The sequence below is a fragment of the Coffea arabica genome, chromosome 1c, assembly GCF_036785885.1.
Source record: "Coffea arabica cultivar ET-39 chromosome 1c, Coffea Arabica ET-39 HiFi, whole genome shotgun sequence".
Classification (NCBI taxonomy): Eukaryota; Viridiplantae; Streptophyta; class Magnoliopsida; order Gentianales; family Rubiaceae; genus Coffea; species Coffea arabica.
In genome coordinates this window covers 52,432,685-52,493,979 of record NC_092310.1, presented here as the reverse complement: position 1 = coordinate 52,493,979, position 61,295 = coordinate 52,432,685, and the positions used below count along the sequence as shown (strand labels likewise).

The 61,295-nt window shown below is 36.9% G+C and overlaps 6 protein-coding genes and 1 long non-coding RNA gene across 20 annotated transcripts; 3 read left to right on the top strand and 4 right to left on the bottom strand.

Annotated features, from left to right (window-relative positions):
• The first annotated feature begins 3,298 nt into the window (after nucleotides 1–3,298).
• On the top strand, nucleotides 3,299–12,279 carry LOC113727688 (homeobox-leucine zipper protein REVOLUTA-like). 4 transcript variants are annotated; one of them, XM_072077061.1, is made up of 20 exons: nucleotides 3,299–3,558; nucleotides 3,827–3,913; nucleotides 4,110–4,861; nucleotides 5,238–5,397; nucleotides 5,922–6,010; nucleotides 6,144–6,234; nucleotides 6,368–6,463; nucleotides 6,597–6,710; nucleotides 6,796–6,879; nucleotides 7,462–7,617; nucleotides 7,698–7,772; nucleotides 8,563–8,669; nucleotides 8,803–8,977; nucleotides 9,216–9,404; nucleotides 9,829–9,909; nucleotides 9,987–10,121; nucleotides 10,503–10,837; nucleotides 11,039–11,144; nucleotides 11,389–11,538; nucleotides 11,934–12,279. In XM_072077061.1, exons 3-20 carry the CDS (start codon nucleotides 4,623–4,625, stop codon nucleotides 12,081–12,083), a joined length of 2,532 nt encoding a protein of 843 aa, XP_071933162.1. In that variant the 5' UTR covers nucleotides 3,299–3,558; nucleotides 3,827–3,913; nucleotides 4,110–4,622; the 3' UTR covers nucleotides 12,084–12,279. The 4 variants fall into 4 exon arrangements, with proteins under 4 accessions (XP_071933162.1, XP_071933158.1, XP_071933164.1 ...); XM_072077057.1 differs by having other exon boundaries at nucleotides 3,299–3,676; XM_072077063.1 differs by lacking the exon at nucleotides 3,827–3,913 and having other exon boundaries at nucleotides 3,299–3,676.
• A 528-nt stretch (nucleotides 12,280–12,807) lies between these two features.
• LOC113727701 (uncharacterized) lies at nucleotides 12,808–13,870 on the bottom strand. The gene is made up of 2 exons (XR_011839721.1): nucleotides 12,940–13,870; nucleotides 12,808–12,856 (listed from the first exon to the last, which is right to left on the bottom strand). It is a non-coding gene; the product is annotated as an uncharacterized lncRNA (long non-coding RNA).
• A 190-nt stretch (nucleotides 13,871–14,060) lies between these two features.
• Nucleotides 14,061–16,980, bottom strand: LOC113727691 (CASP-like protein 5A2). Its single transcript, XM_027251992.2, has 3 exons — nucleotides 16,552–16,980; nucleotides 15,625–15,757; nucleotides 14,061–14,456 (listed from the first exon to the last, which is right to left on the bottom strand). The coding sequence occupies exons 1-3, from the start codon at nucleotides 16,776–16,778 to the stop codon at nucleotides 14,265–14,267; spliced, it is 552 nt and encodes a 183-aa protein (XP_027107793.2). The 5' UTR covers nucleotides 16,779–16,980; the 3' UTR covers nucleotides 14,061–14,264.
• Nucleotides 16,981–24,137: 7,157 nt separating this feature from the next.
• On the top strand, nucleotides 24,138–33,667 carry LOC113727680 (uncharacterized). 3 transcript variants are annotated; one of them, XM_072077046.1, is made up of 19 exons: nucleotides 24,138–24,570; nucleotides 25,600–25,703; nucleotides 25,885–25,971; nucleotides 26,123–26,198; nucleotides 26,278–26,352; nucleotides 26,461–26,514; nucleotides 27,186–27,245; nucleotides 27,360–27,476; nucleotides 27,945–28,039; nucleotides 28,117–28,322; nucleotides 29,291–29,388; nucleotides 29,652–29,755; nucleotides 29,859–30,024; nucleotides 30,188–30,310; nucleotides 30,931–31,010; nucleotides 31,680–31,821; nucleotides 31,953–31,982; nucleotides 32,189–32,259; nucleotides 32,595–33,667. In XM_072077046.1, exons 1-19 carry the CDS (start codon nucleotides 24,532–24,534, stop codon nucleotides 33,412–33,414), a joined length of 2,547 nt encoding a protein of 848 aa, XP_071933147.1. In that variant the 5' UTR covers nucleotides 24,138–24,531; the 3' UTR covers nucleotides 33,415–33,667. The 3 variants fall into 3 exon arrangements, with proteins under 3 accessions (XP_071933147.1, XP_071933144.1, XP_071933151.1); XM_072077043.1 differs by having other exon boundaries at nucleotides 30,928–31,010; XM_072077050.1 differs by lacking the exons at nucleotides 24,138–24,570; nucleotides 25,600–25,703 and having other exon boundaries at nucleotides 25,895–25,955; nucleotides 30,928–31,010.
• An 884-nt stretch (nucleotides 33,668–34,551) lies between these two features.
• On the top strand, nucleotides 34,552–36,722 carry LOC113727671 (ubiquitin-like protein 5). Its single transcript, XM_027251957.2, has 2 exons — nucleotides 34,552–34,894; nucleotides 36,490–36,722. Exon 1 carries the CDS (start codon nucleotides 34,639–34,641, stop codon nucleotides 34,858–34,860), a length of 222 nt encoding a protein of 73 aa, XP_027107758.1. The 5' UTR covers nucleotides 34,552–34,638; the 3' UTR covers nucleotides 34,861–34,894; nucleotides 36,490–36,722.
• Nucleotides 36,723–37,148: 426 nt separating this feature from the next.
• LOC113727661 (probable carbohydrate esterase At4g34215) lies at nucleotides 37,149–38,260 on the bottom strand. Its single transcript, XM_027251947.2, has one exon. The coding sequence runs from the start codon at nucleotides 38,118–38,120 to the stop codon at nucleotides 37,308–37,310; it is 813 nt and encodes a 270-aa protein (XP_027107748.1). The 5' UTR covers nucleotides 38,121–38,260; the 3' UTR covers nucleotides 37,149–37,307.
• A 6,094-nt stretch (nucleotides 38,261–44,354) lies between these two features.
• On the bottom strand, nucleotides 44,355–49,265 carry LOC113727654 (auxin response factor 18-like). 9 transcript variants are annotated; one of them, XM_072077025.1, is made up of 6 exons: nucleotides 49,149–49,265; nucleotides 48,472–48,605; nucleotides 47,048–48,299; nucleotides 45,095–45,978; nucleotides 44,901–44,963; nucleotides 44,355–44,685 (listed from the first exon to the last, which is right to left on the bottom strand). In XM_072077025.1, exons 3-6 carry the CDS (start codon nucleotides 48,152–48,154, stop codon nucleotides 44,604–44,606), a joined length of 2,136 nt encoding a protein of 711 aa, XP_071933126.1. In that variant the 5' UTR covers nucleotides 48,155–48,299; nucleotides 48,472–48,605; nucleotides 49,149–49,265; the 3' UTR covers nucleotides 44,355–44,603. The 9 variants fall into 9 exon arrangements, with proteins under 9 accessions (XP_071933126.1, XP_071933135.1, XP_071933112.1 ...); XM_072077034.1 differs by having other exon boundaries at nucleotides 48,539–48,605; XM_072077011.1 differs by having other exon boundaries at nucleotides 48,722–49,238.
• Nucleotides 49,266–61,295: the final 12,030 nt, after the last annotated feature.

Genomic DNA, 61,295 nt, shown 5'->3' with positions numbered 1-61,295 from the left:
ATTGCATTCTAGATCAATATAAATTAATGATGGAAAAAAAGGAGAGATTGTTGAAGAAGATTGATGGCGTTGGTTGACATTCTTGAACATGACTCAGACTTAACAATGATAAAAGTAAAAAGCCAGCAATTGTACCAGATGATCAGCAGCCAATCACAGTCGGACTATTTGTGCAAAATTCTTTGAAGATTGAAATCAATGGCAAGATGTATTAAACTCTGGTCTCTTACCTAAATCATCAGTGATTAGTCACGTCAGTTGAAAAAAAAAAGGCAAAAAGATACGACGAGGGATTGGTAATCTGCCATTAAATTCTTTCTTACAATTAATCATTCCATTCCTAACTAACTAGAGATCACCACAGCGTCTCCAACATGTTCCTGTTTCCAAGCTTGTTGCTGGGAATGCTGATGCTCATTCGGACAACATATCATGTGGATTTGGGGAATTTTAGGTGCTAACGTCTTATATTATTGTGTCCACATCGTTCTGATTTTGATGAAATGTGATTCATGTATGTGACACAACTAATTACTTGATTTATCATAAACAAGAAATAAAAGTGACTCAAATAAAGAGTTTTTTTTTTTTTTTTTTTTTTTTTGTTGTTGTTCATACTAATTACAAGATTTAAACAATGGGGCTGTGTTTTATGAAATTTTCTTCTCAAGTTGTTGGTTTTTACATTAAGTGATTGGTACTAAATGTACCCTTGTTTTATGAAATAATCAGTTTTTTTTTTATATATATATTGTTTGAGTGAATCGAGTGTTTATCCTCAAATTAAAAGGCAGCGAGACTCACGTCACAGCGCTCAAGATTCAACTTAATTGAGAGGGATATTAATTAGGTGATCGAGAAATTATTGGTGTGATTTTCGTACAGTTTTTTTCCCCTTTTCTTTATAGCCGTCCCCAAATTTTTTTTAGAAAAAGCATTTTAAAATAGTACTACTATTTATACAGTTGAAAAGGCGGAAAAGATGAAAGTTGAGAAATTTATTTTAATTAACGGAATGTTTCGTTGAAGAGAGCTCTGATTCAATGATGTATTGCAAGTTAGATAGTTAACCAAATAGATTCACGAGAAGTAAGGAAACATGTCAGCAAAAGCAATACCAGGTAAGCCCATGGGATTCGCAATCGAAATAAGAGGTTATTTTGTTTGGATTGCAGGTTTTTAAAGGAAAATCGTTAGGTTTTTCGCGTCATATTTTTTAATTATTTTTTATTTCACATATATCAAATTGTTATAGAAATTTTTTACAAAAAAAAAATCCAAAAAAATACAATTTTGTATAGAAAATTGTTTAAGAAAATATTTAACGTATTTTTATTGTAACATTTTTTTTATAACGTTATGTATATGAAATAAAAAAATTATAAAAAAATGTGTTTGAGACGTAAATAAAACAAATTTTCAAATACTTCCTCCGTCCCACTTTGATAGTCCCGTTTTCCTTTTTCATCTGTCCCAAATTGTAATCCACTTTTCAATCGAAGAATGTAATTGTATTTTAATTTTTCTAAAATATCCTTATTTAATGTAAGTTGTTGTTACTATAAACCTACCCCATTTAATAAAAGTTGATTCTTTTTTTATCATCAATTCAAGTTTCCATAAAATTGTACCATATTTACTGTGAGGGTATTTTAAGAAAATAATAATTTAAATTTACTTTTTTAATAAAGTTAACTATTTTTTCTTAAATTGTGTGAAAAAAGAAATGGAACTTATTAAAGTGAAACGGAGGAGGAGGGAGTAACAAATATACGCACGCTCGCGCGCGCAGACATGCAATGCAAAAATTTGACTTGACTCGTGAAATTCCTTTTGAAAGCACAGCGGTTAAAAAAATTGGAGCTTTTATAGATGCGGGGAGGCTCTGTCGAATTGCACAGGCACAGTAGCCGTTCAATGGAGCCGGGGAGGGGACAGATTGAGCTTTAAGCAGCTTTTAGAGGGAGGGAGGGAGGGAAAGTTTCTTGGGCATCACTGCGGCCTGCCCTGCACAAGTACTATCGGCGCTGCATGGCAGTACTCCAAATATTCCGGCTAAAGTACCCAACCCCTCCCCATTCTTCTGTTGAATAAAAAAAAGACAAATCGGCGTGTGAAAAGGAGCAGAAGTGGGGAGAACAAAATTTACTCCTCCAACAGAACAGAGTCCCTTCTCACTAGTCACACCACACTTCAGACTTCAGACCCTTTGACATGATACATCGGGATTAAGATTTAACCTTTGTTGCCTTGAGTTCAGTTGGGTTGGGTTACAGCCAAGATTCCACATCTAACTACTTTGTCTTAGCATATACTACCATCCCCAACTTTTGCCCCAAGAGAAAAGGAAAAGCAGAGGACAAAAGAAAACATCTCTTTGGAAGCAAGAGTTGCGTTTCAAGTAGTTTGGTTTGGTTAGCTCTTGCTTTCTTAAGCAAAAATCTGGATCCCAAAACATCCAATATGCACTTAAAAGTGAAAATAGCTTGGTGCTTTTATGTGCATCTTTTATATTTTCATGGATTTTCGTCTCTGCCTTTATTAAATGTCTTACAACAAATCTGGCTAAGAACTCGTAATAACTTCAAATAAAATTTCATCTTTATTTGTCTTATCATTTTCTTTCTTTTGATTTGTGCATACATAAGGTGTGTCTTCCCCAAGTGTTGAACCAGAGTTGTCAGTCAACGCAGCGAGAAAAACATGTATTTTTTCTTTTCTGAGGAAGAAAAACACATGTTTCACCAGCTGCGTTTAGCTCTTGCTTGCTTAGGCAAAATAATTTTGAAGTCTCCAAAAGGGATGGGATAATCCCAAAATTTCCAAACAAAATCAGAAAATTAAAAGAAAAAGGTGAGCCTTTTCTGTCAAAATGACAAAACTTTAGTACTAGTAGATGATTCAGATTCAGAGCACAAAACCTAAAAATGCTCAGTCAGAAAGAGAGAGAGAGAGAGAGAGGCCTGATCGATCCTGATGGCTGGCTGGACCAAAGGGCAGAGTCAGGTACAGAAACAGCCAATTGGGGTTTGCAGAAGATTTTGTTACTGTGATTTGACTAAAGCATTAAACAGAGTAATCCACAATAATTAAGAAAAGGGCAAAAAAAAAAAAAAGGGTCAATAGTTTGAGGGGCTAATGAAGACAACAGGGGTACTGGGTGGTATGGTAAGTAAATGCGTTCCTTACAACTTTTTCACAAATCCAAACAAACAGATACTACATCCAGACACCACAGGAGGGTATAAAACAGGGTACACAAAACAGTAAAAGATTAGGACAGAGATAAAAAGAAAATCCTGAGCAGAAGCAGCACTATATCAGCAATAGCAATAGTCCTGCTAGCGGCAGCAGCAGCCCCAGCATAAAACACTCCTGCCATTTTCGATTTGCGAGCAAAAATCAAAGGCCTCAATAAACTCTTTTTTCTCTTTCTTTCTTTTTCTTTCTCTTTCTTTACCCACCCACCACTGTCTCTTTAGCCCTCATTCGCTCAGCTTATCAGACCAGTCACTTTCTTTCCTTGTTGAAAATAATAAGCTTCTATCCCCCACTAAGGTTTGAATCTTTTTTGCTTAAACACTTCATTTGTCTTCAATGTTCGGCTGATGTTTTTATCTGGGTTTTTCTTTCTTTGAAAAATCGGCTTCACGGGTTCTTCTCTAATGTCTAAAGGGTAAGGTCTCTTATTATTCTTTCTTTTTCTTGACAAGAGAAAGGAGAAAGACCGGTGGAAGTTACAGAGTCCCCTTGCATTGTTGTCTTTTTCTTTTTTTAATTTTGGCGCTTCTAGAAGGAATGAAAGAGATGACATTTTTCTCTTCAGTTACTGTGACAGATTTCCAGCTGTCAATCTTGGCATAAAGCTTCGTCAGTTTGTCTGCTTTGAACCCTCAAGGCCTTCTCTTTTTGGGTAAATTTTTCTTGGAGGTGAAAGTTGCTTATTTTTTGGCTTCCTGAGCTTAACTCGTCCTCGCATTAGCGAACCATGACTTGGGTTTTCACTTTTAACTCTCCTTAAAGCAGAGGTTTACAGGACTGGTTTTATATCTGTGGTTGAAAACTTGTGGACTAATACTGATGGAAATTTGTTGGGTTCTGCTTTTCAGGCTTTGGTTGTCTGTAATTTGGAGTTTTTCTGTCTGAGATTGGAGCTTTGGCGTGAACAAGGGTGAGAACTAAGAAGAGGTTACAACTTACAACAGAAAGAGGGGAAAAAATAAAAAAAAGTAAGACGTGTAGGAGGTTTCATGTGAAAAGCAAGATAAACCGAAGGGATTGGTTTTTGTCAGTATGTGTGTGATCTGCAATAACTCATAGCTTTGGTTAAGCTATTTTGGCTCTACATCAAATTTGAAGGTTGAGTCTTGAAGATTATTAGGGTCCTTTCACAGTCTAAGACACCTAGGACAAAGGAATCTTGTGGTTACCCAAGATCATCGTCAGTTTCATGTTTTCTGATATCACTAGAGAACAAGTTTGGGGAGAAAACAAGGGGAAAAAGGGGCCTTTGCTTCAGAAACTGTTGGCACATATTGTGGTGCTGCTGAATTCTCAGAGTTTCTATAATTCCGTGGAATTGTACATTGTGAAGTATTGAGTTTGCGGGGTGGAAGGAAAAAATGGCTATGGTGGCACAGCAGCACAGGGAGAGTAGCAGTGGGAGTATTAGCAAGCAGAATAGTAGTATTGATTCTGGAAAGTATGTAAGGTACACTGCTGAGCAAGTTGAGGCTTTGGAGAGGGTTTATACTGAGTGTCCTAAGCCCAGCTCGTTACGTAGGCAGCAGTTGATTCGGGAATGTCCGATTCTGTCAAACATTGAACCTAAGCAAATCAAAGTCTGGTTTCAGAATCGCAGGTATGAAAGAGTTTTTATGCTGTTTGTCATACAAGGCGGCCTTCTTCTGTTCCTTTTTCCCCCCACCTTCATTTTGGATCGTTCATTTCTAGTTATGCATTTCTTGCATTCTCGCAATTTTGTTATTCAGAATGGAGTCTGTATTAATTCCGATTTAGTTAGCTGCTGCTTATTATACGCCAAATCTATTTGAATTTGAACATACAACACTAATTTGAGGTTTTAATAATTAGTACCCTGAAGGTAGTTTGTCTGTGGAGGTTAATTAGATATATTTGAATTTGAATTGATCTAAAACATGCTTGATTGAGTTGTGCTTGTTCTAGATCAAGTATTACCATGGATGCTAAAATAAGACGGGTACTTTCTGATGCAGGTGTCGAGAGAAGCAGCGAAAAGAGTCTTCTCGGCTCCAAACTGTAAATAGAAAGTTGACTGCAATGAACAAACTGTTGATGGAAGAGAATGATCGCCTGCAGAAGCAGGTCTCACAGCTGGTCTGTGAGAATGGGTATATGAGGCAGCAGTTGCAAACTGTATGTTGGAAACTTAGCTTGTTTCATTGCCCACATTAACACTCATTTTTAATGTTTTTAAGTTAGATGCAAGCAGCAAAGTGTGATGGATTAATCTACCTAGCATCTGCATTTATCTGCCATAGATTATGATTCTAAGGCTCACCAGTTCAGGTCCTTCATAGAGACCTAGCTGTTCTTGGCACATTCTGAACAAAAAATCTCTTCATTGTAATATTAGCACAAAAAAAAACCCCTAAAAGTACACATTCAAACAGAAAGATGGGGACTTTGAGCATTGGGATTTTGTTTTTTCTTTGTTCTCCTGTGCTTTAGTTGGATTTTCATCGCTGATTTGGTTTATTTTCTTTGCTTTATGTGCATCTAGGTTCCCCGCCCTCTCTTCTGGTTCCATCACATAAATGATTATCACCGTTACATACACATGCAACTTCTCCCATTTATAAAGATGACATTGATCTTTGAGGCTATTTGAGAAATTTGTCATCCTGCTGCTAAAAAATTTCTTGACTCTATTTCTGTAGGCATCTGCTGCTACTACTACTGATGCAAGTTGTGAATCGGTAGTAACCACTCCTCGGCATTCTCTAAGAGATGCTAACAACCCTGCAGGGTAATTATTTATTCTATTATTAGCCATTCTCTCTTTCTCCTTTTGTGTGCCCACGAGCACAAGCTGTAAGTTATGTGAATTATAAGTGAAAGAATGGTTGGTAGTTAGCACTGTTTCTTTTGGTTTTTGGCAGACTATTGTCAATTGCAGAGGAGACCTTGACAGAGTTCCTTTCAAAGGCTACAGGAACTGCTGTTGATTGGGTGCAGATGCCTGGGATGAAGGTACGAGTTTCTGAATCTCATTGCTCAATCGGTTTCTTAATTTATTTCCACTTGTAAATTATGATGCTATCCATCCATCTGCCTCTCCAACAATTGACACTATTTCTGCCAATGTTAAAAATTTTATTGTCAGCCTGGTCCGGATTCGGTTGGGATCTTTGCCATTTCACATAGTTGCAGTGGAGTGGCAGCTCGAGCCTGCGGTCTTGTTAGTTTGGAACCAACAAAGGTAAGGCTTAGTTGTGGAAATTGCTGTGTTGGCCTTTAACGTCATATGACTTCTTTTTAACAGCTTTTGCTTAATATGACTTCTTATATTGCTGATGATCAAATGCCTGCCTTTATTCTCTGAACTTTGACAGATTGCAGAGATCCTTAAAGACCGCCCATCTTGGTTCCGGGACTGTCGGAGCCTTGAAGTCTTCACTATGTTTCCTGCTGGAAATGGAGGGACAATTGAACTTGTGTATACTCAGGTTATTTACCTTGAAGTCACATTCTGTCGTGTCTTTGGGCAGACTGTCAAATAAGAGAAGCTAATGAATCTTAACTTGCTTGCAGATATATGCTCCGACTACATTGGCTCCTGCACGTGATTTCTGGACTCTGAGATACACAACCACCTTAGAGAATGGTAGTCTTGTGGTATGGATATTTCTGGACATTTTTGTTCAAATAGAACTCAAAGATCTTCTAGTTCTCAGCATCATACTGGCTGATTGCTAAGCAAGATTGGAAGCTTAGGGATACAGGATCTAGTCTTGTGTGACTTTGAAACAATGAGTTGACATTCGTGGATCTGTGATGGTAATCTAAATGAAAGGGAAATGGGTCTATGACGTAGGGGCAATTATCAGTGTTTATTTACTAGAATGAAGTATTTCTGATGTTTCCCCTTAGTAATACAGTTTTCAACTAAATTATGAATCCTTCCTCTTAATTGTTCTTTTGTTGCATAGGTCACTTTGCCTGCTAAAAATCTAATGAACAAATATCTTGTAAAGGGTTTTACTTCTCTTTCAACATAAATATAATTATGATACTTCTCATCGTAAAATGGTTCTTGCATTCTTAGAAATCTATCTGGATCTTGTTTATTCAGCTTTACTACCACTAAAAGTAATTTTTACCTTTTGAACTTTGAGTGTCTGCATATAGAAGGATGCTGATAGAAACAAAGTGGATCAAACAAGCATTTTCACTGTTTTTTTTTTGAATTTCTCCAAGGTTTGTGAACGATCTCTGTCCGGTACTGGGGCTGGTCCAAATGCAGCTGCAGCTTCTCAATTCACAAGAGCTGAAATGCTTCCATCTGGTTATTTGATAAGGCCATGCGACGGTGGAGGATCAATCATCCACATCGTTGATCATTTAAACTTAGAGGTTAGTTTATACCTACACTGGTCTATCATGCATTTATTGGCCCATCCAGGCAAAATCTCAAAATACACAACTATGTCCAGGCATGGAGTGTGCCAGAGGTGCTGCGACCACTTTATGAATCGTCAAAAGTTGTGGCGCAGAAAATGACCATTGCGGTGAGTCAAGTGCTGTTTTGATCTTAAATCCTTGTGCATGTTTTTTGTTCACCGCAATGCAACTTTTATGAACAAATTTGTCTATTGAGTTTATGAGTTTTTAGTACAGGTTTGATTTAAAGCAACCACTGTTAAATGCTTCGATACAGAACGAAGAAAAAAATTTGTGTTAAGACAATTGTTTTGGACAACTCTTACTTTGGAAATTTAAAGCAACCACTATTAAATGCTTTTGATTTAAAGCGACCACTATTAAATGCTTGAGCAAGCACAACACTTAACTTCGATAAGGTTTGTTTTAGACAACCCTAAGTTTAGACAATTGATTTAAAGCAACCACTATTAAATGATTTGATTTAAAGCAATCACACTATTAAATGCTTTGGGCACTGGTTTAAATGTTTTCCCAATCTCAGAAAAGCAAAAGGACAAGATTCCTAAAATATGAAGGGGGCCAATTACACCAAGGCAGTTTTAGAAATTTTAAACAACTCCTTCAGTAGTTGGCAGTTTTGGATTCTTAAAATTCCTAACACGGTTCAGCTTTTAAGATATTTGCTATCATGACAACAACTTTTATGCTGGAATTGGGGACTTGAACAATTATTTTTACCATGCAGAATGATGGGTTATGCTTAAGAATTTAGGCGACTGGAGGTAGTTGGATTAGAGGACTTAATGAGCTGTATCTGTTCATAAAGCGTCTGGTTGCAGTTTGTCACATTTGAAAGTCTAAACTTCTACCCTGGTGGGTGGACAACTTTTATTTACTTCTTTTTAATGTTTGAAGGCCTTGCGATACGTCAGACAAATAGCTCAGGAGACGAGTGGTGAGGTCGTATATGGTCTGGGCAGGCAACCAGCTGTGCTTAGAACATTTAGCCAGAGATTAAGCAGGTCAAGCTCAAATACCATTAGTATCATTCTGCTGCATTTTGTGATATTCTGTCTTTGCTGTTATGATTTTTGTTTGGTGTTTTCTATGTGCTTTATTGAGGTTTTCAGCGGATGATTTTTTTTCCTCCTGTAGAGGCTTTAATGATGCCATCAATGGATTCAATGATGATGGCTGGTCATTGTTGAGCTGTGATGGCGCTGAAGATGTGATTATTGCAGTTAATTCAACCAAGAGCCTGAGCACCTCATCCAATTCTCTTTCCGTGATTGGAGGCATTCTCTGTGCAAAAGCCTCCATGCTACTCCAGGCAAGCAACTTATCTCACAATTTGTTCTTCATTATTACGTCCTCAGCCAAGCAATCTTGCTAGGTAGTGAAACAAATACGTGAAAACTGATATGATTCCAAGACAAGCACTCGGCAATGCTTTCATGTGGCATCCCAAGAAAAATGCAGACCTCCTTCAAATTGTGAAATAGATACAATAATACAGCATGAGTTAATGCATTTAAGTAAATGACAGAACTATCTGTTATTTCTTACAGAATGTACCTCCTGCCGTGCTGGTTCGCTTCCTAAGGGAACACCGTTCAGAATGGGCAGATTTTAATATTGATGCCTATTCTGCTGCTTCTTTGAAAGCTGGTTCATATGCATATCCTGGAATGAGGCCAACTAGGTTTACTGGAAGCCAAATTATTATGCCCCTTGGCCACACAATTGAACATGAGGAGGTATATATTAGGTGGTTGTCTCATGTTCTTGTTCTTTGTAATGCACATCATGCATATATCCTCTGTTTTTGTGTATTGGTGCCACTGCAAGTCCCACCGCGGAGTTTGTTGTGTTTTCTGTGTTTTATGTCAAAATTCCGTAAATAGTCAAAGTTTTCATTTTCAATTGATGATCCTCTTCTTTGAAGGGACAAAATAAACTGTTTCCAACTTATCATTTGATGTGAATGGACTGCTTTACTTTGCTGGATAATTTTAATATCTAAGATTACCTGACTTCTACGCTCTCATTCGTTATTGCCTCCCAGATGCTTGAAGTAATACGACTTGGGCACTCTCTTGAATGGACTGCTTTACTTTGCTGGATAATTTTAATATCTAAGATTACCTGACTTCTACGCTCTCATTCGTTATTGCCTCCCAGATGCTTGAAGTAATACGACTTGAAGGGCACTCTCTTGGGCAAGAAGATGCTTTTATGTCAAGAGACATTCATCTCTTACAGGTTTTTCCTTTATTATCTTGGTCATAATGTAGACTAAATGATGTAAACACCTAGCTCTGAAAAGGGGTCCTCTGCAGATGTGCAGCGGAGTTGATGAGAATGCCATTGGAGCCTGCTCTGAACTCGTTTTTGCTCCAATTGATGAAATGTTCCCAGATGATGCCCCACTGCTACCCTCGGGTTTCCGAATCATTCCTTTGGAATCAAAATCAGTTGAGTTCGACATTCTTCGTTTAGAACTTATCGTTTCTTCCTGAAGACTGGTGGATTTAATAATGATCTGAATATTGGCCTGATTGTTGGTTCCAATAACAAGTTGATACTTCTGCTTTTGCTTATGAATAGAACACTGGTAGTATGAGATGCACCATTGTCAATTAAGTGATTTAGCTGAACAATCCAAGTTACGTTTCTTGCAGTCATTTGTTATGTAAAGAATCATTAATAATTGTAGATATGTGGCACTAGATTTTGTGGGCATGTTAGTCCTCTTGGATGTTACTTTAGCATGTGGTTTGAATGGATTGGCATTTTGTATTATGAACTTGTTTTCAAGTTATTGTCGTGGGATGACTAATAAGATTTTTGTACAGGGTGATGCACATGACACATTACCTACAAATAGGACACTGGATCTGACCTCAAGTCTTGAAGTTGGCCCGGCTTCAGCCACCACTGCAGCAGATGCATCCTCTTGTTACAATGCGCGTTCAGTATTAACTATTGCCTTCCAGTTTCCCTTTGAAAACAATCTTCAAGAAAATGTTGCGACCATGGCACGCCAGTACCTTCGAAGTGTGATTTCTTCTGTACAGAGGGTTGCCATGGCTATTTCCCCATCAGGAGTAAGCCCCACTGTTGGACCAAAGCTTTCCCCGGGCTCTCCTGAAGCTCTGACACTAGCTCACTGGATCTGTCAGAGTTATAGGTAATGTTTGTCTTGGTCAATCTGATCATCACTTCAATGCTATTCTGATGATTAGTTAAATGTTCACTAAGAGTGGTATTGCCTGGAATATTTCTGGAGCAAAATCCTTTTACTTCTTGCATCTGAGCGAAAAGAAAGTCGGGAAGTTAAAAGAAGTAACAATCCTGCTTCTCATGTATTGTTTGTTTTATCAATTCTCAGTTACCATATGGGGGCAGAATTGCTGAGAGCTGATCCTTTAAATGGTGATACAGTATTAAAGAATCTCTGGCTTCATCAAGATGCCATTTTGTGCTGCTCACTGAAGGTATAGTACACGAAATATGTGTTAGTAAATGCTGCTGCTTTTATTTGGTTGCTTTTTGTCTTCCATCCCATTCCCTGTACTTCACCTTCAAGTTAGCGAACTGTTCACTTGAGGCTTGATAGGTGCTCGCTTTCCAGAGCTCGACTTAACTCCATTTTATTTATTTATTATTATTATTATTTATTTATTTGGTCTCACTGGCAATATACTGGCTAAATTATTTTGGACTTTCTTTGTGCTGCAGTCACTGCCAGTTTTCATATTTGCAAATCAAGCTGGACTTGACATGCTGGAGACGACCCTGGTGGCTCTACAAGATGTCACCTTAGATAAGATTTTTGACGACACAGGGCGCAAGGCACTCTTTGCTGAATTTGCAAAGATCATGCAACAGGTATCCTGGATGTTCCTAGGAGCTTATTTGTTAATAATCTCAAAAAACGTGCAATTCTGGTGGCTTAAAATTATAAAAAAAAAAAAAAAAAATCTGTCCTGTAAAATCGCATTCAAGTTTGAGCATACAATGTTGCAGGTTAGTTCACCAAGGCTGAGCATACAATGCTGCTAATTGGTTCATCAACTTTTATTCCATGTGTATTCGCAATGGGATTATTCCAAATTTCAATTGAAATAATAAAATCCTTTCCACGTGCATATTCATGAATGCCATGAAACTCATTTTATTGCATGTCCGTGTCTCTGCCAATATAATAATGGGTGTTGTTTTCTTGGAAGTTCCTTGCGTGCTTGTTAATCCTGTACTTTGCCTAATATATATTCAATTCTCAGGGTTTTGCTTACTTGCCTGGTGGAATATGCATGTCAACAATGGGGCGCCATGTTTCATATGAACAAGCCATTGCCTGGAAAGTCCTTGCGCCAGATGAAAATACTGTCCATTGCCTTGCTTTCACTTTTGTCAATTGGTCTTTCGTGTAAATGCGAGTACCACTTAATGAAACCGTCCTCTTTCGCTATAAAGATTGCATTAGAGCCTCGACAGAAAAGAGGAAGCTGAAAAGTTTTGTAATATTCAATTCCCACCCCGTCTGTATTGATTTATTTATAATTGTAACGTATTTCTGCTCTTTAAGATTTCTATTTTATCTTCAATAGAGAATTGCTTCCCTCGTTAGATCCGAGTTCAAAACAGCTTGACTACAAAATTTTGTGGGATAACCCTCCTGGTGTATGTCCTACACCTTGTACCTAAAAACCACCTAACCAACAAACGGTCAACACAAGCCCGACGTTAAAGCACCTTAACTACCGTCTCGGCCCCAGCTCTCTGCTTCCGTGAAGGCAGTCGAGCTCAAGACAAGGGGGATCGCTAATGTTGACATTCCTGGGAACTTTGCTGTGAGAAAAATATGTACGCAACCCAATACGGGACTGTATACCGTGCAGGCACTTGCCATGCCAGCCAGACTAAAAAAGCTCATCTTGATCGTTTAGGTCCAATTGGAAAAGATTACAGGCTGAAGAGTGGCTGGCGAAGCATCTATCCTCTGTTGTTGGGAAGAGGATCAGCAGTCTCTCCATCTGTTTCTTCAACTGCTTGCTTGGTTTGGTTTCTTTTCTTGCAATAATAGCAAACTGGTAGTTGGGGCTGATTAGGGTGGTCCTGTTCAGGAGGGAGTGGAATGCCAGGCCCGGCAATTGATTTTGGTAAAGTTCAGGTTGTTTATGTTCGTAGCTAATTCTAGTAGGACCTGAGAGTAACCAAACTTAAGAACGTTATCTAAGTACACAACAAGGAGACATGGCAGGCGAAAAAAAGACAAAATTTACATACCCGTTGCCATAAAATCTTGAAAAATTCAGCAATCAATTAAAAAAATCCTGAAAGTGGGGAAGACTGAAAATGAATAAAGAACTAGTGCTGATGAAAGTGAGTCTTTCCTCTTTTTTTTTTTTTTTTTTTTTTTTTGTTCAAATCGATAGGATTGATGAAAGTGAGTCTTTCTTGCTGTCGATGAAATTGAGCAGAGTTGGCAGTTCAAGTTAGTAGATAGATATACCTGATGACCTGGAGGAGGCTGCGAGAAGCTGAAATTGACACTGAATAGCAAGCTTGACATCGTCGGAATCGATCACAGATTCGCCGGCGTGGCCCGAGTAAATCTGCCCATTCCTAAGTACATACACCACGTACCTGTTGTAACAAATTGGTGGATGACACCCCCGTAGTCTTCCACAGCCATTGATTTTTGCGGCGATTTCACGATCCATGCATCTCTCGGCAAGTCCTCTTCTCCTCGTCCCTCTCCCATTTTCAGCAATCAATCGAACTACAATTGAAGTTTATGATCAACAGCCAAATCACACCATAATCCATAGTAATGGTAAAGGATGCCAAGTAGCGAAGTTTATGTACGAAGTAGGCTCAGTGTTACAATCTTTTATACTATTAATATGTATGCCGAATGTCAGGGATGACGAGGATCTACGGCTTCAATTGAATCTATCAGTAGTCACCAATTTTGAAATTCATCCATTCCTTCAACTTTTTCTATTTTTGCTCCTTATAGATAGGGCTGAATTTTTCTTTCCTTCCTTCAACGTTCGAGCTCGACTCAAGCTTAGCTGGACTAACATAAAATTAAAACTTCTAGATAAAATACTAAACTACTCGAGCTTGATTTAAAGTTGATTGGATAAAAACTCATTTGAGTTTAATTCGATAAAATAATCAAATAAACTTGTAAACAGAATTTCAAGTTTGATAAAATAATCAAGCATGCTGGTCTTTTGAACACTAAGTTGTTCGATTTGATTGATAATAATCAAACAAATTTGAATACTAAGATGTTCAATTTGATCAACCTCATTTATAAATTGTGGTTCTATGTAACAAGGTGGAAGTAGTACGTTTTAGTTTGTCGCGTTTCAACCGCATCCAACAAAATATCCCAGTGAGGCAGGACAACGCAAATCATATCCTTTCATATACTGTGGCAAAACTTTGACCAATTTACAGTGTGTATGTACAAATAGTGCTGCATCAATTTTCCATTACACATACGTGTCATCAGAATATTATAACAATCATACAAACAGCACGCCATCAAATGATACCTTATGGTATCATCTTTCCGAGAAATACCAACTTCGCGCTCTTCATCTTGAAGCAAGAGACCAAAAGTTGAGCAAAAATGACGGCAATGCAGCAAACCAACTAAGGAAAGCCATGGCAGTTGCAGTCTCAAACTCTGTGCAATGATTTTGGTCACAACTACCAAGATCATTGCCAATTAGAACAGTGATTCCGGCTGATGCACAGGCTGCAGCAAATGTAAGGGTGGAAGTGACCTGCAGAGAAAGAACCATTCTTAATAAGCCAATGACATGGAGGTGACAAACTTCAACCATAAGAATGGAACTCGAGTGCGTTCATCACACTGGCATCAATCTGACTGTGTAATCAATTCGTTGCATCTGGAGCGTCTACTAATGTCTGTGGACACTAGCAAATGGACCGCCAACAATCTAGATACACCATCATAATCACTATATGCGCGTTTGGAGAGAGAGAGAGAGAGAGACGGTAGCAGAAAGTATTAATGGAAAGGGTAACAGCCCAATGTCAACAACATGAATGGTAGCGGGAAATAGCTAATTGTAGAAGCAGCAGTATCCAAATTAACCCTAAAAGAAAAGGCAAAATGTTACTGTGTTTGATGCATGTTTTAGAGGAGAGTGTCAAATCCAAACTATCTTATGAAATCCTTTGGAGCAACAGTAGCCACAAAAGGTAGAGAGACTCTAGTAGAAATGGAATCAATTTGTCATTATCGAGGAAAGGGATTTAAAATACATAAAGAAGGTACCAACTTGCCCCCTACTAAACATTGTTTATCTAAAGAAGAATGAATAAGACAAAGAAGCGAAACCAGATCGGAAAATTTAAGGTAAATGTAGTCAAACTGAATGAAATTACTGAATTAAAATCCATGCGATATCATGACATACTGAAGAGGTATCAAGTAACAAGTCACAAAATTGCTGCAGATTTTTCCAAATTCTTCAGCAAAAGCCTAGCTGTTTTTCTACTGTTGAAATGCATGCAATGACCTAGAATAATTTCTTTACATCTCTACTGTTGAAGAATATTGTCAAACTAACATTGAAAATCTGGCCGCATACAGCATTTGATCACCTCCTCCAACCCCCTCCCCCGAAACTGGGCCATCTATTGCTCCATGAACAGATGAACCTTCTCGCTCAGAACAAAAGAAGCATTTTTCTCTAAAGTTCCAATACAACATCTTAGAAGACAGGTGGTTTGACCAAACAAACACAGGGAATGGCCTCTCAACATAACTATTCTAAATGACACAGACATAAGAAAGGTTAAACCAACTGCACAGATTAACAAGCAGCAAACAAGCACATTCCAAAAATTTAGACACAAAATGAAACTATATATCGCTTTCTCAAAATTTCAAATAGGCACGAGCAACCAGATATTGTAACTTACACCATCACCAATAGCAAATAAGCTAACAAGTCGATAGTTTTGCAAGCTGCGTCCAACTAGAAGAGCATAGACATCAACAATTGCCAGTGCAAGGCTCCACAGGCTCTGCAAGCCTGCGGCTGCAACAAGGTAACTGTGGCAAAAGAAAACAGATCAAAGTTAAATACTGACATAACAACCAAACAACCTACACAGTAATCAAGGAAGAGAATGATGAAAAAAAAGCTTGCAAAGTTGAGTTTCAAGAATTCTGCAAGCTTGAAGTCTGCCATAATCTCGTTAAGGTAAAAAAGTATCAACAGCAGTTGCTTCATTTCTAAGGCACCTAGGAAAAACAAACTAACAGATAACGATCACAGTAGATTAAGAAAGGGAAAAAATCCAGCAAGCTACAAGTTCTATGGCATGTTACTCTATTTCTTAGACGTCAAACATTTACTGAACCAATGAAACCAATACATTTCACTTAAAAAAAGTAATTCCTCTCAAAATGCTGAAAGATCCATCTCAGTTTAAATCCACGGAAACACGGTACCACATGCTAGTGAAACGCCAACTTCTTCGACATAAACACATTTTCAATCTAATCAATTCACCTTTAATTCACTGTCACAAGTCCATATTAGCTATATAATTTAATCAACTCAAATCAGTTTGTTGCAAATTAGCAACCACGTCCAAAAATGAGAGTACTATTTAGATCCGGGAAAATGAATTAGCATGATTCTTCTTAATACGCAATCTATCACATCTAGTGCCACCTACTAAATTTTTCCCCTACAATTCGCAATTACTGAACTGTCAATCAAGCTAGGGAAACAAAAATCAATTCGTAGAAGTCTACTTTGCTAACTAATTTCACTATCTTACGACTAATTTACTACAAGTAAAAGCGAAATTCAACAAAAGATAATTCAGATTAATTACCAGAAGGCGGTGACGGAAGGGAAGTCATTAGTCGCGGCCATGACGCAGAGAGCAACCACAGCGAATAGGAACTGAGCGAAACGCAAGAAAAGGCCGCCGACGGTTCCAGGCATCCCTTGGATGTCCTTCATCCTCACTCCGGCAGCTAGCGGCGCATTCGGATCCTCCGTCTGCGGCGGCGGCGCTTCCACAGGCACTGGATGCACCGTCGCGTGACTCACACTCATCTTTTATCCAACTAATAACTTCTCTCTCTACCTCGAATTCATATCTAAGGTCTGCAGCTAGCTAATGTAAAGTGTCGTCGTTTCTGATCTGAGAGTTCTTATATGGAATAGGATCTGGAGCCGGAACGGTAGATTCCTGAACTGCTTTCAGATGATGATGGTAATACGGATATGTGTTTCAGACGACGACGTTTGCATCTCCAAATATTCCCAGGCGACAGCGATGGAGTTGTTATGGAAGATGGACAGTCGGGTCAATGAAATCAGTGCCTGTCAACTAAAGCGTAACGACTTCCGCTATGAACAAAATTGAAGTCGTTGATATGGATGGTGTAGGGGCACGTTTTCTTCCTGAACAAAATTGAAGTCGTTGATGTCAATGGCTACTAGTCTACTCGTAGCAAGTAGCATATTTAATTAAGGCCTCGTTTTGCAAGCAAATTTTTTGCTAAATTTTGCTGCTGCAAGTTTTTTAACAACTTTAACTAAACATTTTAAAATATTCAAAAATTTACACACTTTAAAAATTTTGTCTACAATATGTATAGCAAATTACAATAAAGTTTTAAACAAATATCCAAAAAACTCACTTGTCAAACAGGGCCTAAGTATTTACTTGTAATCCATTTAGAACAAACATTTTACTTATCAAAAAGTCCATAAGAATTTTGATTTTGGAGGACGCATATGAAGAGGAATGTATAAACTGTCGATGCGGAAATGACAAATAAATTCAAAGGATAAAAAAAGAAGAGGAAAGACCAAAAGTTGTTCATTATTTTGCATGGGTGGTAGAGTTTCCAAAAATCATGAAGTCGGTCATGTTTGGATTGCATTTTTTTGGATATTTTTTGTAGAAAAATACTGTAGCAATTTGATATTTTGGTTAGATTTTTGTGAGATAAAAAGGTGATTGAAAAATGTATTCACGAAAAACACGTAGCTATCCAAACAATTTTGCAAAAATGAACATGTTTTAGAATTAATGGCAACAATTAACATGATGGATTGGCATTAAATCAATTTCCCTTTTTGACATTAGATGATCAATAGTAATAATTATCAGGAGATAGGATCAAATATGTATAAAATAATGTACCTTTTTACTCTATTAAAACATGTGTTTCACGCAATTGTTATCTGTTTTGAACTAAATTATACTCGAAGTGAAATTTCACTGAGTAACGAATTCAATTTAATTGGAGGTAGATATGTATAACCCTTGTATTGAAAGGTTTTATTTGAAAAATCATGGGGGTCATTATGTTAAAAGGTCTAACCTACCGACCTTATACAGAAAAAAATTGGAATAAACCCCTAACCTTAATTTTCTTTTGTGACTTAAGTCCCGTTTGGAGTTGCAGTACTTTTGGTAAAAATAAAATAAACACTTTTAGGTGTTAAAAGTATTTTAAAGTGTTTAGTGAATATCATCCAATAAAAATTAGGAGTAGAGCTTTTGGTGTTAAAAATACTTTTATCAAAAGTTCAAATTTGGTGCTCTTAGAATAACTTTTGTGATTTAAAAAATAAAACATCAAATTTAATTATTTTATCCTATATTATGAACCAAATAAAGAGATGAATACTTTAAAAAATTTTCAAATTACACATTATCCAGTACAATAAATATTTATTGAACTATGTCTCCAAACAATATATTTAAAAGTACTTGAGTAATAATAATTATTTTTATTAAAAACTCTATTAAGTAAGTACTTATTAATAAGTTACCGCAACTCCAAATGGCCCTTAAAAAGTAATTAGCGTGCCCACTGAAGGGGCTATATAATTTAATTTGAGACATTTAGGAATAAGTCTAAGTCGCAAAAGACTGCATCTCTGATAGAACCTCAACCATTTCTACTTCCAATGGTCCAATACAACGTAGATCTTTCTCTTCTTTTGCAAAACAGATTCCAGCCATAAACTGATACAAGTCAAGATATTGCCGAATGTATTATTTTCCTCGAAGTTATTATCTTTTCACATAATTAATGCCGACCATCACCAAACTAGACATACTTTTAGTACGTGTGAGTTTAACATTTGATGTCACCTTGTCTTATATTTATTCGGTCTATGTTTGAGAAAGAAGCCAGAAAAATCCCTATATTCTAAGCATTCCTAATTGTGTCAGCATTAGTTTTCTAACTTCACCAGTCAAGAAGATGAAGTCACGACTTTAGTTTAATAAACTTTAGACACTTAACAAAAGTAGTAACCATATATACTGATACTGATCTTGGTTATTTACCGACATTTGTGGTGATATTATTGGTTTAGTAGCAACTTTATTTTGCTCAAGGATAGTGATTGAATAATATATTGCTAAGGTAAAAGTTATTTACGTAATTGTCTTTAAGGATCACAATCACATTGAAAGTGACACTTTTTGTACCTTACTTCCAATTTAAAAAATCATTCTTTTTTTATTTTTTTTACACTACTCCTATATTATGGGAAGAAAAAGTCTAGTTGGGCTTGTATGAAATTAAGGAATATGTAGGACTCCGAGTGAATTACTCCGTTAAATCGCATTAAAAGTGACGCCTTTTGTATCTTACTGTCCAATTTAAAAGGCCTTTTTTTTTTTTTTTACCTTACCTCTATATTACGGAGAAGGGAAATTCAACCTTCAGTCCTCTACAACAGATAAGTGCATTGCTGCACTTTTAGGCTTTCAAAACTTGACAAGTGCACTCCCTCGACCTAATACACGGAAGAGCTCTAAAAGGTTTTTCCTGATCATTGGATCAAAGCTTGATGGTTATCTAAAAAGCCATTCACTTGGTCCCATCAAGGCAGAGGAGGGTGAGAATAATAATCAAGCAGTTTGATAAGTTGTCTCTTTGCTTTTGTTTTACTGCGTTTCCATCCTGTTTTCGTTTGTTTGGAGTATGGGTTATGGTGGTAGTAGTTCAAGTAGGTGGAAACCAATTTCATTCATGTTTAATTCGACCCACCAAAGTTAATCTTGTCGTTTCCATCCAAGCCTCCAACTTTTTTTGCACTTTGGCGTCATTTAGTGCTCGTCCAAGCATAATTGCAAAGTCCATTTTGTCTAAAAGAAAGAAACGCAATTGAAAAGTCGCTACTCAATTGTCTAAAGGAGGAACCGGGAAGAGCCATTTCAAAAGAGAAAAAGCACTCGAGGCCACGTAGTTCGTCAATAAGATAGGAGCTAACCTCTAGTATTTTCCAAAGATAGATTAGGATCCAGGTGTAGGGTTGAAAAGTGCAAATCAATTAAGCAATATTAAGAGGTTTGATAAGCTCCCTTGTAGAGGTTGATATCCCACATCGGGGTGTAGAGGGTTTGGGGTAGAGTAGATAAATCCCCTGTGAGACCTTCAAGAGTTGCCGGCTTTTGAGGATTCTCACGGGAATTGGGTTTGTCAAAATATCAAAAGTCCTTTGGGCTTGGAAGAAAAAATTAAGCAATATTAAGAGGTGTGATTAAAATTGTGGCCAGTATAATAAATTAAGCTGAAATATGCTCAAACAACCCAAATAGTTGTGTAATTTGAGTCCATTTAAAGCCCCATTGCTCGAATGCTATAGTTTATATACTCCGAGTTCAACTTGAAACAATTCGTTGAGATAGTAAATAGGTAGCATGAAGGGTCTGTTTGGTTGGAAGTAAAATGTTTTCCTTGGGAAAATATTTTCCGTGGAAGTAATTTTTCATGAAAATCATTTTCCTTTCATCATTTTCAGGCGTTTGGTTAGTTTATTGAAAATATTTTCTTACTTCATTTTTCTGGTGTTTGTTTAACTTTTGAAATATTTTCACTTTTATCTTTATCTTTACTTTCTACACATTATAACTACATACTTCTTCCCATGCAAAATAAGAAAATTTATCTCATTGTTTAACTTTAAAAAATCTTGGAGAAATGTATATATGGATAAAAAATATCTCCTTAAGTAATAAACAAATTGCTGGTCATTTAGTGTCAAATATCAATCACATGCAATGCTTATTGTGACATATATCTTGCACTATCACTGTTGAAAGTTTCTCTAAAAAAGAATGTCCCTATTATACATAATTAATTACTAGCATAAGATGAGCAGGATGAGATTTCTTTTTGATTTTGAATATACTAGGGGGAGGGTTGGGTTGGGTGGTACGGGAGAGGGAGTGTAAGGAAGAGGTCTTGGGTTCGAGTCCTCCTGTTTACACTAAAAAAAAAAAAAAGAACATACTACAAGATGTTTTCAGTAAATTTAGAACATACTATAGGCGGGATGCATGCATTTCGGAAAACAACTTCAGTAAGTTTGGAAGGGAAGTTGTTTTCCATAAGATGAGTGAAAATATTTTACATAGGAAAATGTTTTCAGTAACTTTTGTGCAACCAAACACGGGAAATTGGGAAAATATTTTCTTGGAAAACATTTTCACCCGAAACAAACGGACCCGAAGTGTAAACATTTTGTTTGGATTGTGATTTTTCACAGAAATTCTTTTATATTTTTTATGAACATATTTCTTAAATATTTTTTTACTTCACGTACGTCAAATCGATATAGTGTATTTTTTAAAAAAATTACTAAAAATAGCAATCCAAACTGGAATCAATTTTCAAGTCATATTCCTTCCTTACTCTCCTGTAATGCCAGATGGTGCCTTCAGCTCCCAAAAAATAACAATTTGTTGGAAAGTTTCAAGTTATCGGCCAAACAAATCCTCTTTGTGATCATATCGATGCACTTAGCAATAAAGGAATAATTTTACAGAATACCAAAAAGCTTCAAGTACATGCTAGCTAGTTTACCATAGACAAATCAACTATACCGATACGGTGGATGAACGTTAATCTCCAAATAATTAGTTAATTAACCTATGGCAAATACTAAGAAAAATTTGATCTTGCAGACCAATATATTATAATAATACTTAGATATTTTTGAAATATATGATTAATTGTACGATATTTAAAGCACATAACTCAATTGGTGACTAGATGTATTTAAAAAATCGTATACTCGAATCCCATTATCAATATGAGAACTGTGTTGGTGGATTATCGGTAAAAACTCTTGAAATCTATCTATAATTCTGAAAGTATGTTCGTACAGTAACAGTGATTGGAGTCGAAGTCACCCACGTATTTATTCCTTTTAATTAAAGAAAAAAAAATCTAGATCTATCTAAATATTTTACAAACGTAAGATGCTACAAAAAGCTACACGTGTATGTTGACTCGAGATTCCCTGATTTGTACACAATTTGTAGGAAAATGCCGCATGCACGCTTTTCTCTAGTTACATACATACTAGTACGAGATTGTGGCGATGGTTGATTCCTTCTGAATCATGCAAGGACTTATAGTCGTGGAATTAGCAAGAGATTCCCCGACTTTTACACAAGTTGTAGAAACATATATAATTGATGCTTTTCTCGTTACTACATTATATATTGTGATGATGGTTGATTCCTTTTAGATTATGCAATAACTTGTAGTCGTAGAATTAGCAAGTGAATTCATTTGAGTAGTTATTAGCGCAAAAATAATGGGGCCATGCCCCGGATAAGACGGGGCACCCTCGTCCCAGCACAATTTGCAACATCGACCATCATTATCATGCTGAGATTTCAAACAATTGGACAGATTTTTTTGCCCCAAATGATTATGACATCCTTTCGGCCTTAAAAATCCAATTTAATGTTGCGTCCTGACTGGTACTGCTACTTCAATGATAGAATCTAAAGTTTAGGTTGTCAATTAGTGTTAAGATTTCTCAGGCGTAAAGAGTTCTAATTTTTTTGAATGTGAACGATAGAATCTATTTTTAACATCTGACTTTGGGATCTGAAAACTCGCAATCTTGAACCTGGATGGTTTCTACTTCCCATCTGGCATAGAATTGAAAAGCCCGAACCAAACTAGCTTTTTTGTCCATATAACTGTTAATTTACTTGTACATTTGATTAAAACAAGCGAAGCTGAGGTCTTGTTCGAATTGCATTTTTTCGTAAAAAATTTTGAATACAGTCAGTAAATATACTTTTTAATTACTTTTTTACTTCATATATTTTAAATCGTTATAATATATTTTTTACAAAAATTTCTAAAAATAAGAATCCAAATTTAGCTTGCTTGTCGGATTATTATAAATATACACGAGTATGCTGGAATATAGTTGTACCTGTGACCCTGTTTTTTTCATGCAACATTGTTGGCTATTTGAATTGAAGATTATTTGAGATAATTACTGTAACACTTTTTATGATATGATATATGTAAAATGAAAAGGTAATTGAAATTATTTTATTTCAAATCATGTCCATCCAAACACAAGATCTAGACACTCAGTTGTTTGGTAAAATGAATGTCCTAAATCCGACACGTAACTAATGGCCAAAATTTAGCGACTAAGTCCGAGAGAGATGCATATTTTTACGTGCCAATAAGCAAATGCTTAAAAAAAAGGAAAAGAAAAGAAAAGGAAATGCCAAATTTAGATGACAAATTCGCATTTCAAAGTTCAACTAAAAATGCCAAACCCCTCCGCCACCCGCCAAAAAAATTGGAAAAGCAATCTTTACGACTGCCACATCGCATCACCATCAACCCACCCATCCCATTCACGTCCTCCTTTCATGGTCTCTTCTCTTGATCGTCATACGGTATCATTCTCCATGCACCCCCTCATACGTTCCTGGCTCATTTACAGGCCACTAACCCCATCCTTTTTTTTTTTTGTGTTTGGCTTTCTCTCGAGTGCCGGCTTTAAGGGTACAACATAATGAAATGCTATATGGTTTAGTAATAATAATTTAAGGTCTCATGAGCACCCCCACGATAAATGTTCAAGATTTAAGGTGCAGACAATATTATTGATTGATGTTTATCATTAAATTTGGTTGGTGAAATTTTCAAAAAATAATTTTTAACAGGTCCTCTGTCTACCTTTTCTTTTTAATTTCATACGAACATTTTGTAGGAAAAATAAATTACTATTAAAGTACATTTTGATAGAAGACTATCGAAAAAATTTTTAAGACAACACTGCAGCATTTTTTATAATTTGATGTACTGTGTGATTGCATAAAATGAATTAAAAATTTATTAAAAATGTATTTATGATGTAACAATTATTTTAAAATATAATTCTGAAAAAAAACTCTTGACCATCCAAATAGATGAAAATAAGCAGATGCGATTATCAGGTGATAAATGAAAAAAACTCATTTAAAGGGTTTCTTGGGGACTGGCTTGTAAATTCCGCGCCTGATGTTGTACTTTTCCGCCTTTTTATTTAAATTATTTTTATTTTTCATTTTTTTTGGGGTGCCATCTGCAAACAACGCCCCGCAAAAAACACCACCGAGCGGTCCAGCCTATCATAGTCTTCATATCGTTTCAACTCTCCGACTTTTGTACCAAAAAATCGTCCCCTGCCTCCGCCTTTTCTATCTCCTCCTCTCTCCTCCTTGGATCTTTACGGCTGCGCTTTCCATTTTTGATCCGTCTTCAAAATTTTTATTCTTTACTACAAATTAGGGTTTTATAATTGCCGCCCTTTCTTTTTATCTCGAATCTCGAGCTCTGCTTCTCTCCTGTCTCTCTGTCTAGGGTTTTTACAGATCTAGTATTCGTTCTTCAGCTCTTCCTTTTTAGCTCAGAGCTTCTTCTACATCCATCTGTATATTTCTCTTTCTCCCTCTACCTATACAGACAAATACAAGTATATTTACACCTACTTGTTCTGTACGCCACCGGCGCCCACGGATTTGAATATGTTTTGGAAGCTTACGGCTCTTTCTGCTTCTTCTCCTGTGAGTTCAACTCGATCCATTTATTTGCGCTTTTATTCATTTTCTTAATTTAATTTAGGACTTTGGTAAGTAGGCTCTGCGAATTTAATTGGTTGAGTTGAAAATTCATGCACGTTGCAGCTGTATATTGAAAATTTGCTAGCTGTTTGTAACTAATTTTTGCTGCACAAGTGCATTTTCCCTAATTATTGCTGTTTCAGATGAAGCATTGGAAATACTGAGCTTTGTCAGTCTATGCACAATTTGATATGTTGCTTTTATATGAAATGTTTTAATTCAGCAGGTTCTGGATTAGCACATTCTTGCAATTTCATGAATGAAATGTTTGTTTTAGTTTATGTAAGCACCGGAATTTAATTTCTCTTTAATAAATTAGGCGGAGTATTTACTTAGTGAAAAGTCACTGGGGTTGCTTTCCTTGATGTGAAATCTCGAGTAGTATCACTACTAGCGCCACATTTCCTCTGCATGTGGTGCCTCGCATAAGTCTTAAGATATGGTGTTTTTCCTTTGCTGGATGATCTACGAATGCTACTTTTGTCCCCATGGAGAGGTTTAGCTGACTACAAGCTTTACTTGTCTCCTTAAAATAAGTATATATAGCTTATTGCTGCCCTTGTTGCTCTCGCTTCATGGAATGAACTTTTGATTATTGAAGTAATGTGCTTTTCTGAGATGTACTTAGTTAGGGGGTGATCCGGTACAAGTAACAGCTTGATGAATTGTACACTTTGAACTTATGGAAAGTGTTGCTGACCAAAGCTTTACCATATTATAAATCTTGTCTGTTGGACTCTGTATCTGTCATTTCCTCTCAAGTCTTTCTTTTTTGTTGTTCCTTAAGGATTTTGAATGCTGGTGATTAGCCAGTGAGACTAATTAGTTCTGATTTGCCATGGACTGTGTAGGGGTCACTTGTATGATTCTCTGAGCCAGGTTTACTGCTTATGATTTCAGTTTTTGTTTGTTTAGAGTAACATTCTAATGTGTTATGATTTTCTTTGTATTTTTTTTTTTATATGTTTCTAGGTTGAATCAGTGTTAGACAAGGAAAACTTCACGTTGGAAGAGCTTTTGGATGAAGAAGAGATAATCCAAGAATGCAAAGCGCTGAACAGTCGTCTTATAAATTTGTAATAGACAATCTTTCTTAAACTCTACTCCCCTTCCAAAAGAAAGGGGAAAAAAAAAGAATAAAAATCCACAGATGAATGGGAGAAAAAACAAAGTGGAAACAAGTAGATTCAGCATCTATAAAATGTTTGTAGCACCTTTAATCTATTAAAGGTAATTGTAAATCACTTCTGTTTACAGTTTGAGAGATAGAGCCCAGGTTGAGCAGTTGCTGCGGTATGTTATTGAAGAGCCTCCGGAAGATGCTGACAGTAAGCGAACATTCAAGTAGGTCATTGTGATTCAGTTGGGGGAAAAATGGATAAGCATTTTAAGTATCACTATTATAGTTATGCAAAAATGTCGCGCTTGAATTTTTTTTTCCCAAAGAAATCGCAACTTTTACTTTTAATAACACATCTTGGTTATGTTAATTTAGGTTCCCATTCATTGCTTGTGAGATTTTTACATGCGAAATTGACGTTATTTTAAAGACTCTGGTGGAGGAAGAAGAGGTATGGTTGTTGTTACTTATAGGCACACACTATGAACAATTGAGAAGCCTGATGTTTCCATTTGGGTTGTTTGATACAGTTGATGGATTTGCTCTTCTCGTTCCTGGAACCAAATCGTCCTCATAGTGCTTTGCTTGCTGGGTATTTTAGCAAGGTATTTTGTTCTTGTACAAGGAGCTGTGTATGTGATGTTCATTGTGTTTTTGTTTACTGGTGTTTCAGCTAAAGTAAACTGTTTCATGTAGCTTTTGCTGTATTGCAGGTTGTAATTTGCCTCATGTTGCGCAAGACTGTACCACTTATGAATTATGTTCAGGTGATTGAAAAGTAACGTCTTCTATTTTTGGGTTGATAGTTGTTGTTTGGCTTTAATTGCTTAAGTTGGATATGTTATCGCTTTTTAATGGAAATTTCCTTGAACTAAATATTTAAGGCTGCTTTAGATAGGCATCCTATGTCAATGAGTGGGGTTTGTATTATGTTGCTTTACATAGGACTTATTTTGTGTTTTCTTCAATAATGAATTTAATTTGAGAATATCAGTTCTCACTACACACAAAGGCTATGCAGGGGAGTTAATCAGCATTTTCATACATTAGCATTTTAAGATTGAAGTGCATAACTGCAGTTGCAAAACTGAACACTCTAGTTCTGTTGCCCAGAAGAAGGTAGTTAGCTTGGTTTATGCACATTACAGACTAATAATAGTATTTATGCTCAGCTTTCTTTTCATTAAGAAAAATCTTGCATTGATTTTCCTGTTAAGAATCTAAATGACTTAAAATTCATGTTATTTTGTCATTGTGTCTGGGCTTCGTGCATATTCTATTCAAGATTAATGGGATTGGCCAATTTGGTGAGAAGCAAATAGTTTGTCAAAATAGATACAGGAATTGCAATATGCTTTACTGATGAAAGTTGAAACTGAGTTTATCTTATATCTTTGTGATATATCTGGTCTGTTGTTTGAATGCCCCTTTTTGGCAGGCTCATCAGGATGTCTTCCGCCAGCTGGTTGATTTGATTGGCATAACATCCATAATGGAGGTTAGTTGCATCATTCAAAGTGTTACATCCTGTTATATGACCTTCCATATAGTTTGTAAGCTTAATTTAAGGTTCTTTTATCACAACCCTTTTACTGATCAGCTTTGCATACAGGTTTTGGTACGACTTGTTGGCGCTGATGATCACATCTACCCTAACTCCATGGATGTGATGCAATGGCTGGCAGACAGCAATTTATTGGAAATGATTGTCGATAAATTGAGTCCCTCTGTAAGCTAAGAGAACTTTTAGTCTTATGTTAACTTGCTTTCGGAGTGGATGCATGATGCATGACACTTTGAGCATCCAGTGATACAATGAGGCATGTATCACTTTGTTTTAATAATTTTTCAAGGATGTTTTCCTGCATCTATAGTTGATCATGTTGCAATATGCATCATGCGGATTTCCCTGGAGCAGGAAATTTCTCTTATAGCAGAAAGCAAACCTAAAAATGTTGAAGTTAAAAGTTCTTTTCACCTTGTATTGGTCAATTAATACATTTTGGCTCCATTTAAGTGTTGGAATTAGCTTTTCTTAGAAACTATCCCATGGTTAGGTCCCATTATTGTCGTGATGGATGCTTGATTGTCTTTCATGTGTACATTTCATCAGGTTTTTGAGTTTATATAGTTGAGTATTCTATGTTGCTATAGTAGCACATAGAAATTTATCTGGTGTGTTCTTGATTCTGTCCAGAGTCCTCCTGAGGTACACGCAAATGCAGCTGAAACCCTTTGTGCTATAACCAGAAATGCACCGTCACCTTTGGCCACAAAATTATGTAGCCCAAGGTTTGTGAAAATATGAGCTAATTTGACATTTCTTCTATCTTTGTGAATATGAATATTTTACTTATCTTGTCATGCAGTTATGTTGCAAGGATTTTTAGTCATGCACTTGAAGACTCGCATTCAAAATCAGCTCTTGTTCACTCACTGTCCGTCTGTATATCTTTACTGGACCCAAAAAGATCAATTCCGTCTCCTTTGACGTACTCAATTCGAAGTCAGCATGTATACGAGTCACCTATACACGTAAATCCTGATACAGTTGGAGCTATGCTGCCAAAACTTGGTAAGTCTGTCAGTGTTTATCCATAATTTTTGTAACTAGTGCCATTGAAATCTATGATCTGTAGTACAAGGTTCTCTATCTCACGAGGGAATTTAGAAAGGTTTAGGTGACCTTGTAGAACTGTCAAGCTCATTGGTGATTAATTATTACATGCTAAATGTTCTGATTAGCAACGATCTAATGGACAAATTAGTAGGTCTGTTGTTTTGGCGGATCTTTGTGTGTCAATGATTGAACCGTTGTTTGCCAAGCATACCTTTTTTGTCCCTTTGTCACGATAGATTTATTGAACATTATTCTATTCTTGGTTTGTGAAGGGACCTTGTGATCTAACGAGTCTTGTCTCTGATTTAGGTAGTAGCATTTCAGAGACATATAATGGGATGATGAATGCCACCGAGTGGAAACTGTGGCAAATTGTCAGTTTATGTTTGTAGATATTATGTAGGTTCTTACGAAAGTTAGGAGGGGTAAGTGTTGCTGATATTGCATTGACTGGAAATCATCTTAACAGCCTCGATTTCCTGTGAAAGCAAATGAAATTCACCTTTTTTGAAATCCAAATTCTAAATTTTTATTTTTCCTGAAACTTAAATTTACCCTATGACTACTGAAAGTATCTTAATGTTTTATTGAAAATTAGTTCTGTGCATATGCATTCTTATGTGGTAGATACATGATAGAACTTTTGTCTGAACTACTGTTTGTGAGAGGTAGAGGGGGATTCTGTTGTTAGAAGATTCTTTGTCTTATAATGCCTTGTAATTGAAGCTAAACATTATGCTCTGATTTTAGTTACTTATCCATTTTGGGATCTGGAAAGTGCCAATTTGGGAGTAAATGATTAATTGTACATGTGCTTATTAGTGCAAGAGTGCAGGTGGAGGGGTCAGGGCTGTGGTCAAAATAAAACAAACTTCATCTTCTTTTAGTAATATTTTGTTGTTTTAATTTGTCTTGTGGTGCAGTGGACCTGCTGATGTTGTTAAATGTGTCGTCTGATGAGATGATCTTACCCACAACATATGGTGAATTAAGACCACCTCTTGGGAAACATCGCTTAAAGGTTTGTCTCTTCAATTGTGCGATAAAATGATACCAGATTTTATACTTTTGGTGTTGAGTAAAAAAGAAAGTCTCTCTCTCTCTCTAAAATCTGCTAGTTCCTCCCATTCCATGTCCCTGGAAGAGAAGAAAATTGATTTCTGAAGGCATTGTTTGAGAAATGAGTCAATTGTGAACATGTTGCATGATGTGTCAACAATTGATTTTTGTTAAGTTGTCTGTTTGCAGTTCCACTCTAAATTTGTATTGTTATGCAAATTGTAGATTGTAGAATTCATTGCTGTGTTACTGAAAACTGGAAATGAAGTTGCAGAGAAGGAATTGGTGAGCTCTGGGACTATTAAAAGAATCCTTGACCTCTTTTTTGAGTAAGTCCCCCAAAAATATTGTGCATTTTGTGCTTTAGTAACGTATTATCAAATGATCTGTGGTAAATGCTTTGATCTTTTTCATTTGAAAAAACTATTTCAGGTATCCCTTCAACAATGCATTGCATCATCATGCAGAGAGTATAATTTATTCATGTCTGGATAGCAAAAGCAATGCAATAATTGACCATCTTTTCCAAGAATGTAATTTGATTGGAAGATTTCTTCAAGCGGATAAGTTTCCTACTGTCACTGCTGATCTTAGTCTGGTAAGTTGTAACATGTATCAAGTTATTGTCTAGTGAAGTACTCGTAACCATTTGAAATCATTGGGCATTTGTGTTGGTTTTGCTTCTTAAATAATCTTTCTTGCTGTTGTTTTTAACTAGGAATTCTTCAAGTTCATATCTAATTATGCATCTCTTCCTGCAGCCTAGTGTACCTGCTGATGGAAGACAGGCTCCTCGGGCAGGATTTATTGGACACATAACACGCGTATCTAATAAAATTGTACAATTGGGAAGCAACGAGTCATCCATTGGAACACATCTTCAGGTGTCAGAAAATAGAGATTTGTTGTTAATATGTTCTCTGTATATGAATTACTATATATATCTTACTTGGCTATCATATAGTATTGTGTACTGTATGTTGTTCCAGTTGTTGTAGAATTCTTTTATGGATGTGGTTATTCTATGAAGTATTGAGGTTTTTAAGTTAAAAACCATCTTTCTTTAGAGTTTAAAGCAATTTCCTTCCGGAAATCAAGGAGTCATGGTGGGTAGCAAGGACTTCTGGTTATCTTTTTCTGTTTATTGTGCTGAAGTATTGAATTGCTCTCTCTTATCTTGTTTTGTGGTTCCTGACTTCAAGTTTACTTTGCCTTTGGTTGGGATCCAGTGGCATGCAATGAATTCCTTAATGCCCCCTTTATTTCTGTATGTCACAATATCAACTGACATAAATCTGGATCTCATAACTCTTGAGTAACTGCTTCTATCATTGACTTCTTTTGCTGGATACTTGTAGCTTGGATATTGAGTGTCTGATGTTACTGTTGATCTATGAAAATGTTGATTTGTGTGTTTACTGGATGGCTTTATTCCATCTTAGTTTTATTTTCTTAATTTACTATTCCTTCAACTAACATAATTCTAATTTGTTTGCTTTAGGAGAATAACGAGTGGAATGAGTGGCAGTCTTCAGTCTTGCAGGAGCGCAATATAGTTGAAAATGTGTACCGATGGGCTTGCGGGTATGCTTCTTCCTTGATCACTTTGCTTTCCACGGTTCCATGCATGCCAGTTCAGAGCGTTTGCTATGTGAAATATGGAATTGTTGCTTATGTTAAGAAAAGTTCCTCGTTATTGGAGTGAATAAAGAACAACTGTTCATCCTGATGGCCCTTTCTGGTCTACAAGATTTCAATGAAGATTGTGACATGCATACCTTTGGTGTTTCAACAAATTGAAATTTATTAATCTACAGTTGGGGCCTAATAAGATAAGGGAGATTTAACGGCAGCAATAAGGATCGTCAACATTACAAAATAGGTCTTGACAACAACTTGGGCGGAGAACTAGAAATTTTAAGAAGATAAAAGAGTGATAGGGGAACTAGTTCTGGTACGAAGTAAGAGGAATTACAATTTAAGGATGCTTAATGTGTAATTTTCTATCTCTTTTTTGAATTTACTGTCTTCATATTTTCTTCTTGACTTGGGTATCTTCTTCAGATGCCTAATACATACATACATGCTACATGTGTGTGTGTGTGTGTGTGTGTGTAATTCTAGTCCCCCCTTCTGAATTGACCTGAAGAAGAAACTGCAAAAAAGCCTGGTTTCTAAATAACCTCTCTCTTTCCAAAATGTGAAAGATTACTGATATATTTATATGTTCACGCTACATTTTAACAAGTGCAGCCGGCCGACTGCATTGCAAGACAGGACAAGGGATAGTGATGAGGAAGATGTTCATGACAGGGATTATGATGTTGCAGCATTAGCAAATAATCTCAGCCAAGCATTCAGATATACCATATATGATAATGATGATGCTGAAGAGGTAGTTACTTTTAAGGATATATAGTTACTTTTTAAGGATATGTAAATATACTGAAACAAATGATTTTTTGTTGCCACTGGAAAACACAAACTTTTGTTTGAATTACCTAGAGAATTTATTGCTTGGTGCAGGGCCATGGAGCTCTTGATCGAGATGATGAGGTAACATGTACAATCTATCTTCTCTGATTGAATGAGTCAGGAATTATTTTTGAAAATTCAAGTTGATGTCTTGTATCTCGATGATGCCTGAGATGCTTACAGGAACATCTCATATATAGGGTCAATGCCTAAAATACTTTCAGGAATTCTTTTTATAATCCTGACTTTGCTGTTTGAGATCTGGTACTATATTGATCCTATTGCAGGATGTCTACTTTGATGATGAATCTGCTGAAGTTGTGATATCGTCCCTGAGACTGGGCGATGACCAGGGAAGGTTAGTTTGCTTGCTGTTCTTTTGGTAATTAAGGTGCTTGTTCAAGCGAGTCTTGTAACATACAATGTAGACATCATCAATGTCAACTTATTTGCATCCTGTTTAATTTATCTTCTTCAACCAGTTAGCTTTTGCACTGTGACCTAGTAATGAGAAATGTGTTGGAGGAAATTTACTCCCCAGCTGCTGTCAATGAAGGCAGCTTATGTGATATTTAATCTTCAATGCTTTTAAGAATGGCTAATGTTGTGTTGTTGGCTCTCCAGTCGAGGCTGTCAGTTTTTATCTAGTTCTTGTAGCGTCTAATGTAGACATTCTATGTTTTCTTGCTGCAGTCTGTTCACAAATTCCAACTGGTTTGCTTTCCAAGATGATAGAGCTGGTGATGCACCTATGAGCACCTCAGCAACTGAGATGATGGATGAGATTAACTTGAATGGAACATCCAATTGTGGTAACAGCAGTAGTGATGATGAAGTGGTGGTTGGAGAGGATGATGAATTGGCTGATGGTAAAAATTCTGCAAGTGGTACATCCAGTTCTAGTAATGGTATCCTCAATGGGTTAAGTGGAGAAAATTCGGGAAATGAGGGGGATGAGAAGGAGAAGACAGGTGCTTCTGGTGACATGGGTTTCTTCCGATTTGAGTCACCAGACAATGACGATCTCTTTGGTGACAGGCCAATACCTGACTGGGTGGCATGGGGTGAGGCATCAGATTTCCAAGTTAGTGGATCAAGTGTAAACCCTTTTGATGATCAGAGCAACTCTAACATTGTCCCTAAAGCAGTGGAGCCAGTGGTGACCCCCGTTAGTTCATCTTCAAGTGGAGACTGTGTATCCAACGGTACTACCTCCCCTTCTGCAGATTCTAGCGGCAGTTCATCTGGATCTGATTCAAGTCAAAAGGCCGTGTCAATACCCTCTTTGTTTGAAGAGGATGTTGAATTTGTAGGTGTAGAGTTAGAAGGGACAGAGAAGGCAATGGAGCAGGCTCTCAAGGAGGGGATTGTTGGGGAAGCAGGTCCATTGAAGAGGACCATAGCTCCCAAAGTGCCAGAAAAGGAGAATCCAGATGATGATGGAGTTGGTGTAAAGGAATATAACGATGCAAACTACTGGAGAGTTGATCAAGAGGTTGCAGTGTTGGAGTAACTCTGGCGTGATCTCTTTGTGTGGAAAGTTTGGATCTGAGAGCTGATGGTTGGGGTTGGGGATCGATCCCATACCTAGATTGGGGTTGGTTTCTTACGCTGCGGGATATGATGTACAGTATATTTTTGTTTCAACTGAGAATTATGACGCTAGGCTACATAGGTATTAGTGATTATTTATTGTTATATTTCTTGTCTATTTCAATTTCGGTTGAATATTTCTGAGTTTTATTCTACAGCATAATTTTGCGGAATTTACTCTGGCGGCAGCTAAGCGTCCAGTCATTTGCCAATCAGCCGCCGTGTAATATGGACGGGGAATTTTATTTGTCGACCTGCTCTTTGCATCCTGCCCCCTATTTTCCTGTCAGGATATCTTTTACGTGTATGTGTACAATTGGATTGGCATCTCAGAAGATCATGGGTCTCGCAGAGGTCTTGAAACTTGTGCTAAATTTTGATAGGCGTCTCTTTTCAGAGCTGTAGAATGGTATGCTAAATTTTACGATAAATTTTAAAATAAAATCATTTCATCTAATAAAAGAATTTATAAAATAATTACCAAAAAAGAGTGCCACGTAATTTGAGCAACAAAAAAATTATTATCAAAAATTTCAAATGTATGCTAATGCATATGAGAGATATTTCACCACATTTGCATCTTACGTATTGTTATTGATGTTTATAATTTGAGGAAGAGTGCCACGTAGTGAAGTTTCAAATTTGTAGAAGTAGAATTTTTTTTTGGGAACATTTTTATTTCTTCAAAAGAAACATTGCATCACAAAAAATGAGTTATGAGAAACTTCCAAGAAAAATGAAATTAGGGTAAAAGTGAAGCTTTAGACATTTTTAAAGAGTACAAATTGATATGACTTAATAGATGAGGACAGTACAATTAAAAAAAAAAAAGAACATTAGGGAAGAAAGTGAAAATAACACCAAAAGTTAGAGAAGCTTGCTGTATTTATTCTTTGCCGTATAGGCTTAGCTAATAAACCAATGTCCACGAACAAAATTTTTTAAAATCAACTGCCAAACTTCGCTTATTGAAAGTACAAAACTGCCCATGGTACTTCCTAGAATTTATTATTCCCGAAATTTCAATTCCATCTCTCTATATAAAAGGGTGACTTGACCAGCAGGGTTCAGAATCGCGATCATCCTGAGCAGAAGATAGCTTTAGGGTTAGGGTTTGCAGGGAACCGCTGACAAGAAAAAGAAGATGATCGAGGTGGTGCTGAACGATCGGCTGGGGAAGAAGGTCCGAGTGAAGTGCAACGAGGATGACACGATCGGCGACCTGAAGAAGCTGGTGGCAGCTCAGACTGGAACTCGAGCCGATAAAATCCGTATCCAGAAGTGGTACACCACCTACAAGGACCATATTACCCTCAAGGATTATGAAATCCATGACGGCATGGGCCTTGAGCTCTACTACAATTAGATCATCCTTATCCCTATGTCATTGTACTTTACTTGTAAGTTCTAGTTTGAATTCGCTATTGATGGATCGTCTTCTCGGTTCTGATTTTGTCTGAAATTTTAATGCTACGTTTCAACGGTGGATGTTTCTAAGATGATATTCTCTTAGTAAAATTGCGTATTTGTACTTTTTTCTTCGAATTATTGGAATTTTTTATTAGATAATTAGCTTTTGCGCTGTTCTTGAAGCTTTAAGTTTAATGAGCTTTGGCAATTTTTTAGAATTGGCATGATTTGTTTTCCGAAATTTAGGTCTGGCGTGAGTTGGAGTGTCAATCATGATTATCTTGGGTTATACATGAGCTGTATTTGGGTAGCTTGCCCATGTGTTTTAATTGATGTATTCTGTAATCAATGGGTAGTATGGAACTTGCAGTTATGTTTAATTGTTGTCAGGCTATTACCAGTCGTTAGCGTTATTTGTGGATATTGTCCGTATTGTGCTTGGGCATGCGTTTCTATTAGGCTGTGCAACATCATTGCAATGATTGAACAGGCCAAGAAGATCAGTTGGGGTTGGGGGATGATATTTTTCATGTGAATATTCTCGTTTAACATGAGGGAAGAAGTCAAACCATCGAAACATACTCGCAATCTGTATATCTGATAAAGGTCTTTCTAATGGTTATCGAGGGTCATGGTTAATGAAGGTCATAGCTAGTTGCCTTGAGCTTTATAGGTGGAATGTTGCATCAACACCTAGCTCTCGTGCTGTTATTTTAGAAATTAAGCATGCATTCACTTGTCCAAAGTGGTCTAGTACTTGTAGCTTTGCTTTATGAGCATCATTAGGTTTTTCCTCCTTTTTCTGTGTCCATTCCCTTAGAGGGATATCATTGTAGAGGTTCTGAACAAAGGCAGAGCCCAATATGCGGGTTGCATGGGTGTAGATTTCTCTCTCTGTGTCTTTGAATTTTGTTTCTGTGCTATGTATAAATTTTTTGGCTTCTAATTTTGCTTTTAAACTCTTAAAAGCTAAAGGATTTTGAGAAGATGGTGTTCTTGGCATTTCATGGAGGTGATTTTTGGTGAGACGGGGGTTTTGGTTGTAATTGAAGTTAAGAACTTGGTCCAAATTACATACTTCGATGACTACACGTCTTGACTTTTATCTTTGTCTATGTGAAGTTGTTCCTATTCTTTAACTACCCCCGTCTACACGTCTTGACTTTTATCTTTGTCTATGTGAAGTTGTTCCTATTCTTTAACTACCCCCGTCTACACGTCTTGTATTTTGTGCTACCATTTTAACTTTTCAATTCTTGTTTATGCTAGATATGCCTAGCGTACTTGGGTTCTAAAGTGTGAAAACCAGATAACAGATTTATTGTCTTAGATGCTTCTTATAATCTGAAGAATAGTTGTTTGGAAGTAGGGTTCGGATGAAATGTAGATGTGACCTGAAAAGTGTTTCTTGCTCTGTTACATCTGTTTTTTTGATAAAAGCTTCAGGATATGTTTGAGATGCATACGCTTGTGTTTTTGCCAAGTAAAACATGAAAGCTTTATGTAAACTGACCATGGTACTCCATGACGTTTATATCCCATTAAATGCTATGGTATTTTAAGTCTTGTCTTTTATGGCCTGCAGGTGTATTCTACTGCAATCAGAAACATGGAATGGATCTTATGCAAAGCATTCCCCTCGAGAAAAAGATACTGATGTTAGTAGCTTGTGTGGGTCGTCAACTCGTCATATGCTAAAGAACATATGAAAACTCTGGCCGCTGCGTGAATTGTGTGACTAATAACTTGTCTAATACTGCATTATGCTCGTTCAGTGTTTTTCATATACTTATTTTTGTCGATGCTTTGTTGTGATTATTGAGCTGTTATGTTGAAGGTAACAACATGCTTGGGTTCCCCAACCACCCCTATCACTCCCCTCATAGCGAAAAAGGAAAAAAGAACAAAAGAATTCCGGTCACAGATTGATAAACAAGAAAGGGAAAAGGAGAAAAATGGAATGTAGAATAATGCTATATAGATTTTCTTTCACTTCCTCGGTTCGTGTTTCGGTGTTCCATGACAAATATAAACCCATATGCCAAATATAAACCCACAACATCTGCTCCGTGCTTTCTCGCTCAGTTTAAATGCACACATTGCGTGAGGGATGGTTGAATTGCAGGGTTCCATCTTCTGTATCAACCATTACAGTTTTGACTCTGGTCTGCTAGATTCATGCAAACTTTAGAACAAACTCGAAAAAGAAAAGAGAAGAGTAACACTTAGCGGACTGAACTGGTATGCTCGAATGAAAATCGGGAGTAAAATTCCAAGCACATCTTTAATGCAACAAAAGGAAAAAGGATGTGGATAACATTCTCAGTTTTATAAAGCTGACTAAAGCATGATAGACGATGCCTGGCACCTCCTCGTTTTCGAGCTGAAACTAACATATTTGATTCATCCAGTAGCAGCAAAAGCATGGGCGAATTTGTCACCAAGCTGGACCTGCGCCGGACTACTGAGGTGCAAGTTATCCGGCTCCATTGGCAACCCTTTGGCATCAATAATTTTCACATTTCGAAGGTGAACTCCAAACTGAGCTTGTCTCACTGCATCAATGTAAGGTCCTTGTCCTGATGCCAGTGCGACCTGAATGATCGGGAGTTCTGGTAACCTGAGATCAGCACGCAGATTTGTGAAAAATCTTTCCAATCTCATCTTGTACAATGATGCATCCTGTGGATTGTTAGTATCACTTTCACCTTGATACCACAGAAGTGCTCGGATTCTAAATCTGCCACCAGCTTGCAGGGCGGCTGCGGCCTCGGCCCTCCTCAGTAGCTGGTTGTAGAGGTAGGTGCCACGGCCCCACTCGCTAATCTTGGTACCCATCCTACTTCCGACGGCGCAAGGGACCAAACCAATCACCCCAATTCTGGGATTCAGATTCAGCAACGAATTGGCGAACACCATCCCTGGTCCAATCCCACATGTTGCATTCACATCTATGTCCCTGTGCAGGGGCTCCTGAGCCTCCATCCAGCTCAGTCCAGCACTAAGCCTGAGAACCTTGGACGGTTTGGGTTGGCACTCAAGAGGCACGACGCCGTCCCAGGTGCCGTTCATAACGCCGCCTCTGCCGGACATGTTGCTTTGTCCGGCCAATAAGAAGATGCTGCGAACTCGTGAAGGATAGCCAGTTGTGTTTAGGTTTTCAGTGCTCACCAGCTGGGCATATGCCAAGACCATCAACGAAACAAATGCAAACATCTCTTCAGAGAGGGGTGCAGCAAGGAATCAAAGAGACCTCTTATTTGCCCTGAGGGGATTTTGACCGAAAGAGGCTCGACCTAGCTGTCCACTTTCTAGATACTAGGCAGGCCTCTAGGCATATTGTGGAAAAACCTAAAGATGTCACCCACTCTGGATTTATTTAGAATTTAATACAAACTTTGGTAGGATTGTTTTGTATGCAATGAGACAAGCCTCGTGATATCGTGATGTCAATATGTGGAACATCTTGGAAGAGATTAGAGATTGGTGGTTTGCAAATTGCAGATTCTCCAGCTAGGCCCATCAGCCGACAAAAGCTTCTAATTATTTGAGGTACATCAGTCATCAGAAGGACGAGTGAAACGCAGTTTTATTAATGGCAGCCACAATAAGAGATGACATATCTAATTTTGGAATAAATCAATAATGGCTTATTTGGATCTAACTCTTGCTCTTGGTAGTCCATAGAGCTTCTAAGTCACTTTGCCACGGGATAGAGTTTATCGACTCTTTAGTATACCCTCAAGAACAAGGAATCCAAGCGATTTATGTATAGAAAATTTTTCACATACACAACTGTAATACTCCCTCCGTCCCACTTTGTTAGTCTTGTTTTTCTTTTTCGTCCGTCCCAAATTGTAGTCCACTTTCCCATTAAGAAATGTAGTAATCTTTTAAATTGTCTAAAATACCCTTATTAAATATCTTGTTATTAATACATTGTTATTAAATACTAACCCACTACGTTGAATACATTGAGCTTTTCCAATACATTGAATACATTGACTACATTGATTAGCATAAGGGTATTTTAGGAAATTATTAATCTAAATTTATGTTTTCAACCAAATTAATTACACTTTCTTAATTTGTGTGAAAAAAAAATCAAGACTAACAAAACGGGACGGACAGAGTAATAAGTTTCGAAAAACACTCCCATCCAAACAGAATATTCTTGGACAAGTTCTACTTTAATCTTCTATTTCCAAGACAATTGTCCTTTGTCTTTACATATTGTTTTAACTTTATCCCATTGCTAACTCTTATTTTAGAAACATAATGAAATAAACGCGCGTCTAGTGAAATGCAAGGGAAGGTAAGTTGGAGAGGAAACCGAAGTATCAGATGGATCAAAAGTAGCCCACCATGGAGGGCTACTACATTAAAGCTAGTAGTAAAAATAAACAGGTAAATAGGACTCGTTACCCCAGTCAGCCGAAGTATGCTCAGCGTTACCCCTTGATCCCTTGTGTCCTCCCTCCTCCCTTTAGTACAGAGTAAAAGTAGGCGTGGTATCGAATCTATTGCATGCAACAACAAAAAAAAAAAAAAAATTAAGTTGGCCAATTCTGATGGGCTGAACTGCTCTCTAAAGTATTGGGCCAGCACAGCGGATTGGACACGGGCTAGTTCGCGGGGCCCTGCCGCTGCCTCTTTTACCCAAACATGTCCGTCTGTAGTCACGTCAAACCAGCATAAAACAGAACTATCTTCTCGGCATTGTGTTACTTTATTTCACGTCTCCCCTAAATTTTGGGCTATTGTAATCTTTGGAAAACATCAGAGGGTGTGTTTGGATAGCCAATTTTTGTACAAAAATTACTTGCTTGCACAAACACATTTTTTAACACATATTTTTATCTTGCTAATAACTTTTTTTTATCTCACATACATCAGTAATTATTCTAGCTTTTTGTAGGGTGGGGATACATGCTACTGGATATAAGGCTTGGAGCTAGCAACTATTCGAGCTTTTTCCCCCCCTTTTGGGACAGATCACAAAACTAATTTTCTTTTCAACCTCTTGCATCTGGAATTTTTTGAAGCTCTTTGAAGAGCTGAAATTTTTTTGCTTTTATCATTTTGAAGGGAAAGAAGGGTACATGAGCATGAGATAAATTAAATAGATTCTAAGGTTAAGGAATGTAATAGATGCAGGAAGTGTAGGGGACAAAATTCACGCCAATTTATTCTAAAATTCACGCCTTTACAGTTTACACTTGTAGTCGCAGGAACAAATGTTAACTAAAGCTTTGTTTGAATCCTAAATCTTGACCGTACACGCATGATAAAACAATCTCTGAGATCAATTGGTCCTGCACGTTAACGAACAATGGGTGCAACTCCTTGTCGGTTTAATTCGAAGTTTCGAACTCGACAGCGACGAAAGAGGATAAAGTCGAGCGGGGTCCACCTTCCGGATGAGAGACCTACCCATTTGCCATGTCATCATCAAATCTATGTCCCTTCCCTGGAAGGGTATTGACTTTTCATTATTAGTCGGTTGAACCACAATCAAACTACTACGACAATTTTATCAATTGTATTGTTGTAAGCCCAAATTTTCTACTTTTGATAGATAACACGGGCATAGGGTTTTTGCTTCTGTAAAAGGAAAAAAAAAAAAAAAAAAAAGAGGAAGAAACAATTAAACCTCACCCAAGCCGTCAAGCATGCTGATTGGACCGGTAATAAATCATTTGCCTGGTACGGAGCTTTCTTATGGTCAGGAGAAAGTTGTTTAGCCACCTGTTTTTAGCAAAATATGTCTTCTATTTTGAACATAGACTTGTTAATACTACTATTAAATGGTACGAGAGGAGTGGAAGTTAAAGAATCAAATTGGTGGGCGATGAGTGAAAATTAATTAATTTTTTTAATAAATATTTACGTTTTCTGTTAACATGTTTTTTATTTATCTTTTTATCACACGTATATCAAATTATTACAGTACATTTTTTTTTTTTTCTAAAACTTTAGAAACTAGCAATATAAACGGGATAGGCATATAAGAATTGGTTTGATTTTTGGGTTTGTTTCTTCATACATCGATCACTCAGCTGTAAAAATGGTTTGACACTAGAATGGCTTATTAAAAAGCAGTTGGTGTTTGGGAGTACTTGAATTTGGTGAATGTCTTGAATAGTCTTCTTCTGTGATGGATACAATCTGTCATATGAGCATGTAGAAACGTGAAAGTAAATAAAAAAAAAAAAGTGCTTGGCCCAAAAAAAAAAAAGAAAAAAGAAAAACAGTAGAGATGCATCTCTGCAAATTATAACCACATTTTGAATGGATTTGTTCCAATTGGATAAAAAAACACATTTAAATTCTAGAATTTACAATCAGAAGATAAATGTGCGGCTACCTTATATTAATCAAAGACCACTATTGATTTATCTTTTCCATCTGTTGCAACAAAGTCAATGATCGTTATGGAAAATCAGAAATCATATCCAGCATGTCTCTACTCTCCTCTTTTCGTCACTAAAGACATTTTTTTTTTTCTTCATTTTAGATAGATACACCTATTAAGCAATCAACTCACGAATAGGATTTAGTGCCTCAACCATTTTAATACATTTCAAAAAGTCCATCCATCTCAGGAAAACATTTTCAATCGAAACGCCAAAAAAAAAAAAAAAAAAAACCACAGTAGTGATAACTACCGAGAAAAGAACAACAACGTGTATTTGTAAGAATTCTTAATTTCCAAGGTAAAAAAATTCTTTTGGGACTTGGGATTTTGATGGGGAAAAAATAAAAATAAAAAAAAGATAGCGAAAGACAGAGAAGAAGAACATGATGCAGCTATCCCCAAGCCTGGTTTTGGGATTCCTTATCAAAATTTGAATGTGAATTCGTACTAGTTTTTTAAGTCTTACACAATTCTTGGATCTTGTGTGAAGTACTACTTCATAAATTAACGTGAATTCCAAAACCACACGAAAATGCTACTAGTAGCATATTCAATACTGGTACTAGATATGTAGCTGTTCCTTGAATTCAATGCTATTATTATCTACTGACTTTCGTGCAGCCGAAATACAGTAGTTTCTACTAAGTAGTATCAGTAGTACTATTAGTTGGGCAATGTTTAACTCTGTTCCTAGGGTTTAATGACTAATGAGACAATGGTTGAACACAGGCTAGAGCCTAGAGGACGGCATTTTTCTTTTTTAGGACGGCATTTATAGGATCACGTATAATTAGTAATGGTAATGTGGGTTTTAATTAGGGAAGACAAGTAGTAGAGCTACAACTTTTATTTCATCAATATTAGCCCATGTATAGTACGCCCTATCCAGCCATTCATTCATCATGCTCTTTTGCCTAGTTTACTATGTGTTCTTGGTGAATTTTCACAAACGGAATTTAATTGCAACACCCCCATAAATTAAAATCCTACCTAGTGCATCCCCAACCTAAATTGAAAGGAAAGGCTTTTTAAAGAGAGTGAGTGAGTATTCAATTCCATTTATTTATCTATGTACTTTTTTTTTTCTGATTTGATGATCTGGTGATCACGATAACTGTTGGGTAAACAAAACAAAACAAAAAAGGATTTGATGTTGAAATAGAAAATAACTGGTGGGTAGCATTTTTTTTTTTATAATGTGATGTATGTGAAATAAAATGGTGATTTAAAAAAGAGGTATATTAAAAAACGTGTTTATGATGCAAGCAATTTTTTTTTTTTGGACAAAAAATCACAATCCAAACACATAATTATAACTTTATTATAAAATCTTTTTTAATTAATTATTTTATTTCACATACATCATATCACAAAAATTATTACAGTAATTATTTCAGATGATATTTTAAAAAATCTCCTGTCCAAACATAATGGCTAAGATTCGTTGCTTGGGAATAAATTACTTGAGAGTTTTCAACCCATACTCTATTGCCGTGTGAAAATTGAAATGAAATTATGAACATGACTGAGCAACAACCCGTTCAGATGGAAAAAAAAATTAAAAAAAAAAAGGTGGAAGCAAACATAAAATACACAACAAATTCATTCATCCGGGTGTGGATGGAGCACAAGAAAGTCCATGACACTCGACTCGGGTTTTGGAACTGAAAACGAAGTAGGAAAGTTTTGTTCCTCTGAATGTGTTTCGTCATCAAGCACTAATCCTATAATTGATCACAGTTCAGGTTTGAATTGAAAGCGTGATCATGTCTTTTTATGGACACACGTAATAAGAGATGAGATTAAAGATGACGATCACAATTCAAATCTGAATTGGAACTGTAATCATATCTATCGCGGGACACGTAACCAGAGATGAGATTAATTGGAATCGCGATCGTGTCAATCGACGGACACGCAGTAAGGGATGAGATTAAAGAAAACGTTTAATTGTTCCCGTAGCCAGCCCATAGGGCCTCCGTCCAGCTCCAAAGAAATCAGACAAAAACATGATCGGACCTCCACACTGTTCCTTTACTCTCTCTCTCTCTCTCTCTCGGGGCTTGTTGGATCCTTAAATTCAGCACCATAATTGAGTGGATAAATAGGCCTCCTCCTCTTGCGTCAATTGGGACAGGTTAATGGAGTTTTAGTCAAACAGGTTATTAATAGCGGAGGATGAAGGTGAAGGCGTGGGGTGCAAAGGAGCAGGGGAGTGAATAGACTCGGGCATCAAGGCGGCGACACGAGTGGGAACCGCACGTGAACTTTAACAGGAGATGACATCAAATTTGATCAAATCATTATTCAAAGAAAGTTGAAACCAACGCCTCACCATGGTTGGCTTTTTGTCATTTGTGGTCAATTTTGGGCAGTAGTGTCCCACGCCTCACGTGTGTGGGGGTTATTGCTGTCCTTCTTTTTCTTGCTTAGTTGGAGTTAGACTTTTGGAGCGGCCTAATTAATGAGGTTTTGTCACTTTTAGGTTTGTGGAGATTGCCAACATGTTTTCAAGTTGGGCTTTAGACCACGCCAGTTGCTAATAAGTAGTAGTATGTTTTTTTGGAGAAGATTACCTGTATCTAAAAGTTGCCCAATGCCACAAGTTACGCATCAATACGTTACTAGCACTGCTGCTAGGACTGTTTTCACAAGTTACGCATCAGTACGTTACTGGTACTACTAGGTGGACTGTTTTATTGTTGATTTTATTTCCTTTTAGGAGCCGACTTCTTCACACCAACTCAGACGCGGGCACTTGATGTTTCTTTCCAAAGTTCCTCGGCAGAGCTTCTCAAGGATCTTCTCTTTATAACTCGTTTCCTCGCTGGCTTTCTGCTCTCCTCTCTGTCTCATCAGGGCACATATTCTTCTTCCAAAGACCATGCATGAGCCCTTTTCATGCCACACTTGTTATTTTACTTACCCATCAGATGTTAAAAACGAATATGCTCATAGAGGACCGACAGATTCTTGTTGAACACAAATTCACGTCAGTCTGTCATAATAGGGGCATTTTATGAACCTAGCCATATAACAAGACTCCACATTCATTGAACTGTAATAGTAGTAGCTTAGCAAATACACACAAGTACTACAAGTAAATTTCCCCCAAATGAGAGGTTTTTCCAAGCTACACACAGAGTAGCTGCTCCTTGGTCAAACAAGAGTGTACTAGAACTTCATTTAAACAAGTTCCTAATTACATAAAAAGTCAACAACGACAAATATCTTGAACAACTGTCAACTTTTACTACATCAACTCTCCAAGCCGAACTGCACTATGCAAATATGCTCAGCGGTCCTGCCTGGTTTGAAGAATCCAGTCCGCGTTCAGCAGTTGGTAAACCAGTAAGCCATTTCCTGAAACAACACAACATCCTTATTCCTTAATATCAAAGGAATCGGTGCCAGAAGAGAAGCATAATGGAAATGGACTTTGCCAAGAGGGCATTTGATGATTTAACATATTTATAAAAAATGAATCTTCTAATGCAAGAAAATACGAGCTTCACAATATTAAAATTCCACCAGAATAAAGCATATGCAAGAAATTAACTCAAGAAACTGACGAGTACCTGCCAACGCTATTGCCTGGATTCTTAAAGATTGTCAATCTCTTTGCAGTCCTCACAAACTCACTGTGTACGAATGGAGGCGATAAATCATAAAAATCACATCAATATATTCAAATATCTACACCACCTCTTAATTTTCAATGCTTTGCCATCAAAACAAAATATAAAAAGTAAAACGACGTGGAATCATTTACCTGAAAGATTCATCTCCGGTCTGTTTAAGGGCACCTGTTGCATCACGGTAGAATACATGGCCCTCCAACTCTGATCTCTCTATCATAAACATGCTTGTCAGCTTTTTGTATAGCTCTTCATATGAACCAAGAACGGAGAGATCAAGAGTCCTGCCAACATCTTCCGATTCCAAGAATACTTTGCAGTGACCAGTATCAAGGCCAAGTTCAGCTGCATGACATCCTTGATTCCAAAACAATCCAGTATTGGGCAGGCTACCCAGGTGAACTTTTTGATCAAGTGAAACATCTTCCGCCTTCAATGATATCCCACATGCTGAACTTTTCCCTACTTGAGAAACTGCGTCACTATTGTAGCCATGTGACATCTGCTGCTCAGTGAGTATTGGCTGACCAAAGAGTAAGAATCTAGGTGTCTTCACACTGGTGGTCTTTTCCAGCTTCTGACTAGAATTTCCCATGGTTAACAAGCAGGATATATCATCACTGCTATCTAAGTGGCCTCTTGTGATGCCATCAGAGCTTTTAGCAAGCGGATCCAGTTGCTGGAAACTGGGGGATATCAGTCCCAAATGCATTTTGTTGCTAAGGTGGAGATCCGCTAATTGTACTCCAAGTTGAGCATGCCTGGCTCCCTGTATGCCTGCAGGAATGTTATCAGATAGACAACATAAAGGACTGCTTGGCCCAAGAGGGTTGCCTGAAAATGACGGCATTGGAAATTGGCCGTCAAGAGAAAAGTCCGAGTGCTGCAATAATCGCAACTTCTTCCTTGCTGGTGAGAATGGAGATAGATGAATAACGGGCATATTAGAGACCAATTCAACCAGCCATGGGCTGACGCGCTTGACATTTTGCAGCAAATCTGGCTCATCCCATGTCACCTGATAGATAGTTTCCAACAAGGAAAGAAGTAAAACTAATTGGGGGAAAAAAAGAGACTTGCATATGTAATCAACTTTGTCCTTCATATAAGCAAACCTTGGATTTAGCAACTCAAAAAGTTAAATTTCCAATGGGGAAAAAAAATTCCAATGCACTATCAGAAAATTCCCATTTTCTTTGAAGTAAAGTTATTCACCATAAATGACTATCATACTGCATAACCACCATGCAGTTGAGGAATCAATATTTCATACATGCCAAGCATTTGATCATACTTTAGAACATCAAACAAAACCATATTTCCTCAAATATGGTAGGACCAGATGCTAAATCATTTTAAACACACCATCCAGCTTCAGCGTAGCGAACTCATCATAGTCACAGGGACACGGTATAGACACATGAAAGGAATAAATCACTGGAAAAAGTTCTTACCCACAAAACTGGGGAGAAAATTGTGAACAAGAAGACTACTAAATATGTACAGCATGTCTTCCCTGTCAGTCAGGTGCACACTTTGAATAATATCTATCAGACACCATGTGGCTTGTTTACAAGATCTTACAGTTGCTACAAATCCAATCATTGAGCTATTCACACTTGATATATTTTGAAGCATGTGAATTCTGATGGTGTCATAATTTGGCTCATTAAAACAGGGAACCTGAGTTGGCTTTTTGTTTTTTTTCCGTTGAACTGTTGTCAACAGGCATGTTATGCCATGGAATGCTATCAAACTTGCACAATGGCAAAAAGAATTCCAAAGATAGCTGTAAAGCATATCTGTGCAACCAAACTTAAATGCTATAATTCTGATATTAACCCTCAAGGAATTACTGCATTGGCAAATTATCAGTTCTAATTTTTTTTTCCAGGGTTAAATGAACAGATATATAACCTTCCTCTTGCGCTACTCAAAAGGACACAAAGTTGACACTTGCATGGTATGCAGCTCACTTTGAACCAGTATTAAAGGTGATAATAAAAGAAAAGAAGTGTAACAAATAATGGCTAATAAAATAATCGTATGTATGCAAATAGTAAGGCTATAAATGCAGAAAGTCTTACCTGGAGAAGTCTCCATGGAGAATTAGGCCAGCGAATCGGATCAGCAAACTGAACAGCAGCAATCGTTCCCATAAACCAGCTAATTCGCGAAGAATCCTCAGTTTCAAATGGCATCTTGAACCTCATCCCAGCACACCACTGGACCCGCATTGCGGAACTCACAGATGAAGCCTTGACAAAAAACTCCGGAGTACTAGCACGCGGGTAATACACAACGTCAAAAGGCTGCCCTTTCACAGCAAACGAAGCAGCTTCAATCACCGATTCAGCCCTCACTCTTCCCCGTCCCTTCAAAGCCCCACCACCATTGCCAGGTGAATTCAGATTTCCGGCGCTGCCAGTTCTCATCAGCTTATTTTCATCTTCTCTGAGAAACATAGAAAATCCTCCGTAATTTCCAGCTGCAGAATTCCACCCAGATGGGGACTCGGGGCCACCAATACCACCCCTCTTAGCTCTCCGAATCCCCACACATAGATCACCGCTTTCAGCCCTCAGAAACACAATGGAATCACCAGCAATTAACTTCTTCTGGTTCACAAAAGTGCTCCATCCCGTAGTCAACAAGTGCCTCCTCGGCGTCCCTCGGTAGATATGCCTAAACTTCCAAGTCTCCCCGTGAACATCCTTGGCCACAACAGTCTGAACGGGCGGATCAGCCGTGTAATCCAACCGCGGGAAAATCGTTTCAGCACAATACCTCGGGACTGAGAAACCCCCACCGTTATTGGCATCAGATTGGGTCAATGTTTTCGCAAAAGAAGCAGGCTTATCAGCTGACGAATCGGGCCCATTACCCCCCAAAACACCACCACCATCATCATCAAACTCATAACAACCCTCGTTGTTCCCAATCGGAACCAACCTAATTCTCGCATAAACCTCATCGGTCTCAGGGTCAGCCAAGAACTTAACAGCAGCAACCCTGCAGAGAATCAAAGGTGGGACTCTCGGCATGCCTGCAAAATCAACATTAGCGAGGGTATGCTCAGCATGGCCTTGTGGAAAATAATACACTCTGGAGTTAACCACAGGCATTTGGACCATCCCTCCAGCACAGGCATGCCATAACTGAGAATCCAAGCTTTTCTCCACCATCTCCTTCATATTAATTACCCCAAACTGCAATCCTTTTCAGGAAAAAGCTCTTTGGAGTTGAATGCACCTGACTAAACAACCACGGAAAACGCTACTACTATACTACTCCTTCATAAAAATGGCTGCTCCTATTTCTCTTTGTTCTCAGTAAATGCTGTAACAAAATTCCCATCAACACGCATTAAAAATCGGTAGTCCAAATTACAAAATCAAAACCAATGATTAATGAAAAAAAAATACAGCCACACATAAGAATACCCACAAAGAAAAAGCCAACACAAACACACGCACAAAGAGACAAGAACAACATATAAAGAAACTCTTACCAACGGCAAAAGAGGGCCTTAAAAGGAAAAGAAGAAACAGAGATCTATAGGAATTCAACCGGTCTACCTAGAACAGAGATCAGGGCAGAGAAATGGCAGTTCCAGTAGCATGTCTTCTTCATCATAAGGACAACCTAACCAACCAAAGAAAATAATTTAAAAAAAAAAGGCACGAACCACAGTAAAATGAGAATCATCTTTAAAGAGAAGAAGAAGAAAACAATTCCACAAGTTTCCTTAAAATCCTCACCCTCTTCTCAATCAAACGCTATAACCCCAAAAAAAAAATTCTCAAAAACAAAACCACCAAAAATATCTTTCAAGCCCCGTCAATTTCAATTTCAGTGTTCTACCAACAACTTAATACGTAGTATGAGCTTTATTAACACTTCGGACGAATCTTTTGTTTGTATAAAATCACAACAATAAGTAAAAGTAATACTCGATATGGAGAAAAACAGGAAGAAAGGCAGGAGGCCTTCGTACAGAAGAAGAAATGGGGAAAATGGCGGTGAAACCGGCAGCAATTCTTATTCTCTACTCGGTACTATTTGTAGCAGTACGCCTATAAATATATGTGTGCATATACATCTATATATATATATATATATATATACCGGTGGTAGAGAAGAGAGAGAAGCAAGTGATGAAGAAGAAGAAGAAGACGACGATTGAACCTAGAGGGAAATAGAGAAGACAACACCCACTACCACCACCACCTCCTCCTCACAGATATCCTCCCGCTTTTACACTGCTCTCACTCTTTCTCTCTCTGCGCCTTCTATACATATATATATATATACCTGTATATATATATGTACGTATGTATGTATGTATCTATATATATATCCTACTCTCTGTCTTCTTTTTTTATTAATTAATAAAATACAAAATAAGTCTCTCGATTCACCCTCCGGGCCCCCCCCCCACCCACAAAAAAAAAAAGAAAAAAAAAGAGCACACCACAGACACGCACACACACACTAATGCTAATAGGACTCGCACACACTACTGCTAGTGCTAGCCTTCTCTTTCTCTCTCACACACTCACGCACTCAAGCAACGCACACAGCAGACACACGCAGAGAAATAGACAAAAGCGAAAGGGCGAGATTTTAATCCTATCCTGCTGCTAGTACTACGGAAGGGCGAGGGGAGTAAAAATGTGATTCCCTCTGAGAATTTCACGGCCGAATCCCACTCTTTGCATTTTTTTTTTTCAAAAAATTTTCTTTCTCTCTTTTATTTATTATTATTTATTTATTTATACAGCCAAACGTACTCCTAAACGACGACGTCCCCCGCAAGCAGTCAAACGCTACAAAACAAATGACCAAACCAACTAATTCTGTGTTGTTTGTTATTACTCGGCTGATTTGTTGTTTGTCTGTTTCTTTCCATAATTTGGTACTGTTTTGTACTAATATATACACACACATACACATACACATACGCTTTCTGTCTCTTTCCTCCAACCTTCTTGCTAAATGACGGACTATAAGCCTTATTAATTGATTAATAATCAGGTTAAATTATTAATTGCTGGGTCAGCCAAACAGGGCATTTTTTTAATTTAATATTGGTGGAGAGAATTTTCTGTCTGAATGAAAAAGGGATTTTCTTTTTTTTTTTCCCTAAAGTACTACCACTTGAAGGGAGAAAGGTAAAATGAGTTAGTTGAGAAAATCTCGCGAGGGGAGGGGTGGGGGCGTATCGCGATGTCTTCGTTGCTAAAAATTGTTAGTAAAAGGAAGGAGTAAGCCCTCGTATCGCGAGATTTATGGGTTAACTCACTCTCACAGTCTTTTTTTTTTTTTTTTTTTGTTTACTGTAGGCGTAGGAAGATAAGAGCGCGCGTCGCGTGGCAATCTACTCTACATAGTAGTGTATATCTTTTGTTGTGAGACGGGCTTGGTTCTGTTTGCTCATTGTTGTACAGTGGAAAAAATTTGGTGAAATCTGAGGGTGCAGTAATTTGACTTGACAGAATTACCTTGCTTTTAACTAGGGCCGGTGGGATTTTGGATAAGCCTTTTTTGGAGTTGATTTTTGTTGTTGGAGGAGTTGGGAGTAGGAGTAGCACTGGTACAGCACAGCAGCAGTAGTATGGAGTAGCGTTGCTTTTGTCAGTTGAAACTGTGGGTTAAAACTTTTGAGAGGGTTGCATCCTTGAAATTCGAGTTGGGCCGGCAGAATAAGATTTCTTGACAGTACTTGTTCAAAAGGTTGAAAGCAGTGGTCCTTTTGAGTTTTGAGTCTGTTTTTTACCAGCTCCCTGCCCCATGCCTAAGCTGCTCGCATTTTTTACTTTCCCTCAGCTCATTGTTATGCCCGATTCACCGCTTCAACTTAACTTATTCAGATTTTAACATATTTAGATATCTTTGATAATTAAAAATTAAATATTTAAATTAATTAAATGACACTAAATTTTTTAAATAAAATTTATTCTAAAAAATAAGTGATAAGCGATTCACTTATCACTGAATATGATATACACCCAAGGATATTAAATTAAATATTTAACAATTCAACAACTTAATCGATTCAATTTTCATATTTCAGTTTTTATCAAATGCACCCTTAAACTCCTTGATCCTTCTAGTAGTAATGAGTTATTGCTGCAGTAATTTTTTTTATATTTTGTTCCTTAATTTCTTACTCCTACCGAGCGACATATATTTGAATAAAAAATTATTTAAAATAATTACTGTAACACTATTTACAAAAATGAGCAATAAAAATATGCACAAGCTACTTTCATGAACTGATGTTCGAACTTCTATAGAATTGCAATATGAAACACATAGTTGGCCTTTCTTTTAAGTTACACCACGTTCATTGAATTTGCCGTCAATTGTTGTCTTCTCAAATAGTTTTATGCATTTTTGTAAGTCTAGAATTTATAGAATGAATAAATAAATTATTTATATTACACAACAAATATGTAATAGTATTGCAAGCTTTCAAAAAACTTAGAAGCTATCTATTAGCGTACACAAATACATGTGTACGGGCGATGACTGGCGAGTCGAGTTGAGGTCAAATACCAGATGAACTCGCTTGCTAAATAAGAATTGGTAGGGGCTAGATTCCTTGATTTCACTTTAATGCTTAAGTCAAGAATTGTCGAGAGTTATTTTAAATGGATTGGATTGCTGCTGCTAGAGTGATCTCCTGAATGAAGTACGGCTTCACGGAATTCACCTACTTAAGTTATAAGATGTGGGATTGAATCCCCCAATTCTCCTCCGACGATCTAGTTAGTGTAGATAAAGATGGGGGCTAATGGAGTTTTCAAAGAGTGATTCTTACCGAATATTTTCCATTTTTTTCCTCTGAGTGAGAGATTCCGGTATTTATATGGGATAATTTGGAAGGAAGGACGATGGGATCCAAGTTCCTAAAATCTGACAGACTGTGCGTAGCAGTCTAATTTGACAGATTAGTACAAGGAACAGGTCTCATCAGATGTCCTGTCTTTCTACGGGTGTCAGTCTGTGACCCGATTTCAATTGTCATGTCAAGCACAGTATTACTTCAAGATAGTAGTTGGGGTAGTCACCTCAACTATCTGTAGGCGATGTGTAGCAGAGGTGATCAGGACGGGTTAGCACCACCCCAAGGGTGATGGCCTAGGCTTAGTGTGACGGAGCCGAGGCGACCATTATCAGAACCCTATGCGGGAAATGGGGTATCAGCTTGGTTAAGTTGAGCCAAAATGACCATCCTCACGTACCTTTCAAGTGAGTAAGATGATTATATTTATACTAGAAGAGATAGGTAATCGAACAATGAGGTCTATTGTAGTTTGATATTGTAGGATGAGACATGATTGCGATGTGAACAGTAAGGTTAAATCATAGGGTGGTTGATTATCACGTTAATCATAGCAATCACCAGTCATATCATACTGATCAACCGAGGCTTTTAAATACCTCGAATAAATGAGGCATTCTAAGATGAATTTTTGGAATGATCAACCGAAACTTTTGATACCTCGAATAAATGAGTCATTCCGAGATGAATTATTGACGAATGACAAATTGGCCGAGGTATTCTTTGGACCAGGTTAACTGAGATGGTCAAATAGCCGAGGTGGCTAAGGTATCCACAACATGCATGTGTAAATCATAAAGATTAATTTTTACAAATTAAAATATAGTGTACAAAAAAAAGTGTGAATTATAAGATGACATGATATAGCTTTATCTAAAATTGATCATAGCTAACTAACATGATCAATGCCTATTTTATCCTTAAAATTCAAAACTTGTGGTTCATGAAAAAAGAATGTTTTTGTAAACAAATAATGACATTTTTTAACACCAAATTGGTGCTCATGCTTTATAAGTAGTAAGATGTGATAGGAGGATAAAATTTCAACATTAAACATGAGATATCCAAAAGTTTTACAAACCATTCCAACCGATTTAGTAAAAATATCATTATTATCATATTTAGTAAAAAGAATGACACCAAATTTGTCATCTTAATTATTTTTACTAAATATCATTATACTTAGTTTACAAACCTATTCTTTTATTAATTTTGGAGTGCTTTTATGACTTACAAAAGAGAAAAACTCCTTTTTTGATAAAAACTAGCAACTTATATAAACCGCATGTTCAATCTATTTTTCATCTTTGCCCTTGTGTTTATAATATGACTTCATTTTTTTTTTACTATAAAACAAATTGAGGGTGTTTGGACATCTCATTATTTGAAAAAAAAAATTATATTACTTATATTTTAAATATATTTTTAATTATATTTTTTTAATTTCGCATTTATCACGTCACAAAAGATATTACAGTGTCATAATAAATAAATTTTTAAAAAATGAGTATCCAAACATTTTAGTTAAGAGTGAAGCTTAGTGGAGCTCGAGTGGGTTGAAAGTGGAAGTAGGTTAACGCGCTTGAGAGGTGCGGCTGGCTACGCGATGAGGTGGTCCTGGCGATTTCTTGGTTCAGCGGGGATACGTGTGCCGTATTTAGTGGTGACATTTTCTGGTTGCTGTATTTGGGATCAGTCTGTCCATTATTAGCAGGCCCCATTTTCGGCTTCTTTTCTCGTTTCCCTCTGCCCTTTTAACCCTGCATTTGTCGCGTCACAGTAATCGCTTCTTTAGCATAGTTAACTGACAAGGTCGGAGTAAGTGAGGAATAAAGGATTGGTTCCATTTTTTGCATCATACTAATAAATGTTTTCTTCAGTTCATGAAAACTTGCTACTTTTGAATGCTTTGCCCTCTTTATCCGTGTACTTACTAATGTCTTTTCGTATTAAATATACTATTGAAAGCGAATTAACTATCTTTTTACTGAGAAATTTTCAAAATCATGATAAGATTTACAAAAGGAGTGCGAGTTCAATAAGCTTGCATTGTTGTTGAATGAATTTTTTTTCTTTTTTTAAGGGCAAAAAAAAAAAAAAAAAGGACTTGTGATCAAAATTTGGGTAATTCTCCTCACATCGGCAAGTACGAGGGCTACTTGGTCCAACAAAAGATGCAAACCAAAAATGCCGTTTTACCGGACATCACGTAACAGCAGCATTATTAGAGATATACCACGTAAAAATTTACAGCAACGCGTGCCATTCTCTGTCTCATACACTGTGTCGTTCTCTGTTTCATTTTTTATTATATTTGTTATTTCTTTTTCATAAATATCATGTTTTAGTTCTTTTTTATTTTTTTAAGATCCAATAACTATTAATTCAGTAATACACAAAATTTAACAAACTCAAAAAATCAAAATGCATAAAAAATGAGATCTTTTATGCATTTTCTGCTGTATTTTTTAATTTTCTATTATATATTATTTTTTTGAAACTGTTGTATTTATTTTTTACCGAATTAATAGTTATTGAATCATAAGGAAACAAAAAAAAAATAAAACATGACGTTTATGAAGGAGAAATAGCAATATAATAAAAAGTGGGACAGAGAATGACACAGAGTGTGGGACAGAAGATCCGTTGCGTTAAAAATCCGCAAAATGCTACAGTAGTAATTCGTAAGTAGTAGGCATCTGCTAACCCACTTGCCCTCTGAGCGTTGCATGGAGTCCGTCATTTTCTTCCTGCATTCCTTTGTTCGATCGAAAGTAACAGCCCAGGAAAACGAGATGTTTGTAAAGCACGAAAGCGACGACGATGCACAGGCACAGCTTCCTTTGGAATTCTAGAATGCAGGAAGTTATATATCTATGTGTGTGTGTGTGTGTAAGATAGTAGTATGGTATTGGTATTTGCATGAGCATCATGAACTAAGTCTGCATCAGACATTTCAAACCGAGGCTGCATCTATTTGTATTGCATGATGCATTCATCTTTTCTGTCACTTCCACTTGAATCCCTCCAAATGTTGGTTCGTGGAATACAAGTTTATGAAGGAATTATATGATTTGTATCCCTGAAGAGGTTGAAAGCAACTTCTACAGCCTTGGAACATGCATGCTGCTGGCAGTGCTTCGAGAGACAACCCTTTGTCCTAGACTAGGAATAAGTGTATTGTTTAATTTGCATGCTACAATTTGTTTATGGCCTAGCTATGTAGGAATATACTACTCCTACTATACAGCTACAAGGAATATTGTGCGTTGCAGGCTATAAATTTTTTTTTTAAAAATGAACATCGTAATTAATTTTTTTTTTTTGGTTTGCTTAGTTGTATATTTTAATTTCCACGATGTTAATTAGGATGGCTGTGTTGTTTTCTCTTCTACAATTCCCTTTCACTTTCAAGGCTCAACCTGGTTTCGATCGCTTTCAACGTTTACATTCATGTTGAAAGTCACGTCTTTTGTCTAGTTACAATTTGACGCATCTAGAGTCCTTGAGTGAGTGGCTGCTTCTAAAATTGAAGGCATATGACATACACTATTTGGTAGAGATTGTTGTTATTAGGCTGCAAATATGGGATGGCCGAATGGGGCACTCCTCCTCCTCCTCCTCCCCATGAACGCTGAGATTATGTATTGATCATGTTATGGTGTCGGAAACATATTTATACGAACTCCATTTGCAGGTTTTGTGATTGTGGCATGTAGCTAGTTAAGATTGATTTTTTTCTTGTTTCTTTCAGTAAGAGGATCGGACGAGGAGAAGCAGGAGAAGAAGAAGAAAGGGCGTAAGAATTCATGTTTCTCCAATTAACCACGGTACTTAATTTCCTATGAGAAAATTATCATTACTATCGCGGGAAAGGAAGAAGAATCGACAAAATGTAGCTAGATGATCTTGTTGAAAGGGTAATAAATGAGACTGTGACCATATGCTTCCACAGCAATGCTGATAATGTGAATTAACTTAGATAACGGTGGTTCTTAACGTGATTAGTGTTTTTCTAATGAATTAGAATTTTGCTCGTGCCTTAGCAAGGTCTTTTTTTTTTTTCTCAAAATTTATTGTGAATTTTTACAAATACCAATAATTTAAATATAAAAATTAACAATAATTTAAATATATGTGTGTGTGTGTGTGTGTGTGTGTATATATATATATATATATGCCTTAAAAGCACGTTGCTACACGGAACAAACTTGCAAAGATATTTGGGAAATTATAGCAACAGCTTTTCATATATATAGGTAGGTCTAATATTGGTGTTAGCAACTGGGGAAAAAAATAAATGAGTTACGTACACCTAATAAACGAGTTTTAGAAAGATGATATCTTCTAGTTTCTTGAAAGCCATTACTGTATACAACTTCTGCGGACTATACATGCTAATCATTTGACTAAACTAATATACACAAAGCTAAAGAGAATGTTACCAAATCTTTAATCAAGTGCCGTACTCGTGTTATGAGGTACCCTTTGGAGTACTTGTCAAGACAGGCAACTGCCATTAACTCATACTACATCAGTACGTAGTTCCTAAAAGCATCAAATCCAGAATGAGAAATCTTTATTAGACGGCCGTGGGAGAATTACCATATGAGAAGGGTGCAAAGGGAAAGAAGCTCTGACCCCCCCCCCCCCCCCCCCCCCCCCCCTTCCCAAATTTTTATACTACCACATAAATGCAGGGCTCAGAAACTGAAAGTTGTTGGCGAAAGGGAGATCACTTTGATCACATACAGACATCCCACATCTCAACCCAACTACTACAAAGACAGTTGATCCTTAAAAAGCAATAAATGTAAATCCCTACAGCACCGTCTAGTGCTTAGTACTAGTTAGTACTGGTGGAGTGGAAGGAGGGCTAGCTAATTTTGGGTATTTAACTATTGTACTAGTTCTACACTTCTGTACATCCCCATACTGGCTGTTCAATGACAATTAGCTGGCCCAATTTGTATGGAATCTCAATAGATAGAAATGTTATTTGCACTTTCATTTTTATTAATCACGCTTTTACTGGCGCCATTTTGATTATATAGTTTTCATTCTAATTATATAGTCTTCGTTTATTAAACAGTATGGTGATAATGTAAAATAATAAAAAAAATGAAGTGATATTGCCGAAATAGCTTTTGGTTCTTTTTTTTTATCCCTACTAGAATCAATATGGTTGGACATAATCATACCTAATGGTTGGTTATCGGCCGGCCCCTTTCATGTCAAATTTTCAGCTTAAAGAAGTCATTCATGTTTAGACCAAATGTAGAAACTTTAATAGTGTAGAATTGGGTAACAAAAAGAGTTTCAGTTATGAAGACTTTGGTGATCAATAGTGGGTTAAGAACAGTTTTTACAGTTACAATGAAAATGGCAAGGAAAATTGGTTTACACGGTTGCATCTCGACAGATTATTGAGAAGACTTTTCAATGAACTGGTATGTTTTCTTCTTACCATATATATAGACGACGTGACTGGTCTTTTTTTAAAAAATTTTTTTTTGCATGACAATAATAATATGTTTCTTTCACGAGTATCACGACCGCAGTCACATTAGTATGTCCATAGAAGTCCAATGACCACTAGAATTTTGCTTTTTGAGTATTACCAGAGAATGTTTTTCTTTTGGATAGCTAAAAGTAAAAAATCTAGGGCTGAGGGACTAAAACATTTCATGTCTGTGTCTCACAGTTATTAGTATCTTTTGATATTTGGACTCAATATATGCTGTGTAATATCTGAGTTGTTAGTTAGAAAGATTTAATTTCGAGTGAGATGTGGTTGTAGATAGAATTTTTTCAATAATACCTAATAGGCTCTCGTTAAAACATTTGAATCACTCCTTAATTATCACACACACACACACACGTGTATATATATATATATCTATGTGTGTGTGTGTATATATATATATATATATAGACACAGACATACATAGCAATAGACGGATTAATTAGAGTATATTGACTTTTGTATCTTTTTTGGTTTAAGGTTGTGTAAACAATCATCATGATACCCTAAAAAAAAAAATCATGACCCCTCTAATTTCAACATACTTTTGAGAAGAAATAAGAATCACTTTTGTGGTAGATTAATTGGGTTGAACATTTGAAGCCATAACAACTCCAGAATAGTTCTTTTCATTTGACGGTAGGTTTTTTTTTTTTTTTTTTTAGAAAAAAAATATTTGTATAATTTACCCTATTCGACGGGAGATAAGGTTTGAACTCTCGACTTCTCAACCATAATCAAAACTTATAGTCTTGGCGATGATCAAGAGACTAAATAGTTGTTGGCTCATTTGATGGTTGCCAATCCTATTTGCAACCCACTTATTTGCGTTCAGAATTGTAACTATTAGAAATATATTATAGCGATGTGATATATATATATATATATATAAACTAAAAAAGGTACTTATAGTGTATGTAAGATAGAAATATAATTAATAAAAAATATATCGAAGGGATATTTTGAGATTTTTTTCCCAAAATCTCAAGATCCAAACAGAATCTTATATTTTTTTATTTACTATTGAGATAATATTATTATTTTATATGAAACTCAAAATTCTTATCTGTAATTATTTTCAAAGAGGCAAAAAAAAAAAAAAAAATCAAAGGCGCCAACTTATGTGGGTACGGGGAGTATTTCCGAGATTAATCGGACCAAAGCCAAGAGCCATCTTTTTCTTCTTCTTCATCTTCTTCTTTCTGCAACTCAAAAAGCCTGCAGGGTAAAGCGACAGCAAAAACTGACACCAACTACTTCTGCACCCTTTTCACCACAGCCAAAAGGAAATTGTCTATTTCGGAGGTCCATTATTCATCACGGTCACTCGCCACCATCCATTAGCCAAGCCAAGCCAAGCCAATCACGGCCCATTCCTTGCTCTTATTTTAACCAGCCCTCTGGTGTTCGGAGTTGGGACAGCTAAGGACAAGGAGAAAGCGCGTTCAACTCCGACCACGACTTTTGCATAGAGGGATGGGACAACAGTTTTGGGTCACACGCGTCGTAGGATGATTGGGCAAGGTCGCTGATAGGAGCACTGTTGGTGATGCAGATGATAAAGACTTTACGCTGAGACCATTTGGTCCCCTTTAATGGTCTTCTGAAAATCTCTGTCGTCTTGTCCGTCCGTCCGTCCGTCCGTCCTTCCTTCCTTCCTTCCTTCCTTCCTTCTTCCCTTCTAATTGAGTGTTGTACTTGGCATGCTTGCGTCATTCACTCGTCTGAGTCGACTCGGGATCCTCTAAAGCATTTGGTTTTTCCACGTATCTGAGCCAAAGGCATACATTTATTCTGCAAGACAACTCATCTCATAATTGCTTTTGACTGTATTTTAGTAGTGTAAAACTTGCACCAGAATACGAATACGTGAAGCAACTACCAAAATCTCGGAGAGTTTTGCTAGTATACGTTTTGTTTTGTTCTATGGAACCTTAAGAAATTCATGGAAAGTTATATATATTTTTTGGATAGCATATTATATATTTATTTTTTGGACAGCAAATTTTTTCAAAATAATTTTTTGCTTGCATCGTAAACACATTTTTCGATTCACTTTTTTATATTTTTAACTGTATTTTTATCTCACATATATCAAATTACATAAAGTGCTACAGTAATTATTTCAAATAATTATTTGAAATAATACTGTCTATCCAAACAAAGCCATATTTCTCTTTATTGTGTGTTTTTAAGGTAGAATTTATACATTCTAAATTACAAATATAAGTAAAATGATACTAGCTAAAACCTCTTATATTAAATGTTGATTGGGAAAACCAAAAATTGGTTAATAAGCAAGGGGCGATGCATCATCAAATTCTCATTGTAAAAAAATAAAGAGTTAATATATTAGGCCTATCTGGATAGAGAACGGCCTGCAAAAAAAAAAAGGAACTCGAGTTGAGAAAACAAACTAGTACAAATCCTGCCTGCAAAATTTTTTACTGAGTAGAGCTGGTGTAATGTAACACGACACTGTGTATGTTAAGAAAAGTAAACTTGAGTCAGAGGAAAAGAAACTGGTTCAGACCATTTACCCAAACTAGGCAGGCACAGGAATATGATGCAGCTAGTCTGATACGGCCGATTCAATTAACAGAACTGGGGTAACTGGGGGTGGGTAATTTTTGGAGATTTGACCGATGGCACTACGACGAAGTCTGATAAGGAAGGAAGAGGCTTCTCTTCTTTCAGTTGATCATTGATGGACCACGAACGAGGAGACTGACAATCAATTCAATCTGACATGCAAATTGGGGCAGCCCATCCGACACTCATGCGACACCCAACGTTCTTTTAAGACCCCAGACCACTTTAACCGTTTTCATTTGATTAGGGGCTACATTTCCCGTCTTTGCATTTTAATCATCCCTCCTTTTTTTTTTTTTTTCCTTTTTAGTGATTTTTTTTTCTCTTTTGCATGAATTCTCACTAAATTCTAGCTGTACTTGTACTTTCATTTCTTGATTTCCTTTTTCTTTTTTTCGTTCCCCCTTCCCGTCATATCTAGGAGTAGTTGTCAACTAAATCATAGTTGTAAAATCCAATCCGATTTGATAGTACAACTGTTCAAACCGATGAATCAATTATTTAGTCAAGCTGATTCTTTATTTTGATTAGATAAGTAATAAATCTGTTGATCGGTTGATAATACATCAGTTCAACTGTTCAAAATAGAAAAAAATCGCTCGTTGAATTGACTAACTCGCGGCTGAATAGATAATCCGTTGAATCGATCGTCTTTTCAGATCAAGGTTCGGGCCTAGTTTTGTAACTATGATCCAAACGTTCATTAGCACCTTTATCCATTTAATTATGTTACTATATTTTAGTTTGACTCTCATCATCCAACTCGTAAGTTCTACTTTGACTTTCGTATTCTGTGTTGATGATAAAACAAAAAAAAAAGAGAAAAGATAGTACAGTATAATAAATTTATTGAACTTTATGAGATAATGAAATAGTTTTATGACTTCGTATATCATTTTAAAATAATGTCAAAAATTTTTTTTTTTATAAGTAGGAGGTTTTGAAATCAAGACCTCTCACTTACAACTTCTTTCTCTTTACCTCCCAACTCCACCCTTCTCCTAAAATAACATCAGTTTAAATTCTCGTGCACTTAATACGTGAAAAGGGTGCATTCTTTTTCTTTTCTTTTTTGTTTGCCCTTACCAATTTGGAAAAAAAGGCATACAAGGCTCGGATGTATTAAAGAATTTAGGTGCCGACATTGATGAATATTGCTTGCTAAATTTGAAATTTATTTCATGTGCAGAAACAAAAACAAACAGGGCATATTCATGGTTCAAATTTTCAGTGTGTGTGTGTATTTCTTTTTTGGCCAAAGAAGGTTAGCTGTTAAGCTTGAAATGTGAACTGGAAAGATGTAATCCCTGAAATCATGAAAGCATAACTCCTTGTGGTATATGATACGTTGGCAACTCGATCATGTGCT

Excerpts from the sequence above, each read along its gene's own strand:
- LOC113727691 (XM_027251992.2), bottom strand. The coding sequence starts at position 16,778 with ATGAGTGTGAGTCACGCGACGGTGCATCCAGTGCCTGTGGAAGCGCCG. Across the intron at positions 15,758-16,551 it reads CCTTCCGTCACCGCCTTCTG|TTACCTTGTTGCAGCCGCAG; the intron begins GTAATTAATCTG and ends CTTTTGCCACAG. Across the intron at positions 14,457-15,624 it reads TATTTGCTATTGGTGATGGT|GTCACTTCCACCCTTACATT; the intron begins GTAAGTTACAAT and ends CTTTCTCTGCAG.
- LOC113727654 (XM_072077025.1), bottom strand. The coding sequence starts at position 48,154 with ATGAAGGAGATGGTGGAGAAAAGCTTGGATTCTCAGTTATGGCATGCC. Across the intron at positions 44,964-45,094 it reads ACCGGAGATGAATCTTTCAG|TGAGTTTGTGAGGACTGCAA; the intron begins GTAAATGATTCC and ends ATTCGTACACAG. Across the intron at positions 44,686-44,900 it reads CCAGGCAATAGCGTTGGCAG|GAAATGGCTTACTGGTTTAC; the intron begins GTACTCGTCAGT and ends GTGTTGTTTCAG.
- LOC113727688 (XM_072077061.1), top strand. The coding sequence starts at position 4,623 with ATGGCTATGGTGGCACAGCAGCACAGGGAGAGTAGCAGTGGGAGTATT. Across the intron at positions 5,398-5,921 it reads TGAGGCAGCAGTTGCAAACT|GCATCTGCTGCTACTACTAC; the intron begins GTATGTTGGAAA and ends CTATTTCTGTAG. Across the intron at positions 6,711-6,795 it reads TTGAACTTGTGTATACTCAG|ATATATGCTCCGACTACATT; the intron begins GTTATTTACCTT and ends ACTTGCTTGCAG.
- LOC113727671 (XM_027251957.2), top strand. The coding sequence starts at position 34,639 with ATGATCGAGGTGGTGCTGAACGATCGGCTGGGGAAGAAGGTCCGAGTG.
- LOC113727680 (XM_072077043.1), top strand. The coding sequence starts at position 24,532 with ATGTTTTGGAAGCTTACGGCTCTTTCTGCTTCTTCTCCT. Across the intron at positions 30,025-30,187 it reads TCACTGCTGATCTTAGTCTG|CCTAGTGTACCTGCTGATGG; the intron begins GTAAGTTGTAAC and ends CTCTTCCTGCAG. Across the intron at positions 31,011-31,679 it reads GTGTACCGATGGGCTTGCGG|CCGGCCGACTGCATTGCAAG; the intron begins GTATGCTTCTTC and ends TAACAAGTGCAG.
- LOC113727661 (XM_027251947.2), bottom strand. The coding sequence starts at position 38,120 with ATGTTTGCATTTGTTTCGTTGATGGTCTTGGCATATGCCCAGCTGGTG.